The 71,756-nt window shown below is 48.7% G+C and overlaps 2 protein-coding genes across 5 annotated transcripts in view; both read left to right on the forward strand.

Moving 5' to 3' along the window:
* The window catches only part of LOC147107894 (SAM domain-containing protein SAMSN-1-like), a 185,268-nt gene extending 185,096 nt beyond the window's left edge, over positions 1-172 (forward strand). For all 4 annotated transcript variants that reach the window (XM_086007280.1, XM_086007281.1, XM_086007282.1 and 1 more), the window contains one exon: positions 1-172. This exon is cut by the window's left edge and continues 3,021 nt beyond it. The gene's annotated coding sequence lies outside the window, so the exon portion shown is untranslated.
* Positions 173-22,216: 22,044 nt separating this feature from the next.
* hspa13 (heat shock protein family A (Hsp70) member 13) lies at positions 22,217-38,926 on the forward strand. Its single transcript, XM_086007284.1, has 5 exons — positions 22,217-22,322; positions 27,077-27,417; positions 29,754-29,967; positions 33,336-33,503; positions 33,992-38,926. The coding sequence occupies exons 1-5, from the start codon at positions 22,298-22,300 to the stop codon at positions 34,597-34,599; spliced, it is 1,356 nt and encodes a 451-aa protein (XP_085863410.1). The 5' UTR covers positions 22,217-22,297; the 3' UTR covers positions 34,600-38,926.
* Positions 38,927-71,756: the final 32,830 nt, after the last annotated feature.

The raw sequence follows: 71,756 nt of genomic DNA on the forward strand, positions 1-71,756 counted from the left end.
CTTAGTTTAAACTTTTTCTGTGTACATATTTATTAGATTTTTGTATTTTATCTGTGTAGATTTGACACGATAGTTTCTGAATTTCCTGTGTTTTTATGTCCCAGCTTAAATTGTTCCCTCCTTACTGTTGTATTCTGCATTTCGGATCTTCAATAAAACTATCTGAAGACATTCTGAATTCTTTAAACGTAGCTCAGTGAATAAATTATAAGATTTAAAAAATATTTGTAGAAGACTAAATGTGCATGTTTCGCGAATAAAGCTGCCAACAATTATCTTGTGCTCAGAAACCATGGCCGTTTCTCCACTGTGTCAAACGGATTCTGATTGGAGGCTTGTTTGGAATTACATTTATTCCCGGTTCAGGAAGGGAAATATTCCTCGGGTTCATAGGATCAGGAAGAGGCCATTCAGCCCCTCGAGCCTGTTATGCCATTCAAGTAGATCAGGGCTGCTCTGTATCTCAGCTCCATTTACCCGCCTTGGTTCCGTAACCCTTAATAACCCTTGTCTAACAAAACTCTATCAATCTCAGTGTTGAAATGTTCAATTGACCCCCCGGCCTCAACAGCTTTTTGGGGAGAGAGAGTTCCAGATTTCCACCACCCTTTGTGTGAAGAAGTGCTTCCTGACATCACCCCTGAACGACCTGGCTCTAATTTTAAGGTTTTGCCAGTTTGTTCTGGACTCCCCCCACCAGAGGAAATAGTTTCTCTCGATCAACCTATCAACTCCTTTAATCATCTTAAACACCTCGATCAGTTCACCCCGAAATCTTCTTAGTTTTTCTACTGTTTCTGCCTCCTCTCCTGAAAGTGTTGACTTGTGCTGGGACATAAATCCAGCTGCATCAGCCAGCCTCGAATACTTGCCCATACTTCATGCCCGTGTTGACAAACTATTTGACCACAAAGGACATCACACTCAAGTCCCATCCTTTCTCCTGTGTCAGACATAGCTCAGTTGGTAACACCCTTGCCTCGGAGTCAGAAGGTTGTGGGTTTATGTCTCACTCCAGCAGACCTAAGCACAAGAATCTAGACTGACACTCCAGTGCAGTACTGAGGGAGCGCTGCACTGTTGGTAGGTGCCGTCTTTCAGATGAAATGTTAAACCGAGGCCCCGTCTGTCCTCTCAGGTGGATGCAAAAGATCCCGTGGCACTATTTCGAAGTAAGAGCAGGGGAATTATCCCTGGTGTCCTAGCCAATATTTATCCCTACATCAATAAAACAGATGATCTGGTTATTATCACACTGCTGTTTGTGGGAGCTTGCTGTGCACAAATTCCATGTTTCCTACATTACAACAATGACTGTACTTCATTGGTTGTAAAGTATTTGGGATGTTCGGTTGTCGTGAAAGGCTCTATAGAAATGCAAGTCTTTCTTTTTTCTTACTGTGGAAGCCCTGGTCTTATATTGTGAGAGAGATGAGTAATCCAGAGGCCTGGAATAATAATCCAGAGGCCGTGAGTTTTAATCCCACCACGGCCATTTGAGAATTTGAATTCAGATCTGGTATAAATTAAAGTGACCACGAGGCTGTCAGATTGTCGTAAAAACCCAACTGGTTCACTGATGTCCCTTTAGGGAAGGAAACCTGCCGTCCTTACCCGGTCTGGGCCTACACGTGACTCCAGTCCCCACACAACAACAACAATAACTTGCATTTATACAGTATAGCGCCTTTAACTTAGTAAAACGTCCCAAGGCGCTTCACAGGAGCGATTATCAAACACAATTTGACACCGAGCCACATAAGGAGATATTAGGGCAGGTGACCAAAAGCTTGGTCAAAGAGGTCGGTTTTAAGGAGGGTCTTAAAGGAGGAAAGAGAGGCGGAGAGGTTCAGGGAAGGAATTCCAGAGTTCAGGGCCTTGGCAGCTGAAGGCACGACTGCCAACGTGTTTGACTCGTAACTGCCCTCTGAAGTGTCCCAGTAAGCCACCACTCAGCTGTCAGGGCAACTAGGGATGGGCAATAAATGCCAGCCTTGCCACTGATAGCAACATCATGAGAATGAATAAAACAGTACTCATTACCAGCTCCCTGAAAATCCTGCAGCTGGACAGAGTGAGGAATAGAGTCCCCATGGAGCAGTAAGCTCACTGAATCCTTACCGAGAAACAAAAACAAAAGGAATGTGATCCTGGCTTGGGATAGGAGGAAGTGGGACCTTTGGTTGGGTTAGGGACAGCGGCAATAAAACTCACTAGGCCCTTGGTTTGAGTATAAAGCAAGGCTTTAATCAACTTGTTTCAGAACATGGAGGTCTAGTTGTACTTCACTAGTTCCTTGTCTTACAAAATGTCCCTGGCAAGCTGGGGCCGACGCCCAAGTATTTATACTCCTGGGACGGCGCCACCAGCTGGCCGTCCAGCGTTATTTCACGAGTAGTTTCTTAATGAATGATGAGATTTATAACAGGGACCTTGGCTCGAATTTTGACTTTTGTTTCTCTATTGGCAGTTCACTGAAAACCTTAATAACAGGTCAAAACATCGTGGCGTAAACGGAGAAAGGTCACGCAGGCATTTTAACATTTTATAAATGATGTGGAGCCCATCTCTCAGACCAGAGCCACCCATCTCAAAGGAGAGCAGAAAACAAAATCTACACATGCCTTTGGCCTTTCTGCTATTGAGTTGTATGGAGATGGAATCCAAAAAAAGACACACTACGTGGTTCAGCATGGAAATGCTTTGTAGTCTCACCACACCCTTATCTATGCTAAAACCTTCATTCATGCTTTTGTTACCTCTAGAATTGACTATTCCAACGCACTCCTGGTCGACCTCCCACGTTCTACCTTACGTAAACTTGAGGTCATCAAAAAAGTTGGCTGCCCGTGTCCTAACTCGCACCAAGTCCCGTTCACCCAACACCCTCTGTGCTCACTGACCTACATTGGCCCCCGGTTAAGCAGCACCTCGATTTTAAAATTCTCATCCTTGTGTTCAAATCCCTCCATGGCCTCACCCCCTCCCTATCTCTGTAACCTCCTCCAGCCCCTACAACCCTCAGGCATATCTGCGCTCCTCCAATTCAGGCCTTGTGAGCATCCCCGATTTTAATTGCTCCACCATTGGCGGCCGTGCCTTCAGCTGCCTCGGCCCTAAGCTCTGGAATTCCCTCCCTAAACCTCTCCGCCTCTCTACCTCTCTCTCCTCCTTTAAGACGCTTCTTAAAACCTACCTCGTTGACCAAGCCCTGTCCTAAATATCTCCTCAGTGTCACATTTTCCTGTAAAGCGCCTGGAGACGTTTTACTACATTAAAGGCGCTATATAAATGCAAGTTGTTGTTGTTGTACGTCCAGATATACACCCCATTGCATTCCACTGAGAGTGGATTCCAGTCACCCTCACTGAGGGGCTGCCAAACTGCCAGGATTGCCCTGGAGTCTCCAGGAATTAAAAATGAATCTCCAGGACACTGCAGCGAGAAAACCCAGGAGAAAAACCAGAGGGGCTTTTAAAAAAAGTTTTAATATTCTTTGAACACTTTTGTTTGTTAGTTATAAAACTATCGGACTTGGAAAAAAAAGGCCATTTGACTGACAGTGAAGAATCATCCAATCGGGAAATGAAGAGTCCATTCGCATTCCGATTGGCCGTGGGAAGGCGGGGCACCGCGAGGATGGGCATATCAGGTGGCCAATAGCGGGAGCCTGGCCCGGGGGGCGGTTGGCAGCAGGGGATCATGTGATCAAGTCTCCAGGAATACCTCCAACTACAGTTGGCAACCCTGCCCCCACTCCTTGAGGCCCACCAATGAGGGACGCTCTTTCAGTCTCTTGCCCGCTGGAACTCTACCTTTAGATCTTCCTGCTTTTCCACCTCTTTCCATCACCTTCAAAAGCCTTCTTAATGTTCTCCTTGCTAGCCACATCTTTGGCCTCCATCTCCGTCTCCCCATCCACCACGTTCTCTCCTCCTCGGAAGCATTTCCTTCCCTCACGGACACTGTGGAGTGTGTGTTTCGGAGTGCAGGCACAGTGCGGGCAAAACATGGCCAGGACATCATAGAAGGAGGCCATTTGGCCTGTCGTGCCTGTGCCGGCTCTTTGAAAGAGCTCTCCAATTAAACCCACTGCCCCCTGCTCTTTCCCCATAGCCCTGCAAATGTTTCCTTTTCAAATATTTATCCAATTCCCTTTCGAAAGTTACGATTGAAGCTGCTTCCACCGTCCTTTCAGGCAGCACAAGGCTTCTTCGGCAGCACCTCCCCAAACCCGTGACCTCTTCCACCTAGAAGGACAAGGGCAGCAGGTGCATGGGAACACCATCACCTCCAAGTTCCCCTCCAAGTCACACACCATCCTGACTTGGAAATATATCAGTTGTTCCTTCATCGTCGCTGGGTCAGAATCCTGGAACTCCCTCCCTAACAGCACTGTGGGAGTACCTTCACCACACGGACTGCAGTGGTTCAAGAAGGAGGCTCACCACCACCTTCTCGAGGGCAACTAGGAATGGGCAATAAATGCCGGCCTTGTCAGCGACGCCCACATCCCATAAAATTGCATTAAAAAAAATTCCAGATCATAACAACTCGCTGCGTTAAAAAAAATTCTCCTCAACTCCCCCCTGGTTCTTTTGCCATCTCTATCTTTGCTAAATGTGCTTTTGGAAATTTAAGAGGTATTTTAAAAAAAAGATATATTTTTTAAATGTCTTTTGTGGTATAAACCACACAAACTCTGTGCTTCACAAGGTGTTACTCGTTTCCTCTGACTGCTCACATCCGGCTGCTGTGTCAATTCGGAGAATACGCGATTCCATTTAAGTAAAATATAACTGTTTCGCAATCATAGATTGCTGTTTTACCCAATCCAGCCAAGCGAAAAACTCTTTCAACAGTATCATTTTTATTTGTTTTCTTAATCCATTTCAGAAAGAAAGAAAGAGAGAATGAAAGAAAGCGAGAAAGAGAGAAAGAAGGAGAAAGAAATAAGGAAAAGAGAGAGAGAAAGAGAGGCAGAAAGAGAATGAAAGAACATATGAACATAAGAATTAGGAGCAGGAGTTGGCCACTCGGCCCCTCGAGCCTGCTCCGCCATTCAATAAGATCATGGTCGATCCGATTACTCCACATTCCCGCCTACCCCCGATAACCTTTCACCCCCTTGGTTATCAAGAATCTATCTACCTCTGCCTTAAAAATATTCAAAGACTCTGCTTCCACTGCCCTCTGAGGAAGAGAGTTCCAAAGACTCACGACCCTCTGTGAGAAAAAATTGCTCCTCATCTCTGTCTGAAATGGGCGACCCCTTATTTTTAAACAGTGACCCCTAGTTCTAGATTCTCCCACAAGAGGAAACATCCTCTCCACATCCACCCTGTCCAGACCCCTCAGGATCTTCTATGTTTCAATCAAGTCACCTCTTACTCTTCTAAACTCCAGTGGATACAAGCCTAGCCTGTCCAACCTTTCCTCATAAGACAACCCGCCCATTCCAGGTATTAATCTAGTAAACCTTCTCTGAACTGCTTCCAACGCATTTACATCCTTCCTTAAATAAGGAGACCAATACTGTACACAGTACTCCAGATGTGGTCTCACCAATGGCCTGTATAACTGAAGCATAACCTCCCTACTTTTGTATTCAATTCCCCTCGCAATAAGAAAGAGAAAGAGAGAGAAAGAAAGAGAGAAAGAGAGAGAGGAAGAAAGAGAGAAAGAGAGTGAGAAAGGTGGCAGCCAATTTGCGCACAGCAAGCTCCCACAAAAAGCAATGTGATAATGACCAGATAATCTGTTTTTAGCGATGTTGATTGAGGGATAAATATTGGCCAGGACACAGGGGAGAACTCCCCTGCTCTTCTTCGAAATAGTGCCATGGGATCTTTTATGGCCACCTGAGAGAGCCGACAAGGCCTCGGTTTAATGGTTCACAGTGCACCTCTGACAGTGCAGCACTCCCTCAGTGCTGCCCTGGGAGTGTCAGCCTTGATTTTGTGCTCAAGTCTCTGGAGTGGGGCCCACAACCTTCTGACTCAGAGGCGAGAGCGCTGCCCACTGAGCCACGGCTGACACATAAAGGCTCTGCTGCTTGCTGGGTGATGAGATCTTTATCCGCATGGCTCCCTCAGCCCTGTCATTAGCAGCCGTACCTTCAACCACACCTAGGCCTTACGATCTGGTATTCTCTCCTTAAACCTCTCCACCTCCCTCTTCTCCTTTAAGACCTTCCTTAAAACCCATGGCTTTGACCAAGCTTTTGGTCAGCCCCCCTCCAAACATCTTTCTTTAGCTCGGCCTCCATTTTTGTCTGATAACATTCCCGTGAAGCGCCGTAGGCCATTTTTCCACATTAGAGGTGCAATATAAATGGTAGTTGTTGTTGCTGGGAGAGCTCCAGCCCTTGAGTCAGAAGGTTGAGGATTCCTGTCCCACTCCCGGAGTTTTGTACATCAAAAACGAGGCCGACAGCCGAGTTCCCTTACTGAGGGTGTGAATCACTGTCAGAGGTTCCGATCTTCGCAGGAGAATTGAAACTGACACCCCACCTGCCTGTGCCGAAGAAGATCAGGGAGTTCTCCAGGTGTCCTGGTCAGCGATCCTCTCTCAACCGACACCGGCAAAAACAATGAATTTAGGACGAGAAATTCGGCCCCGTAGCGCCCGATTTTTTGGCGCCGTTTTGTGTCAAAAATGGAGTCCGCATCACGCACGCACACTTCTGGTGCGGGCCACGCCAGACGGCATTTTGGTGAGGGCGGTAGGGCAGGCACTGGGAGCATGTAGAGTAGGAAGATCATGACGTCAATCAGCGTGCAATGCTGATTTGACGCCAGCGCTGCCATTTTCGTCCTCAATGCTGGACCTAATGCCCTGTCTTAACCTCGCACAGCGGGACATGCGTTCAGCAGCATCAAGGACCACCCCCCCCACCCGTGATATTTAAAAGGATCAGCAACCACTCTCAGGCTAGTTGCTGATTAATTTCTACTGACTCTGTGTAAGTTTGTAGAAGTGTTTAGTGCTTTCCAGAGTTGTTTAAATTTGGTGCGGTGACAGGGAGTGGTGCTGCAAGTGGAGAAGGCCTTGGTTCTGACTTCAAGGGTTCTGGTCAGACCACTTGCTCCCAGTCAAGGGTGCTGTAGTTGTCCTCCCCCTTGGCCTGCAGCATGACAGGGAGATGGAGCAGAGGCAGCAAAGAAGAGGACAAGCTGCTCGCAGAGGGAGGAGGAGGAGGAGGAAGAGGAGGAGGAGGAGCAGAAGCAAGGAAGGAGACAACCAGCACCCCGCCTCCGGCCGGGATGACCATGATCACCTCAGTCAACTACAGTTCCACTGAACACAACCCCAAATCCCCATTGTACAACAGTCACAAACCTTCCCTTCCCTCTGTTCCGGACCATTACAGCGTCCTCTTGGCCACAATGCTGAAATAAAAGCCACCACAAAAGAAACATTCCAAACCAACGCTATGCAGCAGTCCATCTAATATTACATAACAAAGTCAACTAATCACCCTGTGCATTCCCTTCGTGCCTGTCTTCCGTGTGCCGTTGCCTGTCCTAGTGCTCCTACGCAGTGCTACCCCAGTGGCTGCAGCATGGCTGGTGGAAGGCTGCTGACCTTCAGTGGGGGAGACTGCAGACGGCCTTGCAGGATGACCTCGAGCAGCTCTGGGCCTAGAAGGCCCAGCTGTAGACTGCACCATCTCGGCCTGGTCGGTAGCAGTCTGTGCTGGCTGGCTGACAGCCAACACCAAGGGCACTGGCGGAGTGGCAGTGGTGAGAGGACGAATGCTGTCATCCTGAGAGAGGACAGCAAGGTCGACCTCCACGGAGCCACTGCCACTCCCCCAGGGCGGTGCCTCAGCAATCCTAGTAATCTATTGGAGGACAGATTGCTGGAATGCTGTGACACCCTGCAAGCCCCTTTCCACACTGCTAAACCCAGTGACAATGGCAGCAGTCCGAGCTTGTGAGGCAGCAAGCTGAGTTTGTATGACTTCAGTCTGAGCTTCCACTGCAGCACTCAGACATTGGGCGGCTGCTGTTTGTGCTGCAATGGAAGCTGAGACTTCGGCCATCAGATGCGGCATCATCTTTGGGTCCACAAGTGCGCTAATGGATCTGCCCACCCCTTCCATGCTGGAAATCATGGGTTCCAAGCTCTGCGCAAAGCCCTGTGCAAGGTTGGTGCCAGACTCCTCCATGCTCCCTGACATTGCACTCAGGCTTTCTGGCAGGCCTGCCAATGCACCAAGCATTTCATTGTGTGTACCCATCAGTGTTCTTCTGCAGGCCGTCCCATCAAAGTCCTCATCTGAGTTCTCTGCAGTAGACCTCGTGTGTGACCCTGCCCTCTGGGGAGCTGGCACCTGCACTACCCTTTCCCCCTGCCCTTTCTGCAGGCCACTCGTGCCCAGTGTCTCACCACGTGCAGACCCCGCCTCTAACCTATCCTCTAAAGTACGCGGAGTGTCAGTATCTGAGCTGGTTTCTGCGAGTGTGAAATCATGTGACGGTGTTGTGGCTTCATCATCAGTGTCTTGGTGCTCTTCCATTTCCTGCTCCTCCACCAGTGCCTGGCCAGGTGGCAGTTCTTGGCTATCTGAAAGGAGAAAGGCACAAGGGTAAGGTGGTGTAAGGTGAGGGGAGGGGGGGAAAGCAAGAGGTGCACGCTTACACCATGTGCAGCTTGTAAATCAGAACAGATCATGGGATGAGGGGGAAGTGGGATGTGAGAAGGAAGATTACATATGTGGATACTGGCATCTTGTGTTGTTTCAGCCCTGCCACTGGCCACCGGCTCAGCGATGGCCCTCCCAATAATGGGCAGCAATATCTCCTCCATCGGGGTAAGGTAATGCGGGTGCGCCTGTCCCCGCTGGTTTGGTTCTGCTGTCTCCAGTCGTGAGCCACCTTGTCCTGCAAGAGAAATGGAAGTGTGTCGATGAGTGTGGTGCAATGCGTTTGGGTGATGTGCCTGTCATGGTTGAATAGCTGCCAGTGTGTGCAAGCTATGAGATGTGCGTGTGAGGCTTGCAGCAGTGCTAGGTGTGTGAGGATGAGGTGAAGCTATGAATGTGAGGGATGAGTCGTGTTTGGTAGAGATTGTTGGTAGGTGAGTGATGGGGGTCTGGTGCATTGAGTAGTGTGTGAGGCTAGTGGGATATGGCATTTGAAGATGAATTCACTGACTTTGACCACTCGTGTGAGGTCACTAAACTTCTTCCTGCACTGCATCAAGGTCCTCGGGGATATACTGCTGGCATTCACCATGATGGCTATCTGCTCCCATTGCCTTTTCTGAATTTGCTTGGAGGGCCTCCTGGCCCCCTGTGGAAACAACACCTCTCTCCTCCTATCCACCTCCTGCACCAAGACCTCCAGTGCTGCGTCTGAGAACTTTGGAGCACGCTCTCTCTCCTGTTGTGCCATCAGTAGTACTTTTTCCTGCTCAGTCTCTGTTCCTCAGCCAGTTGATTCACCTGCTGCAGCCAGAATACACCTCCCCTTTAAGAGGTGCAGGCTGCCTTTAAGAAGTGCAGGCTAGCTTTAATTGGTGCTAGCCTCGCACAAACTTGGGCCCCCTGCTGAGCCTGCAGCCACTCAGCAGTGCATTCAGTGCTGGGCTGAACGCCACAATCATGTTAATCAGCGGGCAGCACAAAGTTTGCATCCTGCCTGCATTACTTTGAACGGGCGCGGGTTGATCCCGCATCACAATCTCCGCGCCTGTTTTCGGGGGCAATCGAATGTCTACCTGTTTATTTCAGGTTTCCAGCATCCGCAGTGTTTTGCCTTTTTTGTATTAGTGTTTAATTCACCGCCCCTTCTTGTCGAACAATGCCCCAACTCAAAATGTCCTGCTCCTCTCTCCGACGGGATTTCTGTTTGTCTCTTTTACCTTGTTACACCAACAATTTGCATTTATATAGCACCTTTAAGGTAGTAAAGCCTCCCAAGGTGTTTCACAGGAGCAATTATCAAATAAAATTTGACACTGAGCCATATAAAGAGATAGTAGGGCAGGTGACCAAAAGCTTGGTCAAAGAGGTAGATTTTAAGGAGCATCTTAAAGGAGGAAAGAGAGGTAGAGAGGCGGAGAGGTTTAGGAAGGGAATTCCAGAGCTTAGGACCCAGGCAACAGAAGGCATGGCCACCAATGGTGGAGCGATTAAAATCGGGGATGCGCAAGAGGGCAGAATAGGCAGAGCGCAGAAGTCTAGGGGGATTATAGGGTTAGAGGAGGTCACAGAGATAGGATGGGGTGAGGCCATGGAAGGATTTGAAAACACGGATGAGAATTTTAAAACAAGGCCATTTAAATTCATCCCATCGAGCCTGTGCCGGCTCTTTGAAAGAGCTCTCCAATTAGTCCCACTCACCCTGCTCTTCCCCCACAGCCCTGCAAATTTTTACTTTTTGAGTATTTATCCAATTTCCTTCTGGAAGTTATTACTGAATCTGCTTCCACCGTCCTTTCAGGCAGCGCATTCCAGATCGTAACAACTCGCTGCGTAAAAAAAAATTCTCCTCATCTCCTCCTCTGGTTCTTTTGCCAATGATCTTAAATCTGTGTCCTCTGGTTCCCGACCCTCCTGCCAATTAAAACAATGGGGGAGAAATTCGGTATAGCCCCGCTTGGGGCGCTAAAACTTTGAAAGATGAAAAATTAGCGCCAGGCGCTAATCATTCTCGGCTACCGTGAAATTCAGTTTTAGCGCTCCAAGAGGGAAGTGGAGCGCTAAATCAAGCGCTAAACACTTCTCTTAGGGCGCTAAAGTCCGAGAGCGGGGCGGTAGCGGCAGCGGCAGAGCGCTAAACAATTTTGAGCGCATTGTGAACGACGCTCTTTCAGCACAGAGGCTGCTTCCCTCGCCTAAAGGGAAGGGCCAATGATGCTGCACAAGCTAGTTGTCCTCGGTTCTGTTTTGCAAGGCGAACTGGGCGACTGCCATGACAGCCCCAAACATTCTCACAAAGTGGAGGGCTCGGACATCTCGCACCAATGGAGCATTAGAAACTTTGCGCAGGCACCAGACTGCTGCAAATAATAAAGGTTGCGCGAGCTGAAAAGCACTCCCTTTAATTACCGCTCCCGAAGCAGCTGGCCAAGTTCGCAACGCCTCCTCTTGCTGGTGTTGTCGGCGCGAGGCGATAAAGCAGGGGGCGTGAGTGAATTTTCCATCCGGGGCGATAACGGGGCGCTGCGCACTTTATGACATCACGATTTGTGAGGCGCTAGAGGCCCAGGCGTTAACCGGCACTGACGTTCGCGGGCGTCGCTGCATTCAACATGCCCGGGCGCTAACCACTCAGCGCCCCATTAGCGCCCCTGCCAGGTGCTAATGGGAGGCGCTAACATACCAAATTTCTAGCCCAATTTACAGAGGATTACTTAGGATATCCGGCCCAACCAGTTCATGCCGATGTTTATGCTCCACTCGAGCCTCCTCCCGTCTTTCCTCATCTAAATCCATCAACATAACCCTCTATTCCCTTCTCCCTCATATGCTTGTCGAGCCTCCCCTTAAATACATCGATACTATTCGCTTCAACCACTCCCTGTGGCAGCGAGTTCCACATTCTCACCACTCTCTGGGTAAAGAAGTTTCTCCTGAATTCCCTATTGGATTTCTTGGTGACTATCTTATATTGATGGCCCCTAGTTCTGTTCTCCCCCACAAGTGGAAACATCGCCTCTGTATCCACTCTATCAAAATTGATCATAATTTTAAAGATCTCTATTAGGTCGCCCCTCAGCCTTCTTTTTTCAAGAGAAAAGAGACCCAGCCCGTTCATCCTTTCCTGATATGTGTACCCTCGCAATTCTATTATCATCCTTGTAAATCTTCTCTGCACCCTCTCCAGTGCCTCTATATCCTTTTTATAATATGGCGACCAGAACTGTACGCAGTACTCCAAGTGTGGTCTAACCAAGGTTCGATACAGGTTTAGCATAACTTCCCTACTTGTCAATTCTATCCCTCTAGAAATAAACCCTAGTGCTTGGGTTGCTTTTTTATGGCCTTGCTCACTGGTGTCGCAACTTTTAGTGATTTGTGTATTTGTACTCCGAGATCCCTTTGCTCCTCTACCCCACCCACACTCGCACCCTCCAAGTGATAAGTGACCTCCCTATTCTCCCTACCTACTCTATCAAAACTCCTCATAATTTTGAACACCTCTATTAAATCTCCCCATAACCTTCTCTGCTCTAAGGAGAACAATCCCAGCTTCTCCAGTCTCTGCAAATAACTGAAGTCCCTCATCCCTGGTGCCATTCTGGCAAATTTCCACTGCACCCTCTCCAAAACCTTGAGGGCTAAAAATTGAGTAGCGTCCCAGCTTCGCCAGGGTACCCCGGAAAAATTAGTGCCCCCGCGGCGGAAATTAAGTGGTAGCGCCCCAAGAGGGAAGTGGGGCGCTATTGGAAGGGCCCTCCTCCCTCTTGGGGCGCTGCGAGGGAATATCGCGGCGCTACGTGCCACAGCGCCATGCGCCGTGGTATTGCAGGCCTTCCTCCCCTTCTTAAAGGGGAGGGGCCTAGCGCAGTGCGACCCGGGGCCCAGCTGGGCCCCTGGGGATCGGGAGTGCCGGCAAAAGAGCCCAGCACTCAAGAGAAGTGCCGGGCTCATGGAGCGCAGCCGGCACTCTGCGGGGGCTGCTCAGGAGGCCGGGGGCGGCAGAGAGGGCAGGTGCTGGCAGGCGGCCAGCAACAAAAATGGCCGCCCGGCACCTCGCCTTTAATTTGCGCCACCCCGGCCGCAGGTAGGCCCCCCTGACCCCATCGGACATAGCGTCCGGCGGTAAGTCAGGAGGCGCTCCCGAAGATCGCGGCTGGGGTGCGAGCGGGCTGCTGCGCACGGTGATGACATCATCGCTGGCAGTGCAGCGTTGCGGGGCGCTACCGGTTACCGCCACCGCTAACCTCCCGCTAAATTTCGTGGGAAGCGTAGGCGGCGCCGTGCCCGGGCGTTAGTTGCTTTGCGCCCCGTTAGCGTCCTCTTAGGGCGCTAACGGGAGACGCAAAACAACCGAATTTTTCCCCGAGTGTGGTGTTCAGAATGTGGACACAATACTCTAGCTGAGTTCTAACCAGTGTTGTGTTTACCAGGAGTACGATTTAAAGAAAAACAATGGTAAGTAGGGTGGGTTTGTACCATGATGGTTTTCACCCAAGCTGCAATGGCACTGAGTCATCTGGGGGAAGGCAAAGCCCACACGCACTTCACTGAAGCAGGAAATTCAATGAGCAAAGGTTGCTCGCTTACTCCTCCTTGTGGCTACTCAGGAAGGTGTATATATCGAGATCTCTGTACTTACTCGTCTTGTTCTCTTGGCTGGAGACTGGTGCAGGGATCAAACAACGGGGCAGAAAAAAATACTTTTGTAAATGCTAGACCGAAGCAACATGGATCGAAAGTCAGGTAAGAATCTGTAGGATACAAAGCAAGTGCGGAATCTGTAGAGTACAGAAACAGTCTGCAATCTGTAGGACACAGAGCCCGACGAGAATCTGTATGGTACAAATACAGTTTGGAATCTATAGGATACAGGCACAATCAGAAATCTGTATGATACAAAGACATTCTGAAATCTATATGATAAATACACAGTCAGGAATCTGTAGGATACAGAGTCAGAAAAATGTGGGATACAGAGACATTAATGTGTTGGATACATATTCAGGAAGTGCATTCCAGATCATTACAACTTGCTGTGTAAACAAAAATCTCATCTCTCCCCTGGTTCTTTTGCCAATTATATTAAATGTGTGTCACCTGGTTACTGACCCTTCTGCCACTGGAAACTATTTACTCTATTGAAACACCTCATGATTTTGAACGCCTCTATTAAATCTCCCCGTAACCTTCTCTGCTCTAAAGAGGACAATTCCCGATCTCGAGTCTCTCCACGTAACTGATGTTCCGTGTCCAGATGATAAATTTTCAATGAACTGTTAAGGGCTGGTGCCCCTTGCAGTTGTCACTGAGGAGTTCGCTGAGTGATGATCCAATCCATGTTCTTCTGCCTCCAAAACATCCAAGGCCACCTCCCAGGAGTATCCGCTTCATAAGAACATAAGAATATAAGAAATAGGAGCAGGAGTTGGCCATTCGGCCCCTCGAGCCTGCTCCGCCATTCAATAAGATCATGGCTGATCATCGACCTCAACTACACTTTCCCGCCCGATCTCCATATCCCTTGATTACCCTAGAGTCCAAAAATCTATCTATCCCAGCCTTGAATATACTCAACGATTCAACATCCACAGCCCTTTGAATTTCGAGGCATATTTTAATCACTCTCTCGCCTCTGAGTCAGAAGGTTGTGGGTTCAAGTCCCAGACTTGAGCACATAATCTAGGCTGACATTCCGGTGCAGTACTGGGGGAGTGCAGCACTGTCACAGGTCCTGTCTTTCAGATGAGACCTTAAACCGAGGCTACGTTTGTACAATAGTGACTACAGTTCAAAAGTACTTCATTGGCTGCAACGGGCTTTGGGATCATTAAAGGTGCTGTAGAATTGCAAGACTTTCTTTTTTTCCCCATTACAATGGCAAACAAAGGAATTTTTGGACTCCAGGAGAATCAAGGGATATGGGGATTGGGCGAGGAAGTGGAGTTGAGGTAGCAGATCAGCCATGATCTTATTGAATGGCGGAGCAGGCTCGAGGGGCTGTGTGGCCGACTCCTGCTCTTATTTCTTATGTTATTTCCGTTGGGAATCAGAACCTCTCAAAATGATCTCGGTGGTTGCACAGGCCTGCAGGCTGTCAGATTAAACTCAAACTTTCTTCAGGCTCCACTTTTAGCTCAGCTTTAGTTTACCCCCGGCCCACTGTGGGCGTACCTGCTGGGATTTTGTTACGGCGATGGCAAAGAACCTCAGTTAAATATAAATATCGACACTATTCAGGACCAAGATAGATTGGCACCCCATCCACCGGCTTAAACACTCACTCCCTCCACCACCGGCGCACCGTGGCTGCAGTGTGTACCATCTACAAGATGCACTGCAGCAACTCGCCAAAGCTTCTTCGGCAGCACCTGCCAAACCCGTGACCTCTTCCACCTAGAAGGACAAGGGCAGCAGGCACATGGGAACACCACCACCTCCAAGTTCCCCTCCAAGTCACACACAATCCTGACTTGGAAGTAAATCGCCGTTCCTTCATCATCGCTGGGTCAAAATCCTGGAACTCCCTACCTAACAGCACTGTGGGAGTATCTTCACCACACGGACTGCAGCGGTTCAAGAAGGCGGCTCACCACCACCTTCTCAAGGCGCAACTAGGGATGCGCAATAAATGCTGGCCTTGCCAGCGATTTCCATTTTTCTCCATGGCTTCGCACCTCCCTATTTCTATAACCTCCTCCAACCCTATATCTCTTTGAGATCTCTGTTCTCCTCCAATTCTGGCCTCTTGCGCATCCCCAGTTTTAATTGCTCCACCATTGGCGGCTGTGCCTTCAGCTGCCTAGAACCTAAGCTCTGGAATTCCCTCCCTAAACCTCTCCATCGCTCGAGCTCTCTCTGTCCTTTAAGACGCCCCTAAAAACATGTACGCTAACGTCACCCAGCTCTACCTCACCACCACTTCTCTCGAACCCTTCACTGTCTCTGATTTGTCAGACTCCAGTACTGGATGATCAGAAATTTCCTCCAACTAATTATTGGGAAATCCGAAGCCATTGTCTTCGTTCCCCGCCACAAACTCTGTTCCTGAGCCACCAACTCCACCTCTCTCCCTAGCAACTGTCTGAAGCTGAACCAGCTTGTTCGCAACCTTGGTGTCATATTTGACCCCGAGATGAGCTTCCAACGACATAGCCACACCATTATTTCCATCTCCGTAACATTGCCTGTCTTTGCCCCGCCTCAGCTCATCTGCTGCTGAAACCCTCATCCATGCTTTTGTGGCCTCCAGACTCGACTATTCCAATGCACTCCTGGCCGGCCTCCCGTCTTCCACCCTCCATAAAGTTGAGCTCATCCAAAACTGTGCTGTCTGTGTCCTAACTCGCACCAAGTCCTGTTTACCCGTCACCCCTGTGCTCGCTGCCCCGTGTCCTAACTCGCACCCAGTCCCGTTTACCCATCACCCCTGTGCTCGCTGCCCCGTGTCCTAACTCGCACCCAGTCCCATTTACCCATCACCCCTGTGTTCGCTGCCCCGTGTCCTAACTCGCACCCAGTCTCGTTTACCCATCACCCCTGTGTTCGCTGCCCCGTGTCCTAACTCGCACCCAGTCCCGTTTACCCATCACCCCTGTGTTCGCTGCCCCGTGTCCTAACTCGCACCCAGTCCCGTTTACCCATCACCCCTGTGTTCGCTGCCCCGTGTCCTAACTCGCACCAAGTCCCGTTTACCCATCACCCCTGTGTTTGCTGCCCCGTGTCTTAACTCGCACCCAGTCCCGTTTACCCATCACCCCTGTGCTCACTGCCCCGTGTCCTAACTCGCACCCAGTCCCGTTTACCCATCACCCCTGTGTTCGCTGCCCCGTGTCCTAACTCGCACCCAGTCCCGTTTACCCATCACCCCTGTGTTCGCTGCCCCGTGTCCTAACTCGCACCCAGTCCCGTTTACCCATCACCCCTGTGTTCGCTGACCTACATTGGCTCCTGGTTCGGCAGCACCACAATTTAAAAATTCTCATCTTTGTTTTCAAATCCCTCCGTGGCCTCACCCCTCCCTATCTCTCTAATCCCCTCCAGCCCTACAACCCTCTGAGAACTTTGGCTCCTCAAATTCTGGCCTCTTACGCATCTCCAATTTTAATCGCTCCACCTTTGGTGGCCGTGTCTTCAGCTGCCTGGGTCCTAAGCTCTGGAATTCCCTCCCTAAACCTCTCCGCCTCTCTCTCTCCTCCTTTACCCAAGCCTTTGGTCACCTGTCTTAACATCTACTTATGGGGCTCAGTGTCAAATTTTGTTTGATAATCGCTCCTGAGAAGCACCTTTGGCCATTTTACTATGTTAAAGGCGCTATATAAATACAAGTTGCTGTTGAGAATGAAATTTAAAAAAAATAAATTGGCGAGAACCAGGGGCTGAAAGTGGGGAGGCCTCAATTGAGATGAAAAATTAGATTTCTGTCTTTATGGAGTGGAAACCCAGTAGAAATATGTTCTGAAATAAAAACAGAAAATGCTGGAAACACTCGGCAGGTCAGGCAGCATCTGTGGAGAGAGAGAAACAGAATTAACGTTTCAGGTCAGTGCCGTTTCGTCAGAACTGGAAAAAGTTAGAAGTGTGACAGGTTTTAAGCAAATGCAGGGGCAGGGAAAGGGGAGGGGAGGAAAGAACAAAAGGGACGGTCTGTGTCCAATACTTAACTGGAGGAAGGCCAATTTCAGTGGGGTGAGAACGGATCTGGCCCGGGTAAACTGGAATCAAAGATTGGCAGGCAAAACTGTAATGGAACAATGGGCTGCCTTTCAAGAGGAAATAGTTCGGGTACAGTCGAGGTACATTCCCACTAGGGGGAAAGGTAGGGCAACTAAAGTCAGAGCTCCCTGGATGACGAAAGAGATAGAGAGTGAGATGAAGCAGAAAAAGAGCGCGTATGACAGATGTCAGGTTGAGAATACATCTGAGAATCAGGCTAAATAAAGAAAGTTCAGAGGAGAAGTGAAAAAGAAAATAAGAGGGGCAAAGAGAGGGTATGAGAATAGAATGGCAGCTAACATAAAAGGTAATCCAAAAGTCTTCTATAGGCATATAAATAGTAAACGGGCAGTAAGAGGAGGGGTGGGGCTGATTAGGGACCAAAAAGGAGGCCTACGCATGGAGGCAGAGGGCATGGCTGAGGTGCTAAATGAATACTTTGCATCTGTCTTCACCAAGGAAGAAGATGCTGCCATAGACATAGTGACCGATGAGGTAGAGGAGATACCGGATGGGAAATAAAATTGATAAAGTGGAGGTACTAGATAGGCTGGCTGTACTTAACATAGATAAGTTACCAGGACCAGATGGGATGCATTCTCGGACATTGAGGGAAGTGAAGGAAGAAATCGCAGAATTACTGGCCATAATCTTCCAATCCTCCTTAGAAACGGGGGTGGTGCCAGAGGACTGGAGAATTGCAAATGTTAGACCCTTTCAGGCAGTGCATTCCAGATACTAACCACACGCTGAGCAAAAAAGTTTTTCCTCATGTCGCCTTTGGTTCTTCTGCCAATCACCTTAAATGTGTATCCTCTGGTTCTCGCCCCTTCCGCCAATGGGAACAGTTTCTCTCTATCTACTCTGTCTAGACCCCTCATGATTTTGAACACCTCTATCAAATCTCCTCTCAACCTCCTCTGCTCTAAGGAGAACAACCCCAGCTTCTCCAGTCTATCCACGTAACTGAAGTCCCTCATCCCTGGAATCATTCTTGTAAATCTTTTCTGCACCCTCTCTAAGGCCTTCACATCCTTCCTAAAGTGCGGTGCCCAGAATTGGACACAATACTCCAGTTGAGGCCGAACCAGGCTGATACAGGTTTATCATAACTTCCTTGCTTTTGTACTCTATACCTCTATTCATGAAGCCCAGTATCCTGTATGCTTTTTTAACCGCTTTCTCAACCTGCCCTGCCACCTTCAACGATTTGTGCACACATACCCCCAGGTCTCTCTGTTCATGCACCCGCTTTAGGATTGTACCCTTTAGTTTATATTTCCTCTGCTCATTCCTTCTATGAAAATGTATCACTTCTCACTTTTTCGTTAAATTTAATCTGCCACATGTCCGCCCATTTCACCAGCCTGTCTATGTCTTCCTGAAGTCTATCACTCTCCTCCTCACTGTTCACTATACTTCCAAGTTTTGTGTCATCTGCAAATTTTGAAACTGTGCCCTGTACACCCACATCCAAGTCATTAATATATATCAAGAAAAGCAATGGTCCTAGAACTGACCCCTAAGGAACACCACTGTATACCTTCCTCCAGTCCGAAAAACAGCCGCTCATCACAACTGCCCGTTAATTTTTTCCCTGATTATTGTTTCTAAAACTTTACCCACCACTGATGTTAAACTGACCAGCCTGTAGTTATTAGGATTGTCCTTACACCCTTTCTTGAACAATGGTGTTGCATTTGCCACTTTCCAATCCTCAGGCACCTCCCCCGCATCTAGGGAAGGTTGGAAAGTTATGGCAAGCCCTTCCGCTATCTCCTCCCTCAATTCCCTTAGCAACCTGGGATGCAAGCCATCTGGACCAGGTAACTTGTCCACTCTAAGGATACCCAGCCTTTCTAGTACGTCCTGTCTATCAATATTCACCCCTTCCATTGCTTCTACCTTTTCCACTTCTACCGATATTTTGTCAGCATCCAACTTCTTGTTAAATATCGATACAAAGTACTCATTGAGTATTCTAGCCTTTCCCTGTGCCTCTGAGCATACATCACCTTCTTTGTCTCCAATAGGCCTCACCCTGCCTCTTACTACTGGAAAAACTCAGCAGGCCAGGCAACATCCGTGGAGAGAAAATAGAGTCAACGTTTCGGGACAAACCCTTTGTCAAGACTGAAAAAACACAGGAAATGAAATAGATTAAAAGGCCAGGCTGGGAGAGAACAAAAGAGAAGTGAAGAAGTATTCAAAATGAGACGAGATGGTGATCGGACTAGTGGAGACAAAAGACGGCTCTAGATTAGGTGTGAAATGCGCTGGCAGAATGGGAGACAGCTGCCATGTGGGAGAGAAAAAAAAGGTGGGGGGGAAGGCCAAAACAAAGATGTGGATAAAAAATAAGTAAAAATGTAATGGGGGCCGAGGTTATGATCTGAAATTGTTGAACTCGATGTTGAGTCCAGAGGGCTGTAAAGTGCCTAATCGGAAGATGAGGTGCTGTTCCTCGAGCTTATGCTGAGCTTCCGTGGAACAATGAAAATCATCCCTTTTGTCATTGTTAGATCCGTGATTCTGAGAGTATGATGTTTTCAATAACTACACGGATGCTGTAACTTAACAATCAACAGGTGTTTACTGGAGGAGGGTAGTCTCAAGACTGGGAGTACAGAGGCATGCTCAAGGCTTATATACAGGTGTGGTCACTGCCGGTACTACAGTATACAGGAGCTGTAAAAGTAGTTCTCTCTTAAAGGTACATACACTACAATTCCTCCCCTTTTAGATTAGCAGTACCCATAATATTCAAATAACAATTAACACTTTAACATGCACATTAAACAGAAATAGTCCATTTATAGATTCAGTCTTTGGGGCGGCTTCCTGATCCTTTCTGGATAGCGCCTTTCCTGAGGTTCTTGTTCTTGGTGTGGAGGCGATTCTGGCCCCTTTTCATCGGTTAGTTCATCAGTTTCCACTGCTACTGTTTCTGAGGTAGATGCTACCGGTATGTCGGGTTCATCCCCAGGTACGCGAGACATGGGGTTGACTCGTTCCTGTGACGCTAAGATCTGATCGACGTGGCGTCTCACAATGTTCTCCCTGACATCCACTGTGTACATTAATGGCCCCTGCCTTGTGCATATCGTTCCGGGTTGCCATTTCTCTGTTCGGTAGTCACGGGCCAAGATTGGTTGTCCTACATTGAAGCTCCTTGTCAGCTTCTCATTGATGTGCTGGAATTGTTTATCCTCAACATTTCTTCGCACATTTGGTCTGAGCAAATCCAGACGAGATCTCAACCTTCGGTTAAAGAACATCATGGCCGGGGTCTGGTTGGTAACTGCATGTGTCGCATTTCTGTAGGCTAACAGGAAATTGTCCACCTTATGCTGTAGTGGAATTTCATCATCGCACATGGCCTTTATCGCCTTTTTAAAGGTTTGTACGAACCTCTCAGCCAATCCATTTGTGGCTGGATGATACGGGGCGGATGTGTAATGCCTTACCCCATTCCTTCTCATAAATTTCCGAAACTCTTCGGACACAAACTGTGGTCCGTTATCAGAGCAAATCTGCTCTGGCAAGCCGTTCCTGGCAAATATGGTCCGTAGGACTGCAATCGTTTTCTCTGTAGTGGTTGAGGACATTTTTATCACCTCAGGCCATTTCGAGTGAGCATCCACTGCTATTAAGAACATTGAGTCCATGAATGGACCAGCAAAATCAATATGCACCCGTTGCCATGGAGAGGAGGGCCACTCCCATGGGTGTAGAGGGGCATGTGGTGGTGCATTTTGGACCTTTTGGCATCCTGAGCAGCTCTTGGTTAAGTCCTCAATTTGTTGATCGATCCCCGGCCACCACACATAAGCCCTAGCAAGGCTTTTCATTTTCACCCCTCCCAGATGACCTTCATGAAGCTCATTTAGCACTCTCTCCCTTAACTTGGGTGGAATCACCACTCGGGATCCACACATCACTGTCCCCTGGCATACTGACAGCTGTTCTCTTCTGGATGAGAATGCTGGCAACAGTGAGTTGCCATGTGTTGGCCATCCCATCCTCGTCGCCACTGTTAGATCCGTGATTCTGAGAGTATGATGTTTTCCAATAACTACACGGATGCTGTAACTTAACAATCAACAGGGGGGTCGTCCGGCCAGATTGCCTCCCTCTCTTCCGCGGCCATGTTCGCGCCCGGGTGGCCCTGGAGATGGAGCACGCGGTGTCTGCCGGCACGCTCGAGGACTTCCGCGACCGGTGGGCGCCGCGGGGACTGGAGTGCATAATTGATTTGAATAACCAAATTCTGATTTGATTTGTTAACATTTATTTAAAGTTCTATTAGTTACAGTTTATTTGTTTATTTTTTGATTGGTGCTACCAAAAGAGGAACAATCAACAGGTGTTTACTGGAGTAGGGTAGTCTCAAGACTGCTCAAGGCTTATATACAGGTGTGGTCACAGCCGGTACTACAGTATACAGGAGCTGTAAAAGTAGTTCTGTCTTAAAGGTACATACACTACAGTCATGCCTTCCACCCTATCACAGGCCTTCCCTTTTTTGTTTTTCCCCCTAACCACCTTTCCGTGCCTCTATTCTTGCTTAAAACCTGCCACATCTCTTAACTTTTTCCCGTTATCGGGAAAGGTCCATCAGCAGAAATCTTAACTTTATGAGGGGTTTGGGTTGGGTTGCTGTGATCCTCCGCCGACCTGTGGGGGTCGCTGCGGTCACTCAGGGGGGCGGTGAGGGCGAGGGGCCACTCTTGCCTCCTGCTCTCAGGTCGTCGTCAGCCGGGCGCGCGGGGCAGGCCGGGAGCTGTAGTCCGGGGCGGCGGTGATGTCAGTGGGTGGGGGCGGGGCCCGGCCGGCGGAGGGACTACAGATCCCGTGAGACCCCGCGGCGGCCGGAGAGACAGTCAGCGCTGAGAGCGGAGCGGGGATCAACGGCTCAGAGCTCGCAGCATCATGGCCGGGGCCATGGTCATCCTGGGTGAGTGTCTCCCGAGGCCCCTGTCCCAGGACCCGGTGTCTCTCTCCCGGGGCCTCTGTCCCGGGGCCTGGCGTCTCTCGCCCGGGGTCTCTCCCGGGGCCTCTGCCCGGGGTCTCTCCCGGTGTCTCTCGCCCGGTGTCTCTCTCCCGGTGTCTCTCGCCCGGTGTCTCTCTCCCGGGGTCTCTCTCCCGGTGTCTCTCGCCCGGGGTCTCTCCCGGTGCCCGGGATCTCTATTGTTAAGCAAGTCTTTCTAATATATATCCCTCCCTAATATATATATAGTAACACTGCTTATAGAGCAATACCTCGTTATATATAAAAATATCTATAACATACCTCCTCCCTATAGAAACTGCTTATAGAGCAATACTTCAATATGTATAATATAAATCTCATCCCGATTGTAACTCTGTTTATAGAGCGACATCTGTTATATCTATTAAATATATTAGTAATTAATGCCATGCTAATAGAGGAATATCATATCTAATCTATCTCTGGGATGGCAGGAATGACGTTTGAGGAGAGATTGTGTCGATTGGGCTTATACTCGCTGGAGTTTAGAAGATTGAGAGGGGATCTCATCGAAACCTATAAAATTCTGTCAGGCCTGGACAGACTAGATGCAGGAAGGATGTTTCCGATGGCCGGGGAGTCCAGAGCCAGGGGTCACAGTCTAAGGATAAGGGGTAAGCCATTTAGGACTGAGATGAGGAGGAATTTCTTCACCCAGAGAGTGGTGAACCTGTGGAATTCTCTGCCGCAGAGGGCGGTGGAGGCCAGTTAATTAAATATATGCAAGAAAGAGTTGGATATATTTCTTAAGGCTAAAGGGATCAAGGGATATGGGGAGAAAGCAGGGACAGGGTACTGAGTTTGGATGATCAGCCATGATCTCATTAAATGGCAGAGCAGGCGCGAAGGGCCGAATGGCCTACTCCTCCTATCTTCTATGTTTCTATATCATCCTTATAGTAACATTGCTTATGGAACAATATATCTCAAATCTATAATAGATCTCATTGTCCTATAGAAACATAGAAGATAGGAGCAGGAGTAGGCCATTCGGCCCCTCGAGCCCGCTCCGCCATTTAATGAGATCATGGCTGATCATCCAAATTCAGTACCCTGTCCCTGCTTTCTCCCCATATCCCTTGATCCCTTTAGCCTTAAGAAATATATCCAACTCCTTCTTGAATATATTTAATGAACTGGCCTCAACCGCCCTCTGTGGCAGAGAATTCCACAGGTTCACCACTCTCTGGGTGAAGAAATTCCTCCTCATCTCAGTCTAAGGATAAGCCATTTAGGACTATGACCCCTGGTTCTGGACTCCCCGGCCATCGGAAACATCCTCCCTGCATCCAGTCTGTCCAGACCTGACAGAATTTTATACGTTTCAATGACATTACCATAACAAAAACAGATTATCTAGTCATTATCACATTGCTGTTTGTGGGAGCTTGCTGTGCGCAAATTGGCTGCTGCATTTCCTACATTACAACAGTGACTATGCTTCAAAATTACTTAATTGGCTGTAAAGCGCTTTGGGACATCTGGCGGTTGTGAAAGGCGCTATAGAAATGCAAGTCTTTCTTTGTGTATATATTATGTAGATATTGTACATGTATATCCTGCGTGTGTTTGTGGGTGAGTGCAGGATCTGGCTCCGCTGCGATGCCCCCATGGTCAAATAGCCTGCTGACACTCATCGTGTCGGCTCACACAAGACCAGTGGCCACTTGGGTGAGTACTGAAGGGGCAAAAGCTCCCCAGGTTGAATCAGTGTCTTCAGGGGAAGAGAGGGGGGAAAAGTTCCTCTAAAGTTAGCATCATTTCTTTAAAGTGTATTTGAAGGTCACTAAGCTCACAGTGACATTACGGTATTTGTAACTGCACCCTGCGAAGGTTCCTTCAGTCCCACCCTAACTCTATTTTTTGTTCAGATAAGATCCAATGTGTTTGGCAGTTGTTGATTTAAAAAGGTGACATTTGTGTTGGCAATGCAAGTCCTTCTGAGAAAATAAAACGATGTTTGAAGTTGAAAGGGAGAGTGTTGTACCGGGCATTGAATATACCCACCTCTTACTGTACCAGACACTATATATTCAAGGGATTATGGTAGTGTAGTGGTTCTGTCACTGGACTAGTGATCTAGAGGGTTCAAAACTCTGAACTTTGAATTTGAATTCGGTTTATTAAAAAAAATTAAAAAATAATCTGTAAATAAAAAGCTGGTGTCAGTAAAAGTGACCATGAAGATGTCGGATTGTCGTAAAAATTCAACTGGTTCACTGATGTCCTTTAGGGAAGGAAACCTGCCGTCCGTACCCGGTCTGGGCCTACATGTGACTCCAGTCCCACACCAACGTGGTTGATTCATAACTGCCCTCTGAAGTGGCCACTCAGTTGTATCGAAGCAGGGCATCGAGGGATGGGCAATAAACTTGGCATTTCCAACGATGCCCACAGCCCGAGAATGAATTATAATAATAGTTACTGCACCAAGCATTGAATATACCCACGTGTTAGTGTTCCAGGCATTGAGCATACCCGCAGCAGTGTACCCTCTAGTACAGTTTACACTGAGACTCAATGCTGTGACTCTGCTCAGCATCTGAAATTAAGTGGGCAGATTGAGGGTTATATTTGGGGGGGTTGGGGGGGGTAAATTTCCCCTCCAATTTTCCCCTTTTCGTTGGCTGAAGAAGGAATGTCAGCAAGGACTCCGGGAGAACTCCCTTCTCTTTAGGATGGTACCACGGGATCTTTACTGTCCACCATAACTGGGGGCGACAAGTGTCCTCCTTGGCCGGAGATGGGATACAACGAGCCAGGAGGAGTCCTGCTTCTGTTCATTGTTCAGTTGACCCCCTGCTGGGATGCGTGGGCATCGAGTGGCGGTAGGATGGGGCTCTGCTGGGATGCGTGGGCATCGAGTGGCGGTAGGATGGGGCTCTGCTGGGATGCCTCTTTTATGCTCTATCAGCCTCCAGACACTCGCTTTCCAGGGGTCACACATGAACGACGGCTCTTGAATAAGGTACAACTGGGCTGTACCCCCCACGGAGTCGGACTCTTCAGAGAGTGGGGGTTGGGGGGTGCTGGGGTGGGGAAATCATTTTAATGTTTTGGTGGGTGAACTGCAATCTGGTGAAAGATACAGTGCCTTTCATAACCTCAGGATGTCTCAAAGTGCTTTACAGCTAATGAATAACTTTTCGAAGTGTACTCGCTGTTGTAATGTAGGAAACGCGGCAGCCAATTTGCGCACAGCAAGCTCCCACGAACAGCAATGTGAGACTGTCCGGATAACCTGTTTTTGTGATGTTGATTGAGGGATAAATGTCGGCCCAGGACACCGGGGATAACTCCCCTGCTCTTCTTCGAAATAGTGCCGCGGGATCTTTTACGTCCACCTGAGAGACAGGGCCTCGGTTTAACATCTCATCCGAAAGACGGCACCTCCGACAGTGCAGCGCTCCCTCAGCACTGGGAGTGTCGGCCTAGATTTTTGTGCTCGAGTCTCTGGAGTGGGACATGAACTCAGGACCTTCTGATTCGGAGACGACCGTGCTACTCCTGAACCATGGCTGACCCACAAAAACAAATCACATACTAAGCATACTTTATTTTCTCCTTCCCTGATGTAGGTTTAGCAAACAGTGTGACGCTCTGATCAAGTGACAAAAGACTGTTGAAAAATCTCTCCACAGCGATTATAATGCTCAATGTCAAATTTGTTTTATCCTTGGTAGCTGAAGTGATTAAAAATGAACTTGGTGTGGAGTGCTCTGTGGAACTGATACAAATTTAGAATCTTCCCTTTCCTGTTGCCTTGTTTTTCCATCTCTCTCTTTCTCTCTTTTCTTTCTTTCTTTCTTTTCTTTTCTTTCTCTTTCCCCCCCCCCCCCCCCCGCCCCTCCCTCGGTCTTCTTCCTTGCACTCAAAAGCACCGACCCCTTCGGGAGTTGGGTGCAGTTCTGTGGGTGCCACGAGCCCTCTGGTACCTCGCGCATGTGCCCACCTTTCACGTGCGAGCCTAGACTGTGAGCTGTTCAACTAGTAAAGGATCACACCCGAGCCCTCGACACTGGCACCAGGAGTGTCCGCCTGGATGATGTGCTCAAGACTCTGGCGTGGGGCTCGAACCTACAGCCTTCTGATTCGGAGCTGAGACTGCTACGGCTGACGCCAAAGGATCATCGCCAAGCCGATCTATCCTTTGGCTGGACTTCCTTTGTACACTTTTGCCCAGTGTACCAGTTCCTCAGCAGTGAGATTCTGGCCAATTCTTCCCACAAACAGCAACGATAATGGCCAGATAATTTTTATTTTCCGTGAAGTTAGTTGAGGGATAAATATTGGCCAGGAAACCGGGGAGAATTCCCTTTCTTTTGTTCCAATAGTGCCATGGGATTTTTTTTTACACCCACCTGAGAGAGCAGACGGGGCCTCGGTTTAACGTCTCATCCGAAAGATGGCACCTCGGACAGTGCAGCACTCCCTCAGCACTGGCACTAGGAGCCTCAGCCTGGATTATGTGCTCACGTCTCTGGAGCAGGACTTGAACCCACGAGAGTGCTACCCACTGAGCCATGGCTGGCGACCACAGTTGGGTTTCTGCTGAGCTTCCGGGCACGTGCGCAGGAGAAACTCCGAGGGGAAAGTCACCCCACTGGAGCTTCCCTTGGGTTTCATTTTCTTCGGCGGGTTTGAAGCAGTCTTTCACTCGGGTTCTTGTGTTTCTGCAGGCTCCTCTGTCCTGGCCCTCCTGTTGGCCGGGTACTTGGCGCAGCAGTACCTGCCCCCGCCCAAGCCGAAGGTGATCGGCGTGGACCTCGGCACCACCTACTGCTCGGTCGGCGTGTTCCATCCTGGCTCTGGGATGGTGGAGGTGATTGCGGACAAGGCCGGGCGGAAGAGCTTGCCGAGCGTGGTGTCGTTCACTGACCGGGAGATACTGGTGGGCTACGAGGCGCAGGAACTGGCGGACGCCAACCCGCTGAACACCGTGTACGACGCAAAGCGTTTCATAGGAAAGCGCTTCACACCGGAGGAGCTCCGCAACGAAAGCAGCCGCTACCAGTTTAAGGTAATGGCCAAAGCCGTTTTGTTTATCAATTCCAATTCTGGGCGTACTGCACTTTAGGAAGGATGTCAAGGCCTTGGGGAGAGAGAGTGCGGAGGCGAATAACCAGATTGGTACCAGGGATGGGGGACTTTGGTTATGTAGAGGAGCTGGGATTGTTCTTGGAGCAGAGATGATTAAGGGGAAACTTCAGGAGGACATGGGCAGATGAAATTTAACGTGGAGAAGTGTGAAGCGATTCATTTTGGAAGGAAGAATGAGGAGAGGCAATATAAACTAAATGGTACAATTTTAAAGTGGGTACAGGAACAGAAAGACCGGTTCACATACACAAACCTGAAGGTGGCAGGACAAGTTGATGAGGTAATCATACGGGATCATGGGCTTTATAAATAGAGGCATAGTGTACAAGAACAAGGAAGTTATGCTAAACCTTTATGAAACGCTGGTGAGGCCCTAGCTGGAGTGTTGGCCGCACTTTAGGAAGGATGACGAGGCCTTTGAGAGGGTACACAGGAGATTTACCAGCATGGTACCAGGAATGAGGGACTGCAGTTCTGTGGAGAGACTGGACAAGCTGGGATTGTTCTCCTTCGAGCAGAGAAGAATTGAGGGGAGATTTAATCGAGGTGTTCAAAATCATGAATCGTTTTGATAGAGTAAATAAGGAGAAACTGTTCCCAGTGGCAGAAGGGTCGGAAACCTTGGAACCCCCTTGACTTAAGCATTCCATTAACCTTTCTGATTTTTTTTGTACTGGTGGGTACAGGTCTGTCGCTGTGTAACACTGGGGTACAGTACTGGTGGGTACAGGTCTGTCCCTGTATAACACTGGGGTACAGTACTGGTGGGTACAGGTCTGTTACTGTATAACACTGGGGTACAGTACTGGTGGGTACAGGTCTGTCGCTGTATAACACTGGGGTACAGTACTGGTGGGTACAGGTCTGTCCCTGTATAACACTGGGGTATAGTACTAGTGGGTACAGGTCTGTCCCTGTATAACACTGGGGTACAGTACTGGTGGGTACAGGTCTGTCGCTGTATAACACTGGGGTACAGTACTGGTGGGTACAGGTCTGTCACTGTATAACACTGGTTTACAGTACTGGTGGGTACAGGTCTGTCGCTGTATAACACTGGAGTACAGTACTGGTGGGTACGGGTCTGTCACTGTATAAAACGGGTACTACTGGTGGGGACAGGTCTATCACTATAACACTGGGGTGCAGTACTGGTGGGTACAGGTCTGTCGCTGAAACACGGGTACAGTACTGGTGGGTACAGGTCTGTCGCTGTAACACGGGTACAGTACTGGTGGGTACAGGTCTGTCACTGTAACACGGGTACAGTACTGGTGGGTACAGGTGTCACTGTATAACACGGGTACAGTACTGGTGGGTACAGGTCTCACTATAACTGGTACAGTACTAGTGGGTACAAGTCTCACTGTATAATACGGGTACAGTACTGGTGGGGACAGGTCTGTCATTGCTGAACATGGGTACAGTACTGGCGGGTACAGGTCTGTCACTAATGCGGGTATAGTATGGTTGGATACAGGTCTGTCACTAACAGGTACAGTACTGGTGGGGACGGTCTGTCACTGTATAACGCTGGGGTACAGTACTTGTGGGTACAGGTCTGTTACTGTATAACACGTGTACAGTACTGGTGGGTACAAGTCTGTTACTGTATAACGGGTACGGTACTGCTGGGTACAGGTCTCACTAACACTGGGGTACAGTACTGGTGGGTACGGGTCTGTCACTATAACACTGGGGTACAGTACTGGTGGGTACAGGTCTGTTACTGTATAACACTGGGGTACAGTACTGGTGGGTACAGGTCTGTCGCTGTATAACACCGGGGTACAGTACTGGTGGGTACAGGTCTGTCACTAACACTGGGGTACAGTACTGGTGGGTACAGGTCTGTCACTATAACACTGGGGTACAGTACTGGTGGGTACAGGTCTGTCACTATAACACTGGGGTACAGTACTGGTGGGTACAGGTCTGTCACTATAACACTGGGGTACAGTACTGGTGGGTACAGGTCTGTCACTATAACACTGGGGTACAGTACTGGTGGGTACAGGTCTGTCACTAACACTGGGGTACAGTACTGGTGGGTACAGGTCTGTCACTATAACACTGGGGTACAGTACTGGTGGGTACAGGTCTGTCACTATAACACTGGGGTACAGTACTGGTGGGTACAGGTCTGGTTACAGAATAGGAGCACTTTGAGGTTGATTAGGAGTATCCCACAAGGAGTGTTTTGGTGTTTTTTTCATCTACAGAGTATTGAGCAAACTGTATATTCCCGTCTTACAGGTCTTGTACAATAAGGGTGATGCGGAGTTCTCCGTTTCTGCTAACGAATCATTGCGCGTCACGCCCGAGTACATCAGCTCCCAGTTGCTGTTGGAGTTGAAGAAGATGGCGGAGGAGTATCTGGGGATGCCCGTGAGCAAGGCCGTTATCTCGGTACCGGCAGAGTTCGATGAGAGGCAGAGGAACCACACGGTGAAAGCAGCGCAGCTGGCGGGTAAGCGGTGCATTGGCCAATCTCGCGGTGGCACTGCGTCGGGTCCCTTTCATCTCACTGGTTGTCGTTTTCCATGGTTCGGCTGCTTTTGTTCAGGATCTGGAGTCTATGTTGGGGCAAAGTTAGCTGGAGTTAGTGTCGCAGTGTCCGTTCGCCATTCCCAGAGCAGTACAGTCCCAGCACTACCTCTCTGAACATTGCACTCGTCAAAGTAAGGAGCTCCCTCTACACTGCCCCAGGGCAGGTACAGCACGGGGTTAGATACAGAGTAAAGCTCCCTCTACACTGTCCCATCAAACACTCCCAGGGCAGGTACAGCATGGGTTAGATACAGAGTAAAGCTCCCTCTACACTGTCCCATCAAACACTCCCAGGGCAGGTACAGCATGGGTTAGATACAGAGTAAAGCTCCCTCTACACTGTCCCATCAAACACTCCCAGGGCAGGTACAGCACGGGTTAGATACAGAGTAAAGCTCCCTCTACACTGTCCCATCAAACACTCCCAGGGCAGGTACAGCAAAGGTTAGATACAGAGTAAAGCTCCCTCTACACTGCCCCATCAACCACTCCCAGGGCAGGTACAGCACGGGTTAGATACAGAGTAAAGCTCCCTCTACACAGTCCCAAGTGCAGTACAGCTAGATGCTGTGACCCTGCAGTGTGCCTTCAATTAACCAGTTCGATATGTTTCCACTTCATACAGCACCAGCACTGTAGTCTCTCTGAGTAAGATAGTTTATCTCGTGGCAAATTCCAGGCAGTTTTGTTCGGTGAAGCTCCGTGTCCTCTAGGAACTAGCTTGAGACGGCCCAAAGTTCTGTCATGTTTTCTCCTTGCAGCCAGTGGAGACTGTCATCCATCAGTCTGAGCTGCTTTCAAACCCGGGTGGGAGATGAAAACTCAGACGTTGCCACTTCAGCTCATTCAGGATGCGTTTGATGTTTCATTGCGTGTAACTGTCTAGACGGTTAAAGTAACTGCAGGACGTGGAGATAAATCCCCTGCATAGACAGGCGGTGCAGTGAGGTAAACGACATGTTATGTAGCAATGAAGGTAATGAGGTTATAACTGCAATGTACTCGGTGATTTCAGGCTTTGACTGCTAATACATTAAGTAACAGTGCCTGTGTCTGCTGCGCCAGCGCCGTTCCTCACGTTGACAGACTTTTAGCGGGCTTTTGAGCGGCAACTTGCAGTATCTAGAGATCCTTTTCAGCGCAAAACCCTCTACAGGGGATCTGTGGCGTGTGTGAGCAGAGTAAGCAACTACGAGGCTTGATTGGGTGGATGCGGGGAGGATGTTTCCACTGATGGGTGAGACTAGAACTAGGGGGCATAATCTTAGAATAAGGGGCTGCCCTTTCAAAACTGAGATGAGGAGAAACTTCTTCACTCAGAGGGTAGTAAATCTATGGAATTTGCTACCCCAGAGAGCTGTGGAAGCTGCGACATTAAATAAATTTAAAACGGAGATAGACAGTTTCCTAGCAGATAAGGGAATTAGGGGTTACGGGGAGAGGGCAGGGAAGTGGACGCGAGTCTAGGTTCGGATCAGCCATGATCCTATTGAATGGCGGAGCAGGCCCGAGGGGCCGTATGGCCTACTCCTGCTCCTACTTCTTATGTTCTTATTATGTTCAATAAACAGTTTGAAGAATCCTCACTGAGACACGCAGAGTCTAAACCAGGAAGTATAAATTAGAATATTTAGTTCATTGTAAAATCATGTACAGAAAGTGAAATAAAGAGAGGGAAAGAAAGATGGGAATAAAAGAGAGATAGGAGACAAAGAAAAAGTTTAAAAAATTTTTTTTTTTACAGTATTTTGATTAAAAAAATCTCCAACACTAATTAAATCCTGAAGGAATGAGACTCCACACTTGTAAATTAAATTTTCAATGCCAGAGAGGATGTTTGGCAACAATTAGACTTACCATGTGGTTAAAAATTCACTTACACCAGCCCTAACATTTTCTGGTGGGCAACTAGTGGGTAAGTACCACAACATCACACCCTTCATGACTGAGAGAATACAAGAAGGTCTAAGATAGGTTTACAGTGCATGTGTGTGAATGCACGAAGTGTGGTAAATAAGGTTGGTGAGCTGCAGGAGCAAATAAACACATGGGAATATGATGTCGTGGCGATAATGGAGACCTGGCTCTCAAATGGGCAGGATTGGCTACTAAATATTCCTGGATATAAGGTGTTCAGGAAAGATAGGGATGGAAAGAAAGGAGGTGGGGTGGCAGTATTGATTAAGGAGAATATTAATGCTAGAGAGAGAGGATGTGGCATAGTGGTTAGCACTGTTGCCTCACAGCGCCTGGGACCCGGGTTCAAATCCGGCCTCGGGTGACTGTCTGTGTGGAGTTTGCACATTCTCCCCGTGTTTGCGTGGGTTTCCTCCGGGTGCTCCGGTTTCCTCCCACAGTCCAAAGATGTGCGGGTTAGGTTGATTGGCCATGATAAAAAAAAATTGACCCTTAGTGTTAGGGGGGATTAAATACGTGGGGTTACGGGGATAGGGCTTGGGTGGGATGGCTGTCGGTGTAGGGATCGGGTGCTAGGGTTTGGATGATCAGCCATGATCTCGTTGAATGGCGGAGCAGGCTCGAAGGGCCGAATGGCCTACTCCTGCTCCTATCTTCTATGTTTCTATGTCCTGGAGGGGTCAAGGACAGAATCTATTTGGTTAGAGTAGAGAAACAATAGAGGTGCTATTACACGACGAGGTGTATTCTATAGGCCGCCAACTAATGGGAAGCATATAGAGGAGCAAGTTTGCAGAGAAATTAGAGGTGCAAGAACTATAGAGTAGTGATAATGGGGGACTTCAACTATCCTAATATAGACTTCTCCCCATATCCCTCAATCCCACCTTCTCCCCATATCCCTCAATCCCACCTTCTCCCCATATCCCTCAATCCCACCTTCTCCCCATATCCCTCAACCCCACCTTCTCCCCATATCCCTCAACCCCACCTTCTCCCCATATCCCTCAACCCCACCTTCTCCCCATATCCCTCAACCCCACCTTCTTCCCATATCCCTCAACTGCACCTACCCACCTTCTCCCCAGATCCCTCAATCCCACCTTCTCCCCAGATCCCTCGAGCTGTACCCAGAAGCACATCAATCATCCCTTGACCCCTATTTACACTGCTTGCTTTAATGTCCTTACCTGGCAACTTCATCCACAACTTGGTGGAGCGAGGGGAAGAGTCACCTGTCTTTGTGTGTGTGTGTGTGTGAGTTACAATTTTCTACTTCCAGCGAGCACACCGCGTTAACACCGCCGTGCCCGCTGTTAGCGCCGTGGGGACCGTTAACGGGTCTAATGAGTCTGTCCGTTTGCCTTGCAGGATTGGACATCCTGCGGGTGATCAACGAGCCAACCGCAGCAGCCATGGCCTACGGGCTCCACAAGGTGGATGTTTTCAACGTGCTGGTGGTGGACTTGGGGGGTGGCACTTTGGACGTATCCCTGCTGAACAAGCAGGGAGGGATGTTCCTGACCAGAGCGATGGCAGGTAAAGGAATTCAGTTCTGGGCATTGTCACTTTTTTTTTTAGAAAGGATACATTGTCCTTGGAAGGAGTGCAGTGCAGAATGTTACCAGGGCTCCAATGGTTAGATTATGAGATTACATAAACTAGGCTTGTATTCCCTGGAATATAGAAGGTTAAGGGGTGACTTGATTGAGGTTTTTAGGATTTTGAAAGGATTTGATGGGGTAGAGATAGAGAGAAACTTTTTCCGCTGGTGGGGAGAGTCTAGGACAAGGGGACATAACCTTAAAATCAGAGCCAGGCCATTGTAGAGTGTTACGCAAAGGGTGATAGGTGTGGAACTATCTCCCACAAAAAACAGCAGATGCTAGGGGAGGGGGGAAGTGGGACTAATTGGCGAGCTCTTTCAAAGAGCCGGCACAGGCACGACGACCCGAATGGCCGCCCCCTCTGCCGTAAGATTCTAATCCGTCCAAGTTATGACCGTTTGAATTGATTTATTTGCGCAGGAAATAACCAGTTGGGCGGCCAGGACTTCAACCAGCGGCTGCTGCAGTTCCTGTTTAACCAGATACACCGGCGGTACGGAACTCTGCCAGCCTGCAAGCAGGACGTGCATCACCTGCGCCAAGCTGTGGAAGCGGCCAAGCTGAACCTGACCCTCTCGGACTCGGCGCTGATCCGGGTCCCGCTGTCGCTGCCGGACCCCGGACGGTCCGGTGAAGGAGGAGGAGGTGGTGACGGTGACGGCAACGGCGGCAGCAGCAGCAACGAAATTTTGTTCGAAGAGGTGGTGACCAGGGACCTCTTTGAGGAGCTGAACCGAGACCTCTTTGAGAAGATCCTGGAGCCGGTGGAGGAGGTGCTGTCCCGCGGCCACCTGGGCCGGCATGAGGTGGACGAGATCGTGCTGGTCGGCGGCTCCACCCGCATCCCACGGATACGCCGAGTCATCCGCGAATTCTTCAACAAGGAGCCCAACACCTCCGTGGATCCCGATCTGGCGGTGGTGATTGGCGTTGCCATCCAGGCGGGGATCATGGGCGGCTCGTGGCCACTGCAGGTCAGTGCCCTGGAGATTCCCAACAGGCATTTACGGAAAACGAACTTCAACTAACGGATTCCTTTTCCTCCGCCCCGGCCCGCATTGAACTCGCTCGTAAAGGATTGGAAGGTGATTATTATTGGTAGTGGTGCGGATCGGAGGTGGGTGAACCAGCGCTTAGTTTTAATGCAGTTACTACTCTTCACATTCACCTCCCAATTTTCCGTAAAATCATTCCGCAAGATCGGTCAGTTTTAATTTTCGGAGCTTTGCTTTTTCAACACTCTGGAGTTTCACATTCCTCTTTTTTGTTTAAAAGGTGTTTAGCGAATGGAGTGGGTCTGATTAATACTGGGACTGCATTGCCCATTATTTTGAGCCGGTCACCAGATGTCGTTGCCTTTGGAAATCCTTTGCAAAATCTGCCGTTTGGTAGTTGCACCGTTTTATTTTCCCCCTCTTTGCTGATGATTTCCCCCGTGCCAATGCGGTGTGTAGCGTTCTGTCCAGCCAAGCAGACCGAGGAAGGTTGTGGGTTTCGGGTATCCCGCCCCTGCTGATCCACACAGTTTCTGCTCTTGGCTGATCTGCATCACCCTGTAGAATTGGGCTCGAGTGTCCACAGGGACAGGTGACGGGAATAGTCGGAGCGAGTTCCCGGTTCTCCTGCGCTGGGCAGTGGACGTCGTGTGCAGACCAGATTTGCCCTGGCCTGGCAGCGCTCGCTTGTCTTAAGCTGGCACTCGAAGAATGAGCGAGCTTGGGAGAGTGGCGTAAGGGGGCAGTCACTTCTCGCCGCAGTGAGCCTTCAGAAGAAGGGAAGATTGGCGTGAAGAGACCGTGGAATTCGGGAAGATGTCCTGCAAATAGCCTGTGGACGATGAAGGAACTGACTTTGTGATGGAAGTTCCGAGAGGATCGAGCAGATCTTCTTTGGAATTTTCAGTCAAACGAGGGGGTGGGGGAGAAAAAATATCCGTGCTTCTCTCTGAGGGAAGGGTTGTTTATTTAAAGTGATATTTATTCTTTTGATTTTTGTTTATTTAAACCGTGCTGTAAGCCAAAATGTGACGGTAGTATAAATTTATTAAATATATATTATATATATTTTTAAAATTTTATACGTAAAGTGAATTGTCTTTATGAATCGGACCTGGTTTGAAGACCATTTTTGTCCTTGGTGCAGCCATGCATCAGAAAATCATGGGAATGAGTAAACATTTAATAAAATCTCCCGTGTTCTGCTCTGGGGAGTCCAGCCCAGGGCAGTCATGCTCCGACTTTCTTAATTCATTCATGGGATGTGGGCGTCGCTGGCAAGGCCAGCATTTATTGCCCATCCCTAGTTGCCCTTGAGAAGGTGGTGGTGAGCCGCCTTCTTGAACCGCTGCAGTCCGTGTGGTGAAGGTACTCCCACAGTGCTGTCAGGGAGGGAGTCCCAGAATTTTGACCCAGTGACGATGAAGGAACGGCCAATATATTTCCAAGTTGTGATGGGGTGTGTGACTTGGATGGTAACTTGGAGGTGGCGGTGTTCCCACCTTGACGAGTTGCTGCAGTGCATCCTGTAGATGCTACACACTGCAGCCATGGTACGCCGGTGGTGGAGGGAGTGAATGTTTAAGGTGGTGGATGGGGTGCCAATCAAGTGGGCTGCTTTGTCCTGGATGGTGTCGAGCTTCTTGATTGTTGTTGGAGCTGCACTCATCCAGGCAAGTGGAGAGTATTCAATCAGACTCCTTAACCTGACTGGTTCACGTTGCTGAGATGACCGGAGCTCAGTCTTCAGGGTTCCAGGACGTTCACGGGACTAATCTGAAGTCGCAGCCACGCTGTGCCGTGCAGGCGCACTCTCTGCATGTGGGGGTCACTGCAGCAGCAGCCAAATGGGGAAGGCGACCAGACTCTCGGATCTTCCGGGCAAGGGGAGTGGGGAAGGAAGATTCCTGCAGTAGTAATCATCCGGCTTGTACCAAAACGTCTCAAAATTATAAGTAAAGTAGTTTTCTCCTTTATAAAGTGAAGGAGTATTTTGAACATGACATTCCTTCCCAGTTAAGTAATTATATTTTAAATGGTGAAGAATATCTGCGTGTGTGACTGTGCATGCTTCACCAAGTTCTGATCCATTCCTGCAGCCAGTGGTGTAGGACCAGTTCTGTTACAGTTGCTGATTGCTGCCCGACATTGGGTTGGAAGCATCTTGCATCTGGTGTACCCTGGCCTCTGCATAATCTTTCACCCCCGGTATCGTTCCCAGTCATTCTTTACTGTGCCCTTTCCGTGGCTCTCGGTACTTGCAGCTCTGTGGAACAGCGCCGCCGAAGGCAAGGATAGGAAAAGGCCGCACAGCCTAGAGGAGTGCGTCATCGCTGGAAGTCACTGAACCTGGCTTCCTGCCAGCTGAACCCCTGGTTTTAACATCACACCTTGTTTTGTGACTTGAAGCCACACAACATTGCGATGAGGGCGATCACAGGAGGTTTGAACTGTGACTTTTTTTTAAAACACAATCGATGGGGGAATCTTCAAAAAATCTAAATAAAGGTATAGGCGGGAGAATTATTTTGGGGGCTCGTTTTTAAAGCTCAGGGTTTATGGGTAGCTGCTTCACTTTAATAGTCTAAAGTAATTAAAAATGTGCAATTTTGTAGCCTGCTTTTGAATGAGAAACAACTCCATTGTCTTTGGGTTTGTTTAATGTATCAGTGCCAGTCTTCACAGGGAAATCCCCACTGAACCCTATGATGAGCATTGCTCTCAACTCATCACCTTGAATGGTTGCGACTACTAGCGACTGACCTGTAACCACCTGCACTTGCATAGCATTTACAGCACAGGAATAGGCCATTCAGTCTGTGTGTGCCGGTGTTTATGCTCCACATGAGCTTCCTCCACTTTATTTACTTCATCACACCCAAACAGCAGATCCTCCTATTCCTTTCTCCCTCATGTGTTTATCCAGCTTCCCCTTAAATGTATCTATACTATTCGCTTCAACCACTCCCTGTGGCAGCGAGTTCCACATTCTCACCACTCTCTGGGTAAAGAAGTTTCTCCTGAATCCCCTATTGGATTTATTAGTGTTGAGGGTTCTAAGACTTTATCCTCGTGTTAGAGGCCCCAAAAAAAGCCACAATCTGGAATAGTGTTGCTGAACTTTTCATAGAATGATACAGCACAGAAGGAGGCCATTCGGCCCATCGTGCTTGTGCTGGCTCTTTGAATGAGCGCTCCAATTAGTCCCACTCCCCCCTGCTCTTCCTCCATAGCCCTGCAATATTTTTCCCTTCAAGTATTTATCAATTCATTTTTTGAAAGTTACTATTGAATCTGCTTCCACCACCCTATCAGGCAGTGCATTCTAGATCACAGCTCATTGTGTAAAAAAACATTTTCATCTTACCCGCCCCCCCTGAATTTTTTGCCAATTACCTTCAATCTGTGTCATCTGGTTACTGACCCTTCTGCCAGTGAAAACTATTCTCCCTATTTACTCTTACCAAAACCCTTCATGATTTTCAACACCTCTATTAAATCTCCCCTTAACCTTCTCTGCTCTGAGGAGAACAACCCCAGCTTCTCCAGTCTCTTCACGTAACTGAAGTCCCTCATCCCTGGTACCATTCTAGTTTACACTTGAAGGTATGAGATAGGAAAAATTTAACATGCCTTTTATGGAAAATCTTGGAGGGCACTGATTTCCTCTTTCTCTCCTCCACTGTGTCACTCCCACTCACCAGCAGCAATGAAGGGACAGATCTAGTCTCTTCTGATCGTGATCGCTGACATCAACACCGCTCTGGATCTAGCGAGGTGCTGTGTGTTTTGTGGCTCTTTTTTATTTTCCCTCCTCCACCCAGAAGGCGATCCATTGAGATGGAAAGTGCTGAATCTCCCGCACCCCCCCCCCCCCCCCCCCGGCGTACCGGGTCACATGCGATGTTTGCAACGACTTTACCAAGGGTGGTGCTGGTATGTCTCTAGCCAGCGGGACGGTCCGAATCACGGCACACGTTGCCGAGTTCGGAGACACAGCTCTGGAATTTATCCCAACTTGGTTGCTGTAAATTCGCGGGACCCCCGGCCCCGGGATGCACCCACAGACGGTTTTCCGCTGATCTTTCACCAAAGTTACAGCAGCTAATCAGAAGAAACCAGCCCCCGATAAAATTCATGGCGTTGAGGTTAGTCGCAGGGAGCCAAGCATCTAGTTACTGATTTGATTTTGGACTGAGGTTCCTCCAATCCAGTGGAACATGTTACACATTATCTGTATGAGAAAATACTGTAATGTCTAATTTATTGTACTTTATACAAACCTGCCATTACTGCCCTTGTACCTTACTGCAGCCTCTGGACTGGAGAATAAATTAAAATGTGCCTCGATTAGAACTGACTCCTGAATTGTGTCTCAATTTGTGGCAATTGTGTCGTCCTCCTCGTGCCCAGGAAGTTGTCTCTTCGAAGGGTGGCTTGTCATTCTAAACACTTCCTCGAGGTCATGAGCTGCTCGCTGCCCAAGATGTGCTGTGGCTTGCAACAGGAAGATTAATGAGCAGGAAGAGCCTCGGACAGGATTGGGGTCAGAGCATCGGTGTCCTGCTGAAGAACTAGTGCTCGCTAAAAGGCCCTCGTCAAAATAGTAAGAGATCTGGTAATAAGTTTCTGTGACATGTCTGATTAAATGGCACCTTGGAAAGGATCCACATGACTAGAGTTGATCCTATTGGGAACAGGAGGAGGCCATTCGCCCCCCTCGAGCCTGTTCCCCCATTTAATTAGATCCTGTTGATCTGTACTTCAACTGTCAGCAGGATAACACCCTCGCTTTTGAGTCAGAAGGTTGTGGGTTCAAGTCCCACTCCAGAGACTTGAGCACAAAAATCTAGGCTGAATCTCCCAGTGCAGTGCTGAGGGAGTGCTGCACTGTCAGAGGTGCCGTCTTTTAGATAAAACGTTAAAGCAAGGCCCCGTCTGCTCTTTCAGGTGGGTGTGAAAGATCCCATGGCCAGTGTTCAGAAGAGCAGGGGAGTTCTTCCCGGTGTCCGGGCCCAATATTTATCCCTCAGCCAACATCACTACAACAGATTATCAGGTCATTATCGCATTGCTGTTTGTGGGAGCTTGCTGTGCGCAAATTGGCTGCCGCGTTTCCAACATTACAACAGTGATTGCACTTCATATGTCATTGGCTGTAAAGCATGTTGGGACATTGAGGTCATGAACGACTCTATATAAAAACAAGTCTTTACCCGCTCCATATCCCTTGCTACCTATACTCAACAAAAATCTATCGCTCTCGGTCGTGAAAGCTTAAATTGAACCCCAGCGGCCACAGCCTTTTGAGGGAGAGAATTCCATATTTCTACTACCCTTTATGCGGGGAAAAATGCTTCCTGATTTTGCTGCCAAACAGCCTAGCTCTAATTTTAAGATTATGCCCCCTTGTTCTGGAAATAGTTTCTCATATCTACCCTATGTAACATTTTAAACACCTCAACCAGCCACAGCTGACGAGCACCTTCACGGCATCAAGATCAATGGGCACCCAATGAAGGCCAGGAAAGTGCTAGGTTTCCATCTTGAACCGAGGCTGTTGAGGTCGACTGCAGCGCTCCAACTGCTGCACCAGCTGCGTATTCTAACTGAAACCATTACAGCATTAGGTCTCTTCAGGAAGATCCAGTTAAAGTTTTTTTTTTGAAGAAAATTCATTTACGGGATGTGGATGTTGTTGGCAAGGCTGGCATTTATTGCCCATCGCTAATTGCCCCTCGAAGGTGGTGGTGAGCCGCCTTCTCGTACCCCTGCAGTCCGTGTGGTGAAGGTGCTCCCACAGTGCTGTTAGGGAGGGAGTTCCAGGATTTTGACCCAGCGACGATGAAGGATCGGCCGACATATGTCCAAGCCAGGTTGGAGTTTGGAGGTGGTGGTGTCCCCATGCGCCTGCTGCCTTTGTCCTTCTAGGTGGTGGAGGTCGCGGGTTTGAGAGATGCAATTCTCTGACTTGGGTATTTGTGAGCTGGAGGTTGTTGACTGAACTGGTGATATTTGCGTTGGCAACACAAAGCCTTCTGGAGAAAAAACTGAATTGTAAACGGGGTCGGTGTTATTCCTGATCTGAATTCCCTGGTTCATGAAACTATGGATTTAAAAGACAAAAGTTCACCCTTGTGCACTTAACATAATAAAACATTCCAAAGCGCTTCACGGTGAGCGGTGAGCAATGGTAGGAGACTGAATTGGAGAGGAGAGGTGACCAAAGATAAGATCAAAGGTAACTTTTGAGAAGTCTTTGTAGCAGAGGAGTTTTTTAATGTTCTTACCCTGGATTAGTTCAGCTCTTGTATCTTGGATCACTCTCGTGAGTGAGTCCCAATACTCCAGACCCTTTGAGAGTGTCTATTCTTGCCTTGAGATCTAAGCATGTTTTTGCCAACACACCCAGGCAAACAAATGGCAAAACCTTTTTGGTAATTGCAATTAAGTACGAGATTATCTTCGACCCTCAGAAGCTCTCGCTGTGAAAGCAGCTGTACACATCACATCAGACCTCATTTAAAGTTTCAAATATCTAAGTTAATTAAGTGATCAACGAACAAGCAAGTAACCTCCCAGTGTTGTAATACAGCATCAGTGGTGATCTCATCAGTAGTGATCTCCTCAAGTGGTCTGTAACTTCACAATGTCCCATTTATCCAATGTTGTAATACAGCATCAGTGGTGATGATCTCAAACGGTTCTCTAACTTCACTGTCCCATTTATCTAGTGGATCTTGGGCTTCCTGCTGGAGTTATACTCCACCTTAGCCACTGGATAAAGGTAGATAGTGTCTCAGTTTACCACCTCTGCCCCGAAGACAGGAGCCATGAGAGAATAGGAAGATGGTAGTGTGGCTAAACCCAGGAGGCTCGACTGAATTTTTAAAAAACTGGCGCTGTAATGGATACAACTTTTATTTATATAGCACCTTTTAACGTAGTAAAACGTCCCAAGGTGCTTCACAGGAGCGTTATAAAACAAAATTTGACACCGAGCCACATAGAGATATTGGGGCAGATCAGAGGTCGTTTTTAAGGAGCATCTTAAAGGAGGAAAGAGAAGTAGAGAGGCGGAGGGAATTCCAGAGCTTAGGGCCTTGGCAGCTGAAGGCACGGCCGCCAATAGTTGAGTGATTACGTTCGGAGATGCTCGGCCAGAATTAGAGCAGCGCAGAGATCTCGGACGGGTTGTGGGACTGGAGGAGATTACGGAGATAGGGAGGGGCGAGGCCAAGGAGGGATTTGAAAACAAGGATGAGAATTTTAAAATTGAGCTGTTGCTTAACCGGGAGCCAATGTAGGTCAGCGAGTGCAGGGGTAATGGGTGAAAGGTGCTTGGTGTGAGTCAGGACATGGACAGCTGAGTTTTGGATGACCTCAAGTTTACGGAGGGTAGAACATGGGAGGCCGGCCAGGAGTGTGTTTGCATAGTCGTCTAGAGGATACAGGCATGGATGAGGATTTCAGCAGCAGATAAGATGAGGCAGGGACTGAGTAGGGTGATGTCCGGATGTGGAAATAGGCGGTCTTAGTGATGGCACGTAGACGTGGTCGGAAGCTCATTTCACCAAGTTTGCGAACAGTCTGGTTCAGCTTCAGACAGTTAGCAGGGAGAGGGATGGAATTGGTGGCTAGGGAATGGAGTTTGTGGTAGGAACCAAAGACGATGATGTCATTGAGAGTCAGCAGGTAGATGAGAATTAAGAGGGAGACGAGGATAGATCCTTGGGGGAGACCAGAGGTAACGGAGCCAGAAGAGAAGCTATTGCAGGTGATTCTCTGGCTATGATTAGATAAGAATGGAACCAGGCGAGTGCAGTCCCACCCAGCTGGATGATGGTGGAGAGCGTTAGAGAAGGATGGTGTGGTCAACCGTGTCAAAGGCTGCAGACAAGTCAAGAAGGACGAGGAGGGATAGTTTACCTTTGTCACAGTCACATAGCATGTCATTTGTGACTGATAGCTGTTTTGGTACTGTGTAGGGGCGGATACTTGATTGGAGAGATTCAAATATGAAGTTCCGGCAAAGATGGGCACTGATTTGGGAAGCAACAACACGTTCAAGGACTTTGGAGAGGAAAGGGAGGTTGGAGACGGGGTGGTAGTTTGCAAGGACAGAGGGGGCAAGGGATGTTTTTTTGAGGAGAGGGGTGATAACGGCAGATTTGAAGGAGAGGGGCACAGTACCTGAGGAGAGAGAACCATTAACAATATCAGCTAACATGGGAGCCAGGAAAGGAATTTGGGTGGCCAGCAGTTTGGTGGGAATAGGGTCGAGAGAGCAGGAAGTAGATCTGGACAAGATGAGCTCTGAGAGGGCATGATGGAAGATCAGAGAGAAACTGGAGAAAGATGAGTTCAGGGCTAGGGCAGGGGGAAACCTTAGAGGAAGTTTGGCCCAGTGGCAGAGGCAGCTGAATGGAGGGTCTCAATCTTAGAGACAAAGAAGTCCATGAGCTCCTCGCACTTATTGGAAATGAGAGTGGAGAAGATGGGGTGAGGGGTTTATGAAGATGGTTTGCAGTAGAGAATAGAAGCCAGGGGTTATCTTTGCATTCCAGAATAATCCTGGAATAGTGAGCAGTTTTGGCAGACGAGAGCAGGGCCCGATAATGCTTTATGTGGTCCAGCCAGATCTGGCTGTGAATGGCTAAGCCAGTTATCTGCCATATCCGTTCAAGTCTGTGTCCCTTGGAATTAAGGGAACGAAGATGAGGGCCGTACCAGGGGGAACGACCAGGGTGAGAGAAGGTAATGGTTTTAATGGGGACTAGGGCATCATAGGTGGTGGCGAGGTTGTGGTTGGCCAGATCAGTAGCTGCAGAAATGTCGTGGTGAATGGAGGACCAAAGGCTGGACAGTTGGGATTTTGAAAGTGCAGTTGTCAGTGAATTGGGAGAGAGTTTTTTTTCCAGGGACGGACACAGAAGGATGTAGGGTTGCGGGGGGGGGGGGGGTGGGAGGAAGGTGAAGGGGGGATGAAGGTGAAGGCGGGATGTGGGTGGAGAGCGCTACAAGGAAGTGATCAGAGATGGCCTTATCTGTGATTGACATGTTGGGTGTCGCGAGGCCACCTGAAATGGCAAGGTCGAGGGGGTGGCCGTGATTATGGGTAGATGGTAGGGTTGGGATTCTGGAAGAATGAGATCCAATTTGCAGAAGGTTTTCTTCATCTAAATTTATTTCTTGAGCTTGTAACAGAAAGAACTTGCATTTATATGGTACCTTTCAGGACATCCTAAAGCACTTTACAGCCAATGAAGTACATTTGAAGTGTAATTGCTGTAGTAATGTTGGAAACATGGTAGCCAATTTGTGCACAACAAGCTCCCACAAACTGGACGTTGCCCTAGAAATTGGGTTGTGCAGCGCATGTCTTTCAGGCGCTACGCAGCCACCTAAGGACCCAAAATGGCAGGATCAATACTAACGACTGGATATGCGCTGCTCACCCTTTTGGTAAAGAGCTCGCGTTACGATCGTACGCCACCAGCATTTAAAGTCAGAAATATATTCAGATGTGGTTCATCTGCTGCATGCAGGAGTCACTCATGATTTTTGGACCGCCCCAGCTGATTGGTCGCGCCAATCACGTGCTGACCTTGCTTAGGACAACGGGAGGCAAATGGGTATGAAGGCTCCCCACCCCCCTCCCCGTGCAGGATCATGCAGAACTTAACAGGTAAATTGCTGGTTCACTATGAAGGGATAATTACAAGTCCTAGCCCTTTTCGGGCTACTCCAGATCAGGCGTATTCCCCCAGACGTTCACCTTCAACTAAAGTTAGAGATAGCCGAATTCTATAAGATGCTTAAATGGATCTAAAGGTTCAGGCTATCTCTCCCTAAAGGAAAGGAACGACTGAAGATGTTACCGTCCTCCGGATAGCACTTTTAATAAGTTTAACTACACTGTAACCTTCTGGGTATTATGAGGGTCCGGAATACCCCCAGAATTCTGCAACTCCTTACAAAAAAGTGTACAGAGATTGGGTTCGTGAGTTTATACAGAAATACTCTGAGACAATTCTAAAAATATATATTTATTTAAAAGCCAACATTCATTTAACAGCTGTTGAGTCAGTCGCAACATTAACAGTTCAAAAACAATTAGCTTACATTTCTTATTTCTCAGAGAGCCTTATTTTCAAACCTTTACTTAGTGTGCCTGTGAAGTTGAGAAATGCTTGCCCGTTCAGCGACTTCTGACTTTCTGTTTGAAAAGCTCTTATTTTTGTACCCTTTTTGGAATGGTATATTCTTTGAAGTTTCCTGCTGATGTAAGCTAATTGTCTTATTCATTCTCTCTGTTGAATGCTTTCTGTTCTTATTGTCAATTTAGCTGCTGCATGCATAATTATGCCTCCACCTTTAGGTGTTCAATAGTTATAAAAACAATATGACAGCAATGGTTTCTGTTTGATGCCATTTTTACAAAATTCTTTCATTCAATTCTTAATATTGACTTAACTGGTTTTAGCAGACGTGACTCCGTGGTGTTCCAAATTCAATACAAAAACAATGTAATTGTTTGGTGTATCTATTGAAGTTATATCTTCAAAGTGTTCTGCAGGTATCATATTTACTATATGTAAATTAAAGACACTTTAACCAGAGTGTTTACTTGTTTTCTAGCTATCTCAATTGGTTGCATATTTAATCGTGTTTCCTGTCTTATTTGATGTTACTTTTACAAAGGCACATGGTTTTTTAATATTCTGTTCCTGTTCGAAGTGTCAGTTTATAACACTTTAAACTAGGTCTTTTCATTGTGTTTGCAAACCGCAGACCTTTCGGAAGCGCCAAACTGCTATTTCAATAGGGCCTTTGTATTAGCATTAACAATCAATTCCCATTTCAAAGCTTGTGTGGTTTTTACAACTTTGTTATCAACCATCCCACCTCAGGAGCCTGTTTTCTGTTTGCAGCCTGTGTCTCCAAGGCTTTACACTTTTAAATCCAGTGTATCATGTATTAATAAATATCAGTATTCTATTCATATTAGGGTGTATCTCTTGCAATATGGCTTATTCCATCGCAACTACTTCTGGCTGCTGTTTCACTTCTGTGTGTTTTTGGCTGTGTTTTACCACTCTTCAGACTTCACTTTCTCTACAGTGAGAGAGGTTTGGCTGCCTTTGGAGTGCTCCTGCTATTAGCCTCACCGAAAGTCTGCCTGCAAAAGGGGTGGTCTGGTAGGGCTACCCCTGGGTATAGGGCACAATGGGGAACACCAAGGAAGGCACCAAAGAGCAGGGCAAGCTGTCAGAAGAGGAAGGAGGAGGAGGGCAAGGAGGAGGAGGAGGGCAATCAGCAGGAGGCCATATCCACAGGGCGTCTTCAGGGAACAATTCTCCTTCCTTAATTGACTGAGGAGCAATGCATGAGGCTTCTTTGATTTACCAAGGAGGTTTCACCGAGCTGTGTCATCTGTTGCAGCTATAACTCCAGCCTCGCACCAGGGCATGGACGGCACTGCCTGTGGCTGTCAAGGTCACTGTTGCCCTCGACTTTTATGCCACGGGCACCTTTCAGGCTACAACAGATCGCATCAGTGACCTCTCTCAGTTCACAGTGCGCCGATCTATCCGGGAGATCAGGCTCTCTACACCATGCGAAACACCTGTGTCGCCTTCCCTGTCGACAGCAGGACGAGAGAGCATGAGATTTTGCCCGTATGGCAGGCTTCCCCATGGTGCAAGGCGCCATTGACCACACGCACTCAACATTGCTTTGTGTGCTCCACATCAGCTCCTTGGAATATTTGTCAATCGGAAGGGATTCCACGCCCTCTCAACGTACAACTGCTTTGCGACCACAGGCAGCGCATCATGCAGATCTGCACCAGCTAGCCTGGCAGCAGTCATGACTCTTCATCCTGTGTCAGTCCTTTGTGCCCCTTATATTCCAACTAAACCTCCAAATTTGGCTATTGGGTGCCTAGGGTTATCCGGACATGTCTCGTGACTCCAGTTAGGAGCCCTATAATGAGAGCCCTGCTGCAACATTATCGAGAAAACAATCGGCATGCTCAAGCGACGCCCCAAGTGGGTATCCAGGTTTCTGGTCATCTGCTGCACACTTCACAACTTCGCCATCATGAGGGAGCAGCCCATACCACCACCTGCAAACCAACAAGTTCAGGAGGAGGAAGAGCAGGAGGAGTTGGAAGAGTGGGATGATAGGCCAGCGCCCAAGAGAGCCTCTATCTGTCCCAGCTCTGAGAGATGACTCATCGAGGAGCGCTGCATCTAAGTCAGAGCTCCCATTCCCCATTCACCAACAGTCCCACCATCATTCTCTCTTCTTACAACCACCATCACACTGCCTTCCTTCACTCAACACTTACTGGTCCTCACTTCAGTACAAACATCTAGTTCCAAAATCAAATTTATTGAATAAAGAACATTATCATTTACAGAAAATATCACTATGCACCCTTGTGTATACCCTTAGTGCCTGTCTTTTGTGTTCCTTTCTCTACCTTAGTGCGACCCTACGAGGTGTTTACCTAGTGGCTACACTGGGGGAGATGGAAGGCTACTGAGCTTCCAGTGAGGACACCAGATGGCCTTGGAACACAACTCCAGCTGATCTGTGCCTAGAGGGCCTGGGCTGCAGCAGTCTGGTCTGGAAGGGCACTGGCAGAGTGGTTGGCTGGGGGGCAGGCATGTTGTCATCCTGCGAGAGAGGATGGCACGTTCCTGTCCCATAGAGCCAAGGCCGCTCTCCTGAGGCCCTGCCTCACCACTCCTCGTGCTCTGCTGGAGTATAGAGTGCTGGACTGCTGTGACGCCCTGGAAGCCTCTTTCGACAGTGGCACCCAGAGCTAAGATGGCATCCACCTGAGCTTCCATGGCAGCGGTTTGTGCTGCAATGGAAGCTTCATCATGAGGCGCTCCATCCTGGTAGGTGCCACTGCGTTGCTGATGAAGCTCATCACTTGTTCCACGTCAGGAAGAATGGGGGCTCATGGATATATTGAGCATTTAGTAGTCTCACAGTATGGTGTTTTACTGTGAATACCATCCCTTTCCCTTCAATAGTTTAATCATTTTTCAGAATAATTAAAAAAATATTGACCAAATGCTCAATATATCCATTTGTCGCTGGCAAAGACGGCATTTACTGCCCATTCCTAGTTGCTCTTGAGAAGGTGTTGGTTGGCCTTGAACTGGGAAGGAATTCCAGAGCTTAGGACCTAGGCAGCTGAATACACAACCATCAATGGTGGAGCGATTAAAATCGAGGATGTGCTAGAGGCCAGAATTGGAGGAGCGCAGAGATCTCATAGGGTTGTAGGGCTGGAAGAGAGTACAGAGATAGGGAGGGGCGAGGTCATGGAGGTGTATGGGCGTCGCTGGCATAGCCCACATTTATTGCCCATCCCTAATTGTCCTTGAGAAGGTGGTGGTGAGCCGCCTTCTTGAACCGCTGCAGTCCGTGTGGTGAAGGTGCTCCCACAGTGCTGTTAGGGAGGGAGTTCCTGGGATTTTGACCCAGCGACGATGAAGGAACGGCCGACATATCTCCAAGTCGGGTTGGTGTGTGAGTTAAAAAGGAACTCATAGTTTTTTTTAAAGCGGGCTTTGTGTTCATAGAATCATAGAATGTTACAGCACAGAAGGAGGCCATTTGGCCCATCATGCTTGTGCTGACACAAATGTCATCTGTTCAGCCAGCCCAAAAAAACACATTTGATTGCAAATGGACAAAAGTACATTTATTATTTGCTTTGTTAGCAGGAGCATCAGGTAGCAGTGCAGGTACGTGCCACTGGGAATAGTTATAAATACTGAAACATCCAGTATCTAAATTACACCATGACCTTTAGAAACACGGGACAAGTTTAAATAATGATACAACATTTTAAACTTGTTCAAATTCAGTTGCCACCTGTCATTCCTCGCTGGGGCTTGGGTACTCTTGGTCAGGGGTCAGCACCCATCTAATACCCACTCATCATCTGAGCAACAGGAGTCACTGGATAATAGCACCAATAACCCTGGCTGGTTTACCTCTCCCTACCCTCGGGGTTACTAAAGAGAACCACTGCACCCAAACCGCTGCACTGGCTTAAAGCAGGAAACTCAGGAGACTTATTTTAATTGAAAGGGAACTGCAGGATTAATGGCGTGGCCCGCACATTTTCATCAGCCTCCCATGCCTCCCCAATCTGATGAAGAGAGGAATGGCTGCCCACAGATGGTGTCTCTGCCTTGGTTTGATGACGAGGTACCTTACCAAGAGGTCTGTCTAATATTAAGATTGTCCGCTCCTCCCCTTGGGTCCTGAGGTCGTAAAAGGTGCTATAGAAATGCTGGTTCTTCTTTCTTAATTGATAATGATTGATTGTTATGATCAGTCAACAACTCCACTATCATTGTTTCATGCGGCTCCGAGGATGGTAGAAGACTTAGATGGACCATGGTCTGTTTTGGTCTCGCAATTCCAATGTTCCTATGAAAGCGGTGCATTGATGTTCCCACTTGATCTTTCACTGTTGTTAATTATGATGGACGGGGTCACTGGTACTTTATGGGTCAAGAATGTTTGTACATTTCGCACACCGACCCTGCCATTCACTCATTACCTTCCCAAGGACCAATAGAGCAATTCCCAAACACAACTGGCTTACAATGCCCTCCTCTTCTGCTTCTTTTTAAGTTTTTTCTTATTTTTCCTTTATGTCACTTTTTTCTCTCTCTTTCCCTCTCATTATTCCTATCTCAGTCGCTATATTTCGTTTGACTCTGATTGGTCCTATTTCCTTCGCCATCTTTCACGTTGTTTCTTTCTCTATCCTTTTCTTTCATTGGTCAGGGAGATAAGCCATTGGGCGCGATGTTCTCGAGGTCCCAGAAGCGACATTGACATCGCTGCACCGTTACCGAATCAACATCACAGCCATTGGCGGTGCAAATATAGCGCCATGTCAGCGGTGATCAAGAAAGTCCAATTAACGCTGTTCGCCGCCAAACCTACCATTGCATCCCGAATCTATCTACTGTAACTTGTCTGCTGTAATCAGCTTCATGGCAACACCAATGTTCAACATGAGCACTGGCTCCATTTCTCTTCCACTGATCAGGCCAGCACTAATGCTGGGCCCTTTGCTAATCTGAATGACTTCAGACAACTCAGCAATCAGCCTACACTACCCTGCAATGTCCCAGTGATTCAGCTGATCGGGATCTTCTCCTCATCTCCAATCCTCACTCTCACACGGTATCAGCACCCTCACTGCTAGGCTTTCCTGACCAATGTGTCGTATCTGTATAGAGTCATAGAGTTATACAGCACAGAAAGAGGCCCTTCAGCCCATCATGTCTGCACCGGCCATCAAGCCCTAGCCTAATCCCATTTTCCAGCACTTGGTCCATAGCCTTGTATGCTATGGTGTTTCAAGTGCTCATCTAAATGCTTCTTGACTGTTGTGAGGGTTCCTGCCTCTACCACCCTTTCAGGCAGTGAGTTCCAGATTCCAACCACCCTCTGGGTGAAAAAGTTTTTCCTCAAATCCCCTCTAAACCTCCTGCCCCTTACCTTGAAACTATGCCCCCTGGTTATTGATCCCTCTACTAAGGGGAAAAGTTCCTTTTTACCTACCCTATCTATACACCTCAATCAGGTCGCCCCTTAGCCTTCTCTGCTCTAAGGAAAACAACCCCAGCCTGTCCAGTCTCTCTTCATAGCTGAAGCACTCCAGCCCAGGTAACATCCTGGTGAATCTCCTCTGCACCCTCTCTAATGCAATCATATCTTTCCTATAGTGTGGTGACCAGAACTGCCCATGGTATTCCAGCTGTGGCCTAACTAGCATTTTGTATAGCTCCATCATAAAGTCCCTGCTCTTATATTCTATGCCTCGGCTAATGAAGGCAAGTATCCCATATGCCTTCTTAGCCACCTTATCTACCTGTCCTGCTGCCTTCAGGGATCTATGTACCTGCACACCAAGGTCGCTCTGATCCTCTTTCCTTCCTAGGGTCCTACCATTCATTGTGTATTCCCTTGCCTTGTTAGTCCTCCTGAAATACATCACCTCACACTTTTCAGGGTTAAATTCCATTTGCCACTGTTCTGCCCATCTGACCAACCCGTCTATATCGTCCTGTAGCCTGAGGCTTCCCCCTCGCTATTTACCACTCCACCAATTTTCATGTCTTCTGCGAACTTACTGATTATACCTCCTACCTTCATATCTAAATCATTAATGTACACTACAAACAGCAAGGGACACAGCACCGATCCCTGCGGTACACCACTGGACACAGGCTTCCAGTTACAAAAACAACCTTCGACCATCACCCTCTGCCTCCTGCCACTAAGCCAATTTTGGATCCAATGTGCCAAATTGCCCTGGATCCCATGGGCTCTTACCTTCTTGATCAGTCTCCCATGTGGGACTTTGTCAAAAGCCTTACTGAAGTCCATGTAGACTACATCAACTGCACTACCCTCATCCACACACCTAGTCACCCCCTCGAAAAATTCAATCAAATTGGTTAGACATGATCTCCCCCTGACAAAGCCATGCTGACTATCCTTGATTAATCCTTGCCGCTCCAAGTGGAGACTAATTCTGTCCCTCAGAATTTTTTCCAATAATTTCCCTACCACTGATGTTAGGCTCACTGGCCTGTAATTCCCTAGTTTATCCCTACTACCCTTCTTGAATAATGGTACTACGTTAGCTGCCCTCCAGTCCTCTGGCACCTCCCCTGTGGCCAGAGAGGTTCTGAAAATTTGTGTCAGAGCCCCTGCAATCTCCTCCCTTGCCTCATACAGCAGTCTGGGATACATCTTGTCTGGGCCTGGGGATTTATCCACTTTTAAGCCCGCTAAAACATAGAAACATAGAAGATAGGAACAGGAGTAGGCGATTCAGCCCCTTGAGCCTGCTCCACCATTCAATGCGATCATGGCTGATCATCCAAATTCAGTACCCGGTCCCTGCTTTCTCCCCATACCCCTTGATCCCTTTAGCCTTAAGAAATATATCCAACTCCTTCTTGAATATATTTAATGAACTGGCCTCCACCGCCTTCTGTGGTAGAGAGTTCCACAGGTTCACCACTCTCTGGGTGAAGAAATTCCTCCTTATTTCTGTCTTAAATGGCCTACCCTTTATCCTTAGTCTGTGTCCCCTGGTTCTGGACTCCCCGACCATCGGGAACATCCTTCCTGCATCTAGTCTGTCCAATCCTGTCAGAATTTTATAAGTTTCAATGAGATCACCTCTCATTCTTCTAAACTCCAGCGAGTACAGGTCCAATCGCCCCAATCTCTCCTCATACGTCATTCCTGCCATTCCAGGTATCAGCCTGGTGAATCTTTGCTGAACTCCTTCCATGGCAAGAACATCCTTCCTCAGATAAGGCGACCAAAACTGCACACAATACTCAAGGTGTGGTCTCACCAAGGCCCTGTACAACTGCAGCAAGACATCCCTGTTCCTGTACTCAAACCCTCTCGCTACGAAGGCCAACATACCATTTGCCTTCTTAACCGCCTGCTGCACCTGCATGCTTACCTTCAGCGACTGGTGCACAAAGACACCCAGGTCTCGTTGCACTTCCCCTTCTCCCAATCTATTGCCATTTAGATAATAATCTGCCTTCCTGTTTTTGCCACCAAAGTGGATAACCTCACATTTATCCACGTTATATTGCATCTGCCATGTTTCTACCCAATCACCCAACATGTCCAAATCATCCTGAAGTTTCTCGACATCCTCCTCACAGCACACATGCCCACCCAGCTTTGTGTCATCTGCAAATTTGGAGATATTACATCTAGTTCCCTTGTCCAGATCATTTATATATATTCTGAATAGCTGGGGTCCAAGGACCGATCGCTGCGGTACCCCACTAGTCACTGCCTGCCATTCGGAAAAAGACCCATTTATTCCAACTCTTTGCTTTCTGTCCGCCAACCAGTTCTCTATCCAAGTCAATACCTTGCCCCCAATTCCATGTGCCTTAACTTTACATGCTAATCTCTTATGCGGGACCTTATCGAAGGCCTTCTGAAAGTCCAGATACACCACATCCACTGGTTCTCCCTTATCCATTTTACCAGTTACATCCTCAAAAAATTCAAGTAGATTCTACTATTTCTAGGGCCACTTCCTTAAGTACCCTAGGATGTAGATTATCAGGCCCTGGGGATTTATCGGCCTTCAGCCCCATCAATTTCCCTAACACCATTTCCCTACAAATACTGATTTCTTTCAGTTCCACCCTTTCATCAGATCCTATGTTCCCCGGCATCTCTGGGAGGTTATTTGTGTCCTCCTTTCTGAAGACAGAACCAAAATATGTATTTAGTTGGTCAGCCATTTCTTTGTTCCCCATTATAAATTCCCCTGATTCTGACTGCAAGGGACCTACGCTTGACTTCACCAATCTTTTTCTCTTCGCATATCTATAGAAGCTTTTACAGTCAGTTTTTATGTTCCCTGAAAGCTTACTCTCATATTCTATTTTCCCCTTCTTAATTAATCCCTTTGTCCTCCTTTGTTGAATCCTAAGCTGCTCCCAATCCTCAGTATTATTGCTTTTTCTGGCCAATTTATATGTCCTCTCCTTGGATCTTATGCTATCCCTAATTTCCCTTGTTAGCCACGGTTGAGTCACCATTTTTTTATTTTTATGCCAAACTGGGATGAACAAATTCTGCAGTTCATCCATGCAGTCTTTGAATGTTTGCCATTGCCTATCCACCGTCAATCCTTTGAGTGACATTCCCCAATCAATCCTACCGAACTCGCGCCTCAGACCATCATAGTTTCCTTTATTTAAATTTAGGACCCTAGGCCTAGAAATTAGGTATGGCCCCGCCAGCTCAGTTGCGCCCAAAAGTTTGCGCAGCACCCGGAGCCCGTTGCGCCCGCCAGAAATTCACTTTTAGCGCCCCAAGTCGGAACCGGGCGCTGTTCCAGGGTGTGCCCGCCTCTGCTTGGGGCGCTGAAAGTGAATTTCAGCGCTCCAGCTGCCGCTGTGCCACCCGATGCGGTGCGGCAGGCTGGGGTACTGCAGGCCTCCTCCTCTTAAGGAGGAGCTGCCTGCAGCCGTGAGATCGCCGCTGGATTCTGCCGGCAAATGAGCCCGGCACCACGGAGAAGTGCCGGGCTCACGGGAATCAGCCACCAATGCCGCGGGGGGGGTGGTGTAGGAGGCCGGGGAGGGAGGTGCGGGCAGGCGGCCGCCGAAAAAGCGGCCGGCCGCACCTCCACCTTTATGCGCCCCACTAAGGCTGCAGTAAGGCCGTGTTTCATGAACGTTGTTTGCGGCCGCTGCGGAAGAGGCGGCCGCAACTGAATATGGGCGTCGGGCCGGCATCGGGGCGGAACCGGGACGTTGCGCACACCGATGACGTCATCAGTGCCGGCGCAGCGCTACCGGCTACCGCCGCCATTAACGCTGCACTCAATTTCCGCGCTACCAACCCCGCCGGCGCAGAAGACCTCTTTAGGCGCTAAGTGGGCACAAGGCCCACTGAATTTCTAGGCCCTAGTCTCTGAGTCAACTACTTCATTCTCCATCTTAATGAAGAATTCGATCATATTATGATCGCTCTGACCCAAGGGACCTCGTACAACAAGATTGCTAATTAATCCTTTCTCGTTACATAATACCCAATCTAAGATGGCCTGATCTCTGGTTGGTTCCTTGACATATTGGTCCAGGAAACCATCCCGTAAGCACTCCAGGAATTCCTCCTCCACAGTATTGTTACTAATTTGGTTAGCCCAATCTATATGTAGATTAAAGTCACCCATGATGACTGCTGTGCCCTTATTGCACGCTTCTTTAATTTCCCTTTAAATGCCATCCCCAACCTCTGCCTTACTGTTTGGAGGTCTATATACCACTCCCACTCACGTTTTCTACCCCTTCGTATTTCTCAATTCTACCCATACAGATTCCACATCATCAGAGCTAATATCCTTCCTTACAATTGTGTTAATCCCTTCTTCAACCAGCAATGCTACCCCACCTCCCTTTCCTTTTTGCCTATCTTTCCTGAATATCGAATACCCCTGGATATTGTGTTCCCAGCCTTGGCCATCCTTGAGCCACGTTTCCGTAATCCCAACCAAATCATATTCATTTACCTCTATTTGCGCAGCTAATTCATCCACCTTATTACGAATGCTCCTCGCATTAAGACACAAAGCCTTCAGGCTTGTTTTTTTTTAAATTATTAGAATTATTATTTACTGTGGCCACGTTTGATTTAAACCGTTGATTTCTCTGACTGCCACTTTTGTTTTTCTCCTTCCTATCTTTTGCTTTTATCCTTGTTTCCCTTTCCTCTGTCTCCCTGCTCAGGTTCCCAACCCCCTGCCATTTTAGTTTAAACCCTCCCCCAGAGCACTAGCAAACACTCCCCCTAGGACAGCTAGTAGCTCCTCCCTCTCAATGCTAATTTGTTCAAATATATCACAATCCCCCTGCCTGATTTCTATGCCTACATTGTCCTTCTCCATAGTGAACACAGATGCAAAATATTCATTTAAAACCTCACCTACATCTTCCGGCTCTACACACAGATTGCCACTTTGGTCCCTAATGGTCCCTACTCTTTCCCTGGTTATCCTCTTGCCCTTAATATACCTATAAAACTCCTTGGGATTTTCCTTTATTTTGCCTGCCAGTGTTTTTTCATGCCCCTTCTTCGCTCTCCTAATTTCTTTTTTAAGTACCCCCCTGCACTTTCTATACTCCTCTGAGGCTTCCACTGTTTTTAGTCCTTTGTATCTGCCAAAAGCCTCCCTTTTTTTCCTAATCCATTCTTGTATATCCATTGACATCCAGGGTTCCCTGGACTTGTTGGTCCCACCCTTGACCTTTACGGGAACATGTTGGCGCTGTACTCTCTCTATTTCCTTTCTGAATGACTCCCACTGCTCTGCTGTGCATTTTCCTGCAAGTAGCTGATCCCAGTCCACTTTGGCCAGATCCTGCCATATCATATTAAAATCGGCCTTCCCCCAATTTAGAACCTTTATTTCCGGTCCATCTTTGTCCTTTTCCATGACTACCTTAAATCTCACCGAATTATGGTCACTATCACCAAAATGCTTTCCTACTGACACTTCTACCACTTGCCCGGCTACACTCCCTAGAATTAGGTCCAGTACTGCCCCCTCTCTTTCTACATGCTGGCTCAACAAGCTCTCCTGGATAACAACAGAAAATGCTGGAAAAACTCAGCAGGCCCGGCAACATCCGTGGAGAGAAAATAGAGTCGACATTTCGGGTCTAACCCTTTTTCAAAACTGGAAAGGAAATGAAATAGATCGAAAAGCAGGGCTGGGAGAGGACAAAAGAAGTGAAGAGACATTAAGAGGTATTCAAAACGAGACGAGAAGCTCTCCTGGATGCACTTTAAGAATTCCGCACACTCTAAGCCTTTCACACTCTGACTATCCCAGTTATTATTGGGGAAGTTGAAATCCCCTACTATTATTACCCTATTATTTCTACACTTCTCTGAGATTTGCCTGCATATCTGTTCCTCTATCATCCCCTGACTGGGGGCCTATAGTACACTCCCAGCAAAGTGCTTGCCCCCTTTTTGTTTTTAAGTTCTATCCATATGGCCTCATTAGAGGAACCTGCTAAGATATCATCCCTCCTTACTGCAGTAATTGACTCCTTGATTAATATTGCGACACCCCTCCTCTTTTACACCCCCCTCTGTCTCGCCTGAAGATTCTATACCCCGGAATATTGAGCTGCCAGTCCTGCCCCTCCCTCAACCATGTCTCTGTGATAGCAACAATATCATACTCCCATGTGTTCATCATCACCTTCAATTCGTCTGCCTTACTCGTAAGACTCCTTGCATTAAAATAAATGCCATGTAGCCTTGCCATACTCCCTTGTGCCATTACATATTTGCTCTGCCTTCCAGACTGACTTGTTTTTTCCTCTATAATTGGCTGTGCATCACCCCCTACTATAGCTCCACTCCGTATCCCATCCCCCTGCCAAGTTAGTTTAAACACCCACCCAACAGCACTAGCAAACCTCCCCGCAAGGATGTTGGTCCCGTTCCGGTTCAGGTGCAACCCGTCCGACTTGTACAGGTCCCACCTTCCCCAGAAACAGATCCAATGATCCAGGAAACTAAAGCCCTCCCTCCTGCACCAACTCTTTAGCCATGCATTCACCTGCTCTATCCTCCTATTCCTATACTCACTAGCATGTGGCACCGGGAGTAATCCAGAGATTACAACCTTTGAGGTCCTGCTTTTTAATCTGCTACCTAGCTCCCCAAATTCTTGTTGCAGGACCTCATCCCTCTTTCTACTTATGTCGTTGGTACCAATGTGGACCACGACCTCTGACTGTTCACCCTCCCCCTTCAGAATGCCCTGCAGCTGTTCAGTGACATTCTTAACCCTGGCACCAGGGAGGCAACATACCATCCTGGAGTCACGTCTGCGGCCGCAGAAACGCCTGTCTGCACCCCTCACTATTGAGTCTCCTACCACTATTGCCCTTCCACTCTTACTCCTCCCACCTTGTGCAGCTGAGCCACCCACAGTGCTGTGAACTTGGCTCTGGCTGCACTCCCCAGAGGAACCGTCGCTTTCACCATTTTCCAACACAGAAAAACGGTTGTTGAGTGAGATGCACTCTGGGGCTTTCCTGACTACCTGCCTGCCCCCCTTCTTCTGACTGGTGGTCTCCCATTCCCTCTCTGACTGCACTTTCTTAAGCTGTGGGGTGACCACGTCTAAAAACATGCTATCCACGTAACTCTCAGCCTCGCGAATACACTGCAGTGCCTCCAGCTGACGCTCGAGCTCTGAAAACCGGATCTCAAGTTGGCCAAACCGTTGGCACTTACTGCACAGGTGGTCATCCTGACTGCAAGAAGCGTCTAGGAATTCCCACATGCTGCAGGCCGTGCAATGCACAGGACTGAGGTCCCCTGCCATACTTTTAATTAAAAAACTCTGACCTCAAATTTAAACTCTCGGATTATCACTCTCCCGAACTACCTTAACTATGAACTACCTTAAAAGAAATAAACTTAAAATTGAAAAAAAAAGCACTCACCCACTACTCACCAATCAGCATCTTCCCCAGAGCCGGCGTCACTTTCAGTACTGTGATGTCACTCTCGAATTCTGCCGCCGCTCCCGCTGCTTGATTGGGCCTGAAAATCACTGACCTGTGGCGGAGACCACATAGGGACAATAACACAATGTATAACCAATAGCGTGATGACGTCATGACGTCGGTTGCGTGATGACGTCATAGCCCCTGCACGGGGCTGAGCCCTTCAGACCTCGTGGAGAGTGATTAAAGTAAGACACGTTTTGTTTTGGCTTAAACAGAAGTCTCTGGCCTAGAAATTCAGTATAGCCACTTTTGGGGCGGTAAAGTCGGGCGGGCACTAAAGTTAGCGCCCGCCGGAAAGTGGAGGCCACTTTGCCGATATTCAGTAGCTTTGGCCAAGGAGTTTGGGCGAGCGCTGAAACTGGCATTGCACCCCTATCTTTAGGCGCTAAGCCGGCGGTGCAGAGTGATAACGCCGAGGCCGGGCGCAGCGCAGGTGCGGTCATGTTTTGATTGACAGCAGACACCCTGACGCCGGCCAGCTCTTAAAGGGGGAAGGGTCGACTTGGTCTGCTGCCACGCCCTGGATAGTGGAGCCCTCCAGCTAGGCCTGAACCCAAATAGCGCCTGAAGCCATGCAGAAGGCCCGTGAACGAGCGCAGCGCTTCTCAGAGCATGCTTTGAGGGTGCTGCTTAGGGATTTGGAGAAGAAAAGAGATATCTTGTGCCCGGACAGTGGCAAGAAGGCTCCCAAGAGGCTGTACAGGAGAGCCTGGAGGGAAATCGCCCAGAGGGTCACAGCCAACAGCGATGTCCCCAGGACTGGTGACCAATGCCGTAAGAAGTTCAACAACCTCACTCGGTTGGTCAGGGTGAGTACCTTTTCCAGTGTCCTCCTCATCCTTGCATGTGCACCTCACATTATGGGCAAAGGGACCTCAAAGGCCTAATGGCCAGCCCTCCTCCAGCAGCTATGGCACTGGCATGATCATCAGTAGCACTTTCTGCACTTGACACACTGGCCAAGCTATTCGACCATGGGAGGCAGTGCACACAACAACAGGGCACCACACTGTACTTAGAGGCCGTCCTTTCTCTTGCAGGCCAAGCTGGCGCAGAATCTGAAGAGCCGGACTGTCACCGGGGGAGGCCGTGTCCAGTTCCAGGAGCTCAGTGACCTGGAGGAGAGCGTGGCTCGACTCATGCGTGCCCGGGTGATTGGCCCCACTGCTATTGGAGATGCCGACCCTGTGCTGGGCCCCAATGGTAAGGACATGACCGTTTGGACCTCTCTCGTTCCCCTTGCGCTTCAGATCTACATCCTTTGCCACTGTCCCACCAATGCGCATAATGCCACCACTCATGCCTCCCTCGCTGACGCCCTGTCCTCACTCTAAAGCTACTCTTGCGCCTTCCTGCTTTCAGCTGGTGAGGAGGAGGTCCCTGAAGCTGCGAGTGTCAGTCCCTCGGAAGAGGAGGACAACGAGGACCAAGAGGAAGGCGGCACATCGGGGGAACCCTCATCCGCGCCAGGGGATGGCAATGGAGGGGACATGTCTTGCCTGGAGGAGAGCCAGGGGGAAGTGTTGCAGGGGGGTGTAGCTCCTGTGCCCAGTGGCGTCCAGCCACGCGGGAAGGGTCGGGCAGCACGGCTGCCTTCTCCCCAGAGGGGGGAAGTGTTGCAGGGGAGGGCAGTTGCTGGGCCCAGTGGCGTCCAGCCACGCGGGAAGGGTCGGCCAGCTCGGCGGCCTTCTCCCCAGAGGGAGAGTCCGGCCTCCAGTCCGGAGACGGTCCTCGCCCAGGAGGTGCGCCTCCTTGATCAAATGTCCGCGGATTCGGAGCGGCGCCACACTGAGTTCATGGGGGTTGTGGGACAGTTGCCTCAGGCCATTGAGTCCCTGGCTCATAGTGTGGCCGATTTCGGGGACTCACAGGCCAGGGGTGTCGAACAACTCGCGGCAGCACAGGACGCGAGTCGAGAGTTCATGAGTGGTGCCGTGCAGACACTGGCTGGTCTGATGCGGGCACAGACCAGGGCAGTACGGGCACTCACTTCTGCCACACTCGCTGTGTCACGGACGCATCGCCAGGGCACCCGCCGCGCTGCTGCATCACAGCGGTCTGGCCTTCACCAGATTGCTGCGCTTGCTGCAGTGCCAGCCCGGCCGAGTGCCAGTGTCTCTGGCAACCAGCGAGCGCCTGGCATCAGCCAGCTTACCCCCATTGCTGCAGCCGCCACTGCCACTCCCCCAGCAAAGCTGCGACGAGCTGCTGGAGAGACTGATGCTGCCCAGCCACAGCTGCAGCAGTCAGCAGCCGGCCCCTCCAGGGCCGGACCTCGTCTAGGCCGACCCCCAAGGGCATCTGCCGTCACGCTTTGTGCCCCTCAGGAGCCTTCCCCCAGCCTTGCAACACCCACAGGGCCCAGGTTGAGGTGGAGCAGCAGGTCGGGCAGGGGCCGGAGAAGCCTGCACAAGGACTCGCCCTCTCGGCACACCAAGTAGAGTGTGTTGCCAAATGTTTTTTTATATGGGGGTGTTTGTGTTCTGTATGGGGGGGGGTTTATTTTGGTAAGGCCGAAGATGATGGCAAATGTTTTTTTAGATGGGGGTGTTTGTGTTCTGTATGGGGGGGTTTGTCTTGGTAAGGCCGAGGATGAAGGCCAATTGGATGGACAAGTTTTGTTATTCCTCCCCAGGTTGTGGGAGTGAGATATGTTTTTGACTGTTTTTTGGGGGTCTTGTCTGTTTTTGTGTTTCATGTGGGAAGGGCCCTGAGTTTGTTAAATAAAGCTTTTTATTTATTTAGCTTGTCCATGTGTCATGTTTCAAGTGGTTGTTGCGTTAACCGGCTGAGGGCTTGCGGAGCGGCTGCATTCAGGTGCGTTCATTGCCACAAGCCATTCCCTGACAGGGGGCCTAGAAGTGTCATTCAATAAGCCGCCGGCGGACGGCCCTTGGACCTTGTGGCTCCCTCCTGGGCTGGTACTCCTCCTCCTCCTCCTCCTCCTCCTCCTGCTCCTCCTGCTCCTCCTCCTGAGGTGGTGGTCCAATGTGAGGTGGCAGTGCCTGAGTCCTGCGGATAGCCAGGTTGTGCAGCATGCAGCAAACGACGACGAACTGGGAGACTCTATCCGGCGAATACTGTAGAGATCCGCCGGAACGATCCAGGCAGCGGAACCGTTGCTTGAGGACGCCAATCGTTTGATCTATGATGTTCCTTGTGGCTTGATGGCTTTCGTTGTATGCCTCCTCAGCAGGGGTCCTGGGCGCGCGGAGTGGGGTCATGAGCCATGTACACAAAGGGTAGCCCTTGTCCCCGATAAGCCATCCCCTTGGGGGAGGCTGTGCCTGGAACATGTCAGCCACAGTAGTCTGGCGCAGGATAAATGCATCGTGGCTGCTTCCTGGAAAGCGGGCATTGACAGCTAGGATGCGCTGCCTGTGGTCACACACCAGCTGTACATTGAGGGAATGGTAGCCCTTCCGGTTGCGGTAATCCTCGGCATTGTCGAGAGGTGCCCGCATAGCCACATGCGTGCAGTCAATGGCGCCCTGCACCATGGGGAAGTCGGCGATCCTGGCAAATCCGACTGCACGCTGCTCCTGCCTCTCTGGGGTCATGGGGAAGGAGATGAATTGGTGTCTCCTTGCGAAAAGGGCATCGGTGACCTGCCGGATGCAGCGATGCGCGGCGAACTGGGAGATGTTCGCTATGTCCCCAGCAGCGGCTTGGAAGGAGCCGCTTGCATAAAAGTTCAGAGCCACCGTGACCTTCACTTCCACCGACAGAGACGTCCTGCACATCAGCTGTGGACGCAGATCTCTGTGAAGCAGCAGGCAGATCTCTGCAACCACCTCCCTTCTGAAGCACAGCCTCTTCACACAATGCGCGGCAGTCATGGTGAGATAGGACACCTGCTGCCGGTATTCCCTGAGTGGGTAAGGCCTACGTTGCCGATGCCTGATGGCCCCTCTGCGTCTAGGCATGGCTGCCCCTCTCACACAGCGTCTGCGAGCCCTTCGCACATAATGTTGGAACTGAGGGTTGGAACCCCATGCAGCCCCCATAATATACTTGCAAACAGTGAAATCACAATGAGTCAAATTTCCAAGCTCTGGCCAGAAGCCAAAAATACCTCTCCTATGTTGTCCCAAATCAGTAAGGTCTGTTCCTTGGTCTCTGTCCAGAAATCCAAAGCACTAAAGTCATTGCAGCAAAATGGCTGGCCTTTATACCTCAGTCTAAGTGCCCTTTAATTAGCGCTCCCCGAGGCCCGCAGGGCCTCTGCTGCGTTCCACTTCACAGTTCTTAACAGCGCCACGCCCACATTGGGCGGGCGCCACTGAAGTTCCGGTTTGGGGCGCACAAACGGCGTTGCACGACGAAATGACGTCATAAGGTGCGCGCGCAGCTGAGCGGGCACAAACACTTCGCGCCGGCGCTAAATCTCAACTGAAGTTGGGCGTAGGCGCAGATCGGACAACAAAAAAGGGAGGCGTATGACAAATGCTGAGGGCTAAATACTGCAGAATCTTTAGAGGAGTACAGAAAGTGCAGTGGTGCAATTGAAAAGGATATTAGGAAAGCAAAGAGAGAGCATGAAAAACTCTTGGCAAGTAAAGTCAAGGAAAACCCAAAGATGTTTTACAAATATATTAAGAGTAAGAGGATAACTAAAGAAAGGGTAGGGCATATTAGAGATCATGAGGGTAATGTGTGTGTGGAGGCAGGAGACGTCGGTAGGGTTCTTAATGAGTACTTTGTGTCTGTTTTCACAAAGGAAAGGGGTGAAGCAGAAATTGCTATCAGTGGGAGGAGTGTGAAATATTAGATGAAATACACATAGTGAGAGAAGAAGTATTAAGGGGTTTAGCAGCTTTAAAAGTGGATAAATTCCCTGGCCCAGATGAAATGTATCCAAGGTTGTTAAGCGAAGCAAAAGAGGAAATAGCAGAGGCCCTGACCATCATTTTTCAATCCTCTCTGGCTTCAGGTGTGGTGCTGGAGGACTGGAGGACTGCTAATGTGGTACCCTTGTTTAAAAAGGGAGAAAAGGATAGACCGAGTAATTATAGGCCAGTCAGCCTAACCTCGGTGGTGGGAAAATTATTGGAAAGAATTCTGAAGGACAGGATAAATCTTCATTTAGAAAGACACGGATTAATCAAGGATAGTCAGCACAGATTTATTAAGGGAAGGTCGTGTCTGACAAACTTGATTGAATTTTTTGAGGAGGTAACAAGGAGGGTAGATGAGGGTAGTGCATTTGATGTAGTGTATATGGACTTTAGCAAGGCTTTTGATAAGGTTCCACATGGCAGACTGGTCACGAAGTTAAAAGCCCATGGGATCCAGGGCAAAGTTCCAAAGTGGATTCAAAACTAGCTCGGAGACAGGAAGCAGAGGGTAATGGTTGATGGGTGTTTTTGTGCCTGGAAGGCTGTTTCCAGTGGGGTTCCGCAGGGCTCAGTACTAGGTCCCTTGCTTTTTGTGGTATATATCAATGATCTAGATTTGAATATGGGGGTATGATTAAGAAGTTTGCAGATGATACTAAAATCGGCTGTGTGGTTGATACTGAAGAAGGAAGCTGTAGACTGCAGGAAGATATCAATAAATTGGTCAGGTGGGCAGATCAATGGCAAATAGAATTCAATCCAGAGAAGTGTGAGGTAATGCATTTGGGAGGGCTAACAAGGAAAGGAAATACACATTAAATGGTAGGACACTGAGTAGTGTAGGAGAACAAAGGGACCTTGGAGTGCATGTCCACAGATCCCTGAAGGTAGCAGGCCAGGTAGATAAGGTGGTTAAGAAGGCATACGAATGCTTGCCTTTATTAGCTTTGGCATAGAATACAAGAGCAGGGGGATTATGCTTCAACTGTATAAAACACTAGTTAGGCCTCAGCTGGAGTACTGCGTGCAGTTCTGGTCACCACATTTTGGTTGTGGTAGTTGAAGGTCAATCATCACAGCCCCAGGACATCGCTGCAGGAGTTCCTCAGGGCAGTGTCCTAGGCCCAACCATCTTCAGCTGCTTCATCAATGACCTTCCCTCCAACATAAGGTCAGAAATGGGGATGTTCGCTGATGACTGCACAGTGTTCAGCGCCATTTACAACTCCTCAGATAATGAAGCAGTCCATGCCCGCATGCAACAAGACCTGGATGACGTTCAGGCTTGGGCTGATAAGTGGTAGGTAACATTCGAGCCACAGAAGTGCCAGGCAATGACTAGCTCCAACAAGCGAGAGTCTAACCAACACCCCTTGACATTCAACGGCATTACCATCACCGAATCCCCCATCAACATCCTGGGGGTTACCATTGACCAGAAACTTAACTGGACCAGCCACATAAATACTGTGGCAACAAGAGCAGGTCAGAGGCTAGGTATTCTGTGGCGAGTGTCTCACCTCCTGACTCCCCAAAGCCTTTCCATCATCTACAAGGCACAAGTCAGGAGTGTGATGGAATACTCTCCACTTGCCTGGATGAGTGCAGCTCCAACAACACTCAAGAAGCTCAACACGATCCAGGACAAAGCAGCCCGCTTGATTGGCACCCCATCCACCACCTTAAACATTCACTCCCTCCACCACCGGTGTACCATGGCTGCAGTGTGTACCATGTACAAGATGCACTGCAGCAACTCGCCAAGGCTTCTTTGGCAGCACCTCCCAAACCCGCAACCTCTTCCACCTAGAAGGACAAGGGCAGCAGGCGCATGGGAACACCACCACCTCCAATTTCCCTCCAAGTCACACATCATCCTGACTTAGAAGTATATCGCCGATCCTTCATCGTCACTGGGTCAAAATCCTGGAACTCCCTCCCTAACCGCACTGTGGGAGTACCTTCACCACACGGACTGCAGCGGTTCAAGAAGGCAGCTCACCAGAACCTTCTCAAGGGCAACTAGGGATGGGTAATAAATGCTGGCTTTGCCAGCGATGCCCAGATCCCATAAACGAATAAAATGGTTTTTTTAATTACAGGAAAGATGTGATTGCACTAGAGAGGGTACAAAGGAGATTTACAAGGACGTTGCCGGGAGTAGAGAATCTGAGCTATGAGGAAAGACTGGATAGGCTGGGTCTGTTTTCCTTGGAACAGAGGAGGCTGAGGGGAGACCTTATTGAGGTGTATAAAATTATGAGGGGCATAGATAAAGTGGATAGAAAGGACCAATTTCCCTTAGCAGAGGGGTCAAAAACCAGAGGGCACAGATGTAAAGTAATTGGGGGGTAGGTTTAGAGGGGATTTGAGGGGAAATGTTTTCACCCAGAGGGTGGTGGGGGTCTGGAACTCACTGCCTGAAAGGGTGGTAGAGGCAGGAACCCTAACCACATTTAAAAAGTACTTGGATGTGCACTTGGGATGCTCCAACCTGCAGGGCTACGGACCAAGAGCTGGGAAGTGGGATTAGGCTGGAGAGCTCTTTGTTGGCCGGCGCGGACATGATGGGCCGAAATGGCCTCCTTCCGTGCTGTAACTACCTATGATTCTATGAACAAAGGAGAGAAAGACAAAAGGGAATGCGAAAAGGTTAGGAAACAAGTAAAAAAAAAAATTAGGAAAGCAAAAAGAAACTACAAAATTAAATTATCAAAGAATATAAAAAGAAATAGTCAAGTATTCTACAGGTTCACAAATAAAAAAAGATAAATCAGGACAGATATAGCGCCACTCAGGGATACACACGATAAACTCACAGGTAACAAAAGCGGAATGACAGAAATATTAAATCATTACTTTGCCTTGGTATTTACCAGGGAGACTATCATGGTGGATATGACATTAGAAGAAGCGATCGCAAAAGATATCAAGACATTTAGGATAGAAAGGGAGGAGTTAATAGATAAACTAATCAACTTAGAGGGGATAAAACCTCTGGCCCGGATGGATTGCATCAGCGCCTATTAAAAGAAATTAGGGAAGAGATTGCGAGGCACTATTACATATATATAGAAATTAATTAGAAAAGGGACTGGTTGACAGCTAATGTGATTCCTATATTTAAAAAGGGAGATAGAACAGGTTCAGGGAACTATAAATACAATGACGGAAGCAGCATGCTATAGAGAGAGATAAGTGATCCAACAATCAATGGACCAGATCAAAGCTCTGCAATCCTGCCACATCTAGTCATTGAATGCTGGTGGACCATTAAACAATTAACAGGAGGAGAAGGCTCCATGAATATCCCCATCCTCAATGATGGTGGAGCCCAGCACGTGAGTGCAATAGACAAGGCTGAAGTGTTTGCAACCATCATCAGCCAGAAGTGCCGAGTGGATGATCCATATCGGCCTCCTCTTGACGTCCCCACCATCACTGTATGGGCAGAGCTGAGAATTACCAAGGGGCAGAAAACGTTAGTGGGAGTTGTATACAGACCCCCAAACAGTAATGCTGAGGTTGGGGATGGCATTAAATGGCAAAATAGAGACGCGTGCAATAAGGGCACAGCAGTTATCATGGGTGACTAATCTACATATAGATTGGACTAACCAAATTGTGGAGGAGGAATTCCTAGAGTGTATACGGGATGGTTTCCTGGACCAATATGTCAAGGAACCAACTAGAGATCAGGCCATCTTAGACTGGGTATCATGTAATGAGAAAGAATTGATTAGCAATCTTGTTGTGCGAGGCCCCTTGGGGAGGAGCGATCATAATATGATAGAATTCTTCATTGAGATGGAGAGTGAAGTAGTTGATTCAGAGACTAGGGTCCTGAATTTAAATAAAGGAAACTATGGTGAGGCGCGAGTTGGCTAGGATGAATTGGGGAACGTTACTTAAAGGGTTGATGGTGGATAGGCAATGGCAAACATTTAAAGATCACATGGATGAACTACAGAATTTGTTCATCCCTGTTTGGCATAAAAATAAAACAAAAAAGGTGGTGCAACCGTGGCTAACAAGGGAAATTAGGGATAGCATAAGATCCAAGGAGAGCTCATATACATTGGCCAGAAAAAGCTGCAAACCTGAAGATTGGGAGCAGTTTATGATTCAGCAAAGGAGGACAAAAGGATTAATTAAGAGGGGGAAAATAGAGTATGAGAGTAAGCTTGCTGGGAACATAAAAACTGACTGTAAAAGCTTCTATAGATATGTGAAGAGAAAAAGATTGGTGAAGTCAAGTGTAGATCCCCTGCAGTCAGAATCAGTGGAATTTATAATGGGGAACAAAGAAATGGCTGACCAATTAAATACATACTTTGGTTCTGTCTTCACAAAGGAGGACACAAATAACCTCCCAGAGATGTCAGGGAACATAGGGTCTAATGATAGGAAGGAACTAAATGAAATCAGTATTTGTAGGGAAATGGTGTTAGGGAAATTGATGGGATTGAAGGCCGATAAATCCCCAGGGCCTGATAATCTATATCCTACGCTACTTAAGGAAGTGGCCCTAGAAATAATAGATGCATTGCCGGTCATCTTCCAAAATTCTATAGACTCTGGCACAGTTCACATGGATTGGAGGATAGCTAATGTAACCCCACTATTTAAAAAAGGTGGTAGAGAGAAAATGGGGAATTATAGACCGGTAAGCCTGACATCAGTAGTGGGGAAAATGCTAGAGTCCATTATAAAAGATGTAATAGCAGAGCACTTGGAAAACAGTGACAGGATCGGACAAAGTCAACATGGATTTACAAAAGGTAAATCATGCTTGACTAATCTACTGGAATTTTTTGAGGATGTAACTGGTAGAATAGATAAGGGAGAACCAGTGGATGTGGTGTATTTGGACTTTCAGAAGGCTTTCGATAGGGTCCCACATAAGAGATTAACGTGCAAAGTTAAAGCACATGAGATTGGGGTAAGGTACTGACTTGGATAGAGAACTGGTTGGCAGACAGGAAGCAAAGAGTTGGAATAAACGGGTCTTTTTCCGAGTGGCAGGCAGTGAGTCCATGTCCAAGATGGCGTCCGTGGCGGTCGCAGGGTAAGCGCTCTCCCTGAGTCGGTCGGCCCACTCCCGCTACAGACGCTGTGCATCGGCACTGATGAGTTCGGCGAGTCGGCGGGGAGGCAGCAGAAGCAGCGATGGAGGCCACGATGACCCGCTGTAGCACGGCGGCCAGCAGCTCCTCGGCGGGAGGCTCGGAGGTCGAACCGGGTGGAGGGGAGGCGGCCAGCGGACCGAGGGCGGGACAAGCAGGCCCTGGAAGGTCGGACACCGCGGGAGGCTCGGAGGTCAGACCGGGTGGAAGGAGAGCCAGGGAGCAGCAGGCCCCGAGACGTCGGTACCACGGCGGCTGAAGATTGTCGGGCAGGAGTGCGAGAAAGGCGGAGCGAGGCGAGAGCGGACCCTATTGTGATGGCGCTGATGAAGATGGCTGCGATCCTTGCGGGCTCTGTGCGTATCAGGCAGCTAAGTGTCCTTTGCTGCTTGGTGTGCTCGGCTCGTTAAGAAAAAAGCATTTCACTGACTGGATTTCACTTGTTGTATTTGGTTATGTGACAAATAAAATTGAAATTGAATTGTGACCAGTGGGGTACTGCAGGGATCGGTGCTAGGACCCCAGCTATTCACAATGTATATTAATGATCTAGACGAGGGAACTATCTCCAAGTTTGCAGACGACAGAAAGCTGGGTGGGCGTGTGTGCTGTGAGGAGGATGCGGAGAAACTCCAGTATGATTTGGGCAGGTTGGGTGATTGGGCAGATGCATGGCAGATGCAGTATAATGTGGATAAATGCGAGGTTATCCATGTTGGTGGCAAAAACAGGAAGGCAGATTATTATCTGAATGGCAATAGATTGGGAGAAGGGGAAGTGCAACGAGACCTGGGTGTCTTTGTGCACCAGTCGCTGAAGGTAAGCATGCAGGCGCAGCAGGCGGTTAAGAAGGCAAATGGTATGTTGGCCTTCATAGCGAGAGGGTTCGAGTACAGGAGCAAGGATGTCTTACTGCGGTTGTACAGGGCCTTGGTGAGACCACATCTTGAGCATTGTGTGCAGTTTTGGTCGCCTTATCTGAGGAAGGATGTTCTTGCCATGGAGGGAGTGCAGCGAAGATTCACCAGACTGATACCTGGGATGGCAGGAATGACGTATGAGGAGAGATTGGGTCGATTGGGCTTATATTCGCTGGAGTTTAGAAGAATGAGAGGGGACCTCATTGAAATTATAAAATTCTAACAGGACTAGACAGACTAGATGCAGGAAGGATGTTCCCGATGGCGGGGGAGTCCAGAACCAGGGGTCACAGTCTAAGGATAAGGGGTAAGCCATTTAGGACAGAGATGAGGAAGAATTTGTTCACCCAGAGAGTGGTGAACCTGTGGAATTCTCTACTGCAGAAGGCAGTTGAGGCCAATTCATTAAATATATTCAAGAAGGAGTTAGATATATTTCTTAAGGCTAAAGAGATCAAGGGATATGGGGAGAAAGCAGGGACAGGGTACTGAATTTGGATGATCAGCCATGATCTCATTAAATGGCGGATTAGGCTCGAGGGGCCGAATGGCCTACTCCTGCTCCTATCTTCTATGTTTCTATGCTTCTATGTATCACTTAAGCCAGCTTTCAGGCAATTTGATTCACTCCATGTGATATCAAGAAACGGATGAGTGCACTGGATACAGCAAAGGCTGTGGGCCCCGACAACATCCCGGCTGTCGCGCTGAAGAATTGTTCTCCAGGACTAGCTGCGCCTCTAGCCAAGCTGTTCCAGTACAGCTACAACACTGGTATCTATCCGACAATGTGGAAATCCGCCCAGGTATGTCCTGTCCAAAAGCAGGACAAATCCAATCCGGCCAATTACTGCCCCATCAGTCTACTCTCAATCATCAGCAAAGTGCTGGACGGTGTCATCGACAGTGCTATCAAGCGGCACTTACTCACCAATAACCTACTCACCGATGCTCAGGTTGGGTTCAGCCAGGACCACTCGGCTCCAGCCTTGTTCCAATCCTGGACAAAAGAGCTGAAATCCAGAGGTGAGGGGAGAGTGACTGCCCTTGACATTAAGGCAGCATTTGACCGAGTGTGGCATCAAGGAGCCCAAGTAAAATTGATGTCAATGGGAATCGGGGAAAAATCTCCACTGGCTGGAGGCATATTTAGCACAAAGGAAGATGGTTGTGGTTTTAGGAGGTCAATCATCTCACCCCCAGGACATCGCTGCAGCAGTTCCTCAGGGCAGTGTCCTAGGCCCAACCATCTTCAGCTGCTTCATCAAATGACCTTCTCTCCATCATAAGCTCAGAAGTGGGGATGCTTGCTGATGTCTGCACAATGTTCAGTTCCATTCGCAAAAACCCAGATAATGAAGCAGTCCATGCCCGCATGCAGCAAGACCTGACAACATTCCTGCTTGGGCTGACAAGTGGTAAGTAACATTCACGCCACACAAGTGCCAGGCAATGACTATCTCAAACAAGAAAGAGTCTAACCACCGCCCCTTGACATTCAACGGTATTACCATCGCTGAATCCTCCACCATCAACATCCTGGGGAGGTCACCATTGACCAGAAACTCAACTGGACCAGCCACATAAATACTGTGGCCACAAGAGCAGGTCAGAGGCTGGGTATTCTGTGGCGAGTGTCTCACCTCCTGACTCCCCAAAGCCTTCCCATCATCTACAAGGCACAAGTCAGGAGTGTGATGGAATACTCTCCACTTGCCTGGATGAGTGCAGCTCCAACAACACTCAAGAAGCTCGACACCATCCAGGACAAAACAGCCCGCTTGATTGGCACCCCATCCACCACCTTAAACATTCACTCCACCACCGCCGCACCGTGACTGCAGTGTGTACCATCTACAAGATGCACTGCAGCAACTCGCCAAGGCTTCTTTGACAGTACCTCCTAAATCCGCGACCTCTACCACCTAGAAGGACAAGGGCAGCAGGTGCATGGGAACACCACCACCTCCAAATTCCCCTCCAAGCCACACACCATCCTGACTTGGAAATATATCGGCCGTTCCTTCATCGTCGCTGGGTCGAAATCCTGGAACTCCCTCCCTAACAGCACTGTGGGAGTACCTTCACCACACGGCCTGCAGCAGTTCAAAAAGACGGCTCACCGCCACCTTCTCAAGGGCAATTAGGGATGGGCAATAAATGCTGGCTTTGCCAGCGGCACTCACATCCCAGGAACGAATTTAAAAAAATCAATTAGCTTAAAGTCAGTGGTAGGAAAGATTTTTATTTATTCATTCCAGGGATGTACCCACAGCATAGTTAGAATGTTGAACTCGCTCTCACAGAGTGGTTGCGGCAGATAGCATAGATGAATTTAAGGGGAAGCTATATAAACACATGAGGGAGAAAGGAATAGAAGGATATGTTGATGGGGTGAAATGAAGAAGGAGCTTCATATGCTGCATAAACACTGGCATAGACCTGTTGGGCCGAATGGCCTATTTTTGTGCTGTAAGTAATAGGGAAGAAACAAGCCAGCAGGACAGATGGGCAGGGTGGGGACAGCCACCCAGATAGGAATTTGCTGCACGACTGCACATAGCATGAGAAATAAAGCAAGTGAGGTCGAAACACAAATTCAGCTTTAAAGGGCATGATGTAATAGCCATTACAGAGCCCTGGCTACAACATGAACATAAGATCATAAGAATTAGGAGCAGGAGCAGGTCACTCGGCCCCTCGAGCCTGCTCTGCCAATGAAGAATATCACGCCTGATTTTCAACCTCAACTCAATTTTCCTGCCCAAAATCCAAATCCCTTGATTCCCCTATTCTCAGCCTTGAACATAGTCAGCGACTCAGCATCACAGCCCTTTGTGGTCAAAAATTTCAAAGGGTCAGAACCCTCTGAGTGAAGAAATTCCTCCTCATCTCAGTCTTTAATGGTCGACCTCTTATCCTGAGACTATGCCCCCTAGTTCTAGACTCTCCAGCCAGGGGAAACAATCTCTCAGCATCTACCCTGTCAATCTCCCTCAGAACCTTATATGTTTCAACAAGATCACCTCTCATTCTTCTAAACTCCAAGGCCTAGAAATTCAGTGGTTTACGCCAGCCGCTAGCGCCTTAGGAGGAGGAGATGTGGGGTGCTAAGCGGCTAGCGCCTGGGCGCAGCGCGATCTGCGCCTCTCG

Source organism: Somniosus microcephalus, chromosome 14 (genome assembly GCF_052327205.1).
Source record: "Somniosus microcephalus isolate GS21.2 chromosome 14, FLI_Smic_1.0, whole genome shotgun sequence".
NCBI classification, from domain to species: domain Eukaryota; kingdom Metazoa; phylum Chordata; class Chondrichthyes; order Squaliformes; family Somniosidae; genus Somniosus; species Somniosus microcephalus.

Bases quoted from the DNA above. Each gene is read 5' to 3' on its own strand.
- hspa13 (XM_086007284.1), top strand. From the start codon at position 22,298: ATGGCCGGGGCCATGGTCATCCTGG. The intron at 29,968-33,335 runs GTAAGCGGTGCA...TTTGCCTTGCAG, and splicing joins GAAAGCAGCGCAGCTGGCGG to GATTGGACATCCTGCGGGTG. The intron at 33,504-33,991 runs GTAAAGGAATTC...TTATTTGCGCAG, and splicing joins CCTGACCAGAGCGATGGCAG to GAAATAACCAGTTGGGCGGC.